Raw genomic sequence first — 60,948 nt, 5'->3', positions numbered from 1 at the left:
TACTGGACTTCTCCCAAACCCAAACAGCAGCTCTGAGTAAGCTCAAATGCTTGTCTCTTTCACCAATGAAGTTGTTCCAGAAAAATATATTGCCTCACCCACCGTGATTCTGCTAATAATTCTCATCTCATGAATTCAATAAGCAGTTTAGCATCATTGAAAAGACTTTATGCCCACTAGAATCTTGATAAATACATATTCTAGTTATTGTGAGTTCTCTCTCCTCTTGTTAAGGATTGCAAAGGAAGGAGTTACTGAGGCCGAATGCATGATGAAACAGATGTTATGTCATATTTTGGATACTGGGTGTAGTACACGGACTAGCTATCTGATTATTTTTGTTTTCTTTTAAAAGTGGAAGTTACAAAACAATATTATATACACCTCTGTATATTGGAAAGAGCTCAGAATTCATAGCAATATTTAGTAGTTTATCTCAGACCATGAATAAGATAGTAAAACTTTCCACCAGAAACACAAATAGAATCTCTCGGGGATTCCTCAGTAAATGCACACTGAGGAAGTGAAGCCCCATAACCAACTAGCAGTTCCCAGCTACCACACTATGGATTGTGTGGCACTATCTGCCCCTGCCTTAATCTAGCAGTGGTTGCTCTATGGCATTGGGAATTTCCCCTCTCCCTGTGGTCTAAGCATACAGAGAGGCTGCTGCATTCCACTACCTTCCAGTGACCTGGCTATGTCACTCCCCACTTAGTATCCTCCCTGAAGTTGAGGAAGAGGGGTGTAGTTGTCACTTACTGCCATTGAAAATACCAAGAAAGCAATCTACTGAATCAGGACCCAGGACAGATCTTGGAAACCACTAGTTGCGCAGAAATGTCAAGAGGCTCAGGAGGGGAAGTTTCTTGGTGGCCTGGATTCAGTATCCATCCTCCAAGTGAGCCATCATAAGATTGTTACAAGCCAACTTCTGTAAACTCATTCTGCAGGGTCTGTTACATATAGCCCACAGAAACCAAAACCCACAGAGCTTATTCTCCCTATTTTCAAACTATAAGCATTTGGAAGTCAGCCACCTCTCCCAAGGCAGATCAGTTTCTCAAATCAATACTCAGGATAACTTGTCAATATGAAAAGAAGTACTTGTGGCACCTTAGAGACTAACCAGTTTATTTGGTTAGTCTCTAAGGTGCCACAAGTACTTCTTTTCTTTTTTCTTTTTACGAATACAGACTAACACGGCTGTTACTCTGAAACTTGTCAATATGAGTTTCCCCAAGAGATCCACCACCAACAGAAACTAACAAGAGAATCTCTGATGCCACCTGTCTTGAGTCTTATAGTTCTGTCATGGTTTCTTACTATTTGGCCTACATTTTCCATTGGAAGCTGGTGGCTTCCGAAAGCATGCAGGCAAATTTGAGAATAATTAGGGTTATTCAAAAAATATGCAAGGCCAACTCATCTTGCCCCACCATTCAAAAACCCTTAATTTCTACTCCCATATCCAACATCTAAAAATTAAACATTAAAAAAATTTCTCCTCATGACTGGCCATCATCTTACATGGGCCGTTCATTGATATTGCTGTGCCATTGGCCAATCAAGCAGCTCGTCGCTCAAATTTTCAGTGCTGGTTCTCAAATAAAGAGCTCTCAAACTAGCTGTTAAGCACCTGTCCCCTGCAAAGACTGTATCGAAGAGATTGCATAAGATGGGGATGTGCAGCGCATCTTACGTATTTAGATAACCACTTTTTTGTAATTGCTATTACATGACTATGGATACAAATGTGTGTCATGCTTCACCTGCCCATGTGACTGCTAGATTAAGTAAATGATTAATGGCTTTAGTATGTCTTGTCATCACTGTTTACTAATCCAAAAAGTACATTCTGCTTCCTTTGACATACTGAAGAGGGGCTGCATGCCCCAAACAGGTGACACGTCAGCATAATGGTGTGAACTCAATCAATCCCAGAACAGAGGTAATTTAAATCCCACCATTTTAAAATGTTCTGCTGTCACCAATTTCAGAGCGGTAGCCGTGTTAGTCTGTATCAGCAAAAACAACGAGGAGTCCTTGTGGCACCTTAGACACTAACAAATGTATTTGGGCATGAGTTTTATTCGGGCATAAGTGGGCTAATTTTCCCCTAGTGTTACACTCAGCTTCTTGTCAACGGTCTGAAATGGGCCACTCTCATTACCACTTCAAAAAGGTTATTTTTCCTCCCTTGGTATCCTGCTGTTAATTGATTTGTCTCATTAGACTGACCTCACACTTGGTAAGGCAACTCACATCTTTTCATGTATTTATACCTGCTCCTGTATTTTCCACTCCATGCATCTGATGAAGTGGGTTCTAGCCCACAAAAGCTTATGCCCAAATAAATTTGTTAGTCTCTACGGTGCCACAAGGAGTCCTCGTTTTTCTCACCAATTTGTAATTTTATTCCTACATTTCCTTGTGTTTTGTTTGTGGTTTTGGTAGCAAACATCCACAAAGAATGCTACACCTTCAACTTTTAATAACTGGAAAACAAATGAAAGTAAATATTAAATTAAAATTAAGACTTTTGCCTTGTAATGCACAGGGTTTTGTACAGGTATAAACAGACATATCAGGTACAGCTATAGACTCGTTTGACAAACATATGGTTGCAACAGTTCTAGTCTGATTCCATGTAAGGATCAACTCTTAAAATACTGCAAGTTAGAACATGTTCTACATTGTGTCCTACTTTCAGTGAATTACGAGTTTCATCATTTCCCACTCTAGCCTCAGTCTATCAAAGTCTAGAATTTCCTGTGGCTCCATAAAGCTGGATTTCTTTTTAATAGCAACATCTGTATGCAAAAGTATGGACATTCAGCTAGCAAATCTGGTTGCCTGATAAGTAGTCTTCTTTTACATCCTTATTCCATGCTTCATTATCAAATTGCTCTATAGTTTGGTTTTGCATAAGTTATCAAGATAAGGGAGAAAAAACTGAAGCCCTATTCCATTTTAATGAAACTTATATACCCCTGTTAAGACATGGACAACTATAATTGTAATGAGTGGCAGTCTTGCTCTTTGCAATGCTCTGGCAGCACAAAAAGCCCAGGAAGTAGCCAAGTCTTCCTAGCTAGGTATTCCCCAGCTGAAATGCAGCTGACATCCAATTCCTATGGCCCCCCTCCACTACAGACCCCAACGCAGCATGGGGGCAGAGGGGGAGGAGCGCGATGGAAACAGGAAGGGAGCATGGCTAGCACACAATTCCCATCTGGTGGATGGCCCTTTATCAGCTGATATCGTTTTAGAACACATTAAATGCACTGAGGCCAGGACTGGAATAAAACAGGTCCCAGACTCAAGGAGCCACAGCCAGCTTTCTGGGGATCCCCCTCTCAGCATTCTGCTGAGTTCAACTGAAAATCTGGGGCATTAATATTATACTATTGCTGAAGGTATCTTTTCACCAAAGCAAAACTGCTCTATAGTAACACCTGTGGACACTGACAAGCTTCCAGAGTTTCACAAAAACTATCACGATATCACAATAGGTCTGAACAGGTTTGAACTATTCTTGTAATGATGATGAGGACTCTACATTTGAAACTAAAAGCTAAAATCAGAATCAATAGAACTGATGTTCCTCTGTGGGCCTTACATCCAAGGATCTTTATGACCTCTACAAAGCAATAATTCTCTGACAACTTAGTGACTGTGCAACATTTGCTTTGGGCTTGGATCAGAACTAGAGATAAAAAGGACAGATTGACACAAGGGGGATCCAATTTACACCCCAGAGGGACATCTGCATTGCATGAGGTAATTCATCCTGTTGGAAAGCAAGCTTGCAGTGCTGACCCCACCTTTCCTTGGTGATTCCACTACAGGAAGGCAACTTTAAATGTCATACTTCACAATTTTCAAACAAGCAATACAATTATTCCTCTGACAACAAACCTTCTATTAGGTCCCAAAGAGTTGGCTTTATCATCGGTTACATTTTGATTTGTTTTAGATGGTTCAGTCAGGATTGCGTGCGCCTTGCAGTCCTGAAGAGAGAGATTAAAAAGGTGCATATTAAGTAGATTGAGTCAAAACTGAAGAAAAAGTTAAAATTGTCATTGAAAATTTCCCTCCATCCCCCCTTTTTAGTCCAAATTTAAAACTTCTATGAATAGAAATCAACATTTTTGACTTTACAAAATTTCATCTAGGTCTAGGGAGACGCTGTTGATTGTTTCATGCAGACAGTACCTTTTATTAGTTACAGCTTTCCGTTCCTCCTCTCCCCCCATTAGATTAGGCCAATCACGACATCTTGCAAATCAGTTTACAGTTCATCACTTGACTCTTTGGAACAAAAGGAATTTTTTCACTCCTGCTGTCTCTCTCAGCCATGATAAATGAATGTGTCTTTTGAGGATTGTGATACACATCCATTCATTCAATCTATGCTTTGGAGTCCTCTAGGCTTATTTTGAGTTGTTCATTTTGTCTTATAAATAAATTACCATTAGGATTGCTTTTTTAAAATATAAATATGGACAGATATTATTGCTGTGCAGATTTGCATATTGTTACCAAGTGATTCTGTGAATGAACTGAGTGTTAACAAAAGGCCTGGGTGATGTTCTCATCTGGGTGGTGGGGAATTATATTAAGTTAAATCCTTTTCATGCTGAAATAGTTTCCATCCAAAGTACTTATTAGATTAAGCCATTTTCTGCAGTGATTCATTTTGATAAAACCACAAATACCATTGCCAAACATGAGTCCTCAGGCGGCTATCCTTAGATTTATCCTTTGATAAACATTTTGCTTATGAATTTTTTTTCCATTTTCTTATATTGCAAGATACAGATAATTCCTTAGTGAAACTGATATGCAGATGTTAATGTCTTTGTTATTTCCGTCACTGATTACTTTCTAGTCTTCTGGTGTGGGTTCTCCATAGATTGCATTTAGTACAGACAGGTGAGTTTGAACTAGATCCGGTTTACTTGAGTATATTAATCCCATTGTAAAAAACGTCTATTATACTCCAAAAAAATTTTGACTTTATTTTCTATGGTACTATATAATTGAATAAGAAGGTTCTTAATATCAGGCTTTACTATCTAACACATTCGTCAAGTGCCAAGATCTATAGACGAAAAGCATTATATAAAACAGCTAAGGTGTCCTGTTACCTGCTGTGGCGCCGGTGGCCCTCCTCACGCCCCCCTACCCCAGATCACCTCTGCTCTGCCTCCGCCTCCCTGGGCCTGAGCGTGAAGCCGCCGCCTGCTTCTCAGCCCTCCCAGGCTTCCCGCGCAAACAGCTGATTCGCGGGAAACCTGGGGGGGGGCAGAGAAGCAGAGCGGGGTGGCACGTTCAGGGGAGGAGGCGGAGGTGAGGTCAGCTGGGGCCGGGCGAGGAGCTGCCGGTGGGTGCTCTGCACCCATCAAATTTTCCCCGTTGGTGCTCCAGTCCCGGAGCACCCATGGCCTGGCACTTTTGGCCGGTTGTTAAATGTAGAAGCCCTTTTAAGGGACAATAGGTTCTAAAAGGGCTTCTACATTTAACAACCGGTTCCAGCGAACCGGTGCGAACTGGCTCCAGCTCACCACTGCATCTATGGCATCAAAAATCATTGGTGTTTATTAAGTCCTATGTGGTTTTGCACAACATGGACTTTATTATATAAAGATGCAATATTTTCATTTATTTTATAAAGTTCATCCAAGAACTAAATATCTAGGAAAAGTTGTTTTTCCATCAATACTTATGTTTTTTCTTGATGTTAGCTGTAATGGTCTGAGTATGCTGTTTTACACTACTCTTTGCAAACCAGTGTGCAAACTCACCAGCCAAGGAAGAAAACCTAAAACCTTGAGCTACAGGGTCACTGCACACTCTTTTCCTCAGATCTTGCTTTGTTTCCAAAATCAAAACCAGGACAAAAAATTCAGCTCCAACTAATGGGTGACAATCACCCACAGCCTTTCCAGCTTCAGCCAGTGAGGAGGAGAGATGTTCATATTCTTCCCTTAAGATACCTTTGCACCAGATTCCTTACTCTTTTTATAACCTCACTCAGATCAGACATGTGATAGGCAGGAATCCATAATCCCCTACATGCCAAATCACTTTTATACCTTGTTACACTCCTGCTTGCTGGAGAACAGTGTCTTCCTTCAGGCACCAAGTTTCAAATTGTATAAAGCTCAAAAGTAACAGGAAACTAGTCTCAGATTCTAACAGATCAATACCCTTTTTAGCTAATTTTTTAAAGCTCAATTAACTAATTTTTTACCTGAATTAACTAAAGCCTTAGCCTTGCAAATATCTGTACTTGGGCAGAACCCTACCCCAGTATGGAGCTCATTGCAAGGCTGGGACAAAGCAGTCCTCCTAGTGGTGGGCAAATAAGAACTGGACTCTGTGGTCAGTCCGGACATTGCATGTCACTAGCATCCATTTCCAAGAAAATAGTACATAGTTAATTTCAGTCAAGGACACAAAGTGCATATATGCATATGGACTGGGTAAATCTATGACCCTAACCCACTACACCCATCATGTGCATGTGCAATTCAGATAGCTGGGATGTACTGTAGGTCCAGGACACTCTCATAGGTCTTGAAGTGACAGAACATTGAATATTTCCTTTTACCCCCCAGTTCTATTATTCACGGACATAAGAGGAAAGGTCTCTCACTTTCTTTCTAATGTTCACCACAGTAATAACCATTGTGCCATTTTGGGACTCTAAAAAGAACCCATTGGGAATGGCAAGTAATGTAATTGTTCATGTTCTCATCTGAAAGTATGTTTTGGGAAGAATATTGAAGATTTCTTTTGGTGATAAATAGTATGGCTAACATGCAAGCAGCACAAAGGTGGACCATCATTCTGAAGCTATTGATTTCATTATACAGACTATAGTAATTGCACGTGTCCTGCTTCTTGTGTACCTGAAAATTAACGAATAGATGGGAAACTGTAACAAGTCCTAACAAATGGATATTCTTCCAACATTAATGTCCTTAAAGCCTTCCGAGGATTCATCGCTCTGAGAAAGTAATCTCCCACCTTCATATGTATACTTTCATCTTTTTCCCCAAAAGGCAGCTTGCGCTCCGTGGAGTGCCAACAGTAATCATTATGACTCAGTGTTATGCTGTAGTCTTTCAAGCCAAATAATCTATATAGAAACAGCTCCAAATGTAGGCAGTCAAATAATTCAGTAAAATCATCCATGAAACTTGGTTCATTTTGCAGAGGTATTTTTATGTTTAAAAAAAAAAAAAAAAAAAAAAAAGGTTAGAATGACATTTAACTAGAGTTACATTGCACTTTTGAGATGAGCCAATGAAGCATCTCATCTGTTCGTAGCTAGCTAGACTATCAGCAGCACAAGCTGTAATATAAGTCACCAAAACAGATTTTCATCCTCTATGAACATCTAGTATTTTGGTTGCACAAGCAATGTCCCTTTTGAGAGAAAGATTCCTTCCTCCCCCCACCACCCACACACACTTTGTCCAGCAAACAGGAAAACCAAAAATCAGAGTTGTTAGTGATTGAGGCATGTTATATACAATAGAACAAAATGGAATGTTATTGTATAAACATATGAAGATACGATATTAGATTGGAAAAAAGATTGTAAACTATACAATGACCAACAAATGACATCAAATACATTCATGTCCTATTTTATCTATAAATTGCATCACAGGTATCCCAATAAAGTGAGACATTATCTTAAAAACTAACTGTCCTCTAATCTAACCAGACCCTTCGCACAGTTCTTGTGACCCAACAGCAGGCTATCTAAAGTGTCATGCCAAAACACTTGATTTTAGTTTCTATTCCCCCCCACCATCCTCAGCTTGTGCCTGTCCCAAGCCACATGCACTCACTACTCTGAGAATGAGGGTAGAATAATTTATGACAATATAACTTATTACAATACCACAAGCATCCTGTTCATGGTCCATCTCAGCATTTCTCAATCTTCCCTGCAGGAAAAGAGAACTAGTTGCATCCAACTTCAGCGCACCATATGTTATTAAAGGCCTATCCATCTTATGCCCATCATGGCTAGTCCTTTGTGCCCCCTCAGTGGGGTACATGTGTCACATTGGGAAATGCTGGCCTAGATACAAAGAAGTGCTCAGCATATTTCTCATGTTAAGAATGTACATCTGACAACAGTATGGACATTTACTGTGCATAAATAATATGATCATATTATAGAACAAAAGCATGTTAATTTATAGCAGAGTGATTACAGCCTTTGTCATAGGGGTATTTGTATAATTAAAGCAACATTCAAAATACAGCATATGAGCAGGTGTTTTATAGAAGCAAAGTTAGTTTGCTATATGGTTTTCTATTTGTCTTCTCTTGCACAAGGTATTCACAGCTACATAGCAAAAGTAAAAATCACTGATGAACAAAAGATGCACACTTAAGTGTGGTAGCTAGAGCACGGCCCTCAGATCAAGCCAGTATTTTATTCCTATCACCTACATGCAATCATCTTGATCACAAATTGTGACTTGAACAGAAGGAGGGAAATCTGAAATATATGTTCACTTGATCTGCCTTTCCTCTATTTCACTTCTGAAGCCCTTCTGCCATTCTAAAAGCTATTCCTTGCTATAGAATAATGAAAGTTTTGGTTTGGGGATTCTGAACATATGTAACTACTATAAGCCTTTGATCACTTTTCTGCTTACAACACTGTTTTACAATGGAAAATCGAGGCACAGAGAAGCTAAAGTGGCTTGCCCCAGGTCACACACGAAGGCTGTGGGTAAGCTGAGAACTAAGCCCAGATCTCCTGAGTCCCATTTTAGGGTCCTAACCACAACACCATTCTTCCTGCATAGCTGTAATACACTACTGTTAAGGACGAAGTTGGAGAGACTCAGTAGAATGTTATAGTTAAAAAAAATAATTTGTCAGTGTGGCGGCTAATTTATTTATTTTTCAATGTATATGTTTATCTACAGTATCCAACATGGAGCAGTAGTAGGTGATAAGATTGTTAGCAAAGAAACTGATAACATTCATGGAAGAGGTTTCATTTTGCTTTCCCTAGGAATTTGAAATGTTGTTGGCTATTTGTTACAGGGTCCCAGGTTTGTGTGGAAGTGGCGAGGGAGGGGGGGGGAGAAGAGATTTTGGAGATAATTCATTTGATGAGATATCTGCCAGTAGATCAGTGTAGAGGGTGTATTCCTCCTAACCATCTTTTTTCTGGTAATGCTAGTGTAAGGACTCTGAATGGGGAGCTCCAGGTTATGAACAGCTATGAGTTTGAACCCTTTCCACCTCTTCCATAGGAGGTGGAGAAAAGGTTCCTTTTCTCCTTTGCTCCCCATATGAGAAAACACTATAGACTGATGCCTTCTATATGCCTTAATTATTTAACTCACTTAACTGTACTATGATGCTTGAAAGCAATCTGGGAATTATAGATTTCATTTGAATTCTTGAATTAATTCTCCTTGGCCATATTTTGCATCATTTTGTGCTCTAAATCCCTGAAATGATCAAATTTTATTGAAAATATAGCAAATTAGTAGTAAAAGAAAAAAAGTAAAAAAGTAGAAATCTAATTGCAAAGATCACTATGATTATTTGTTAAAAGGGAATTTTAAATTTGCACAGATTCTTGCACACTCATCCAATTTGGGAATTGGAAACATGTCATGTAATTTATCTGACCAGTCCTGACTTGAAAGATTTTGGGGTCTGACCAGGAGCTGCCAGTGTGACACTGTAGCCAAAAGAGGTAATGCGATCATGGGATGCATAGACAGGAAAATCTCAAGTAGGAGTAGAGAGGTTATTTTACCTCTATTTGGCAATCATGTAACCATTGCTGGAATACTGTGCCCAGTTTAGTGCCCCCAATTCAAGAAGGATACTGATAAACTGGAAATAGTTAACAGCAGAGCCACGAGAATATTTAAAGGATTAGAAAACGTGCCTTATAATGATTGAGCTCTTTGAGTCTATTTAGCTTAATATAAAGAAGGTCAAAGGGTTACTTGATCAGAGTCTGTAAGTATCTACAGGGGGAACAAATATTTAATAATGGGGTCTTCAGTCTAGAAGAGAAAGGTTAACAATCCAATGGCTGGAAATTGAAGTTAGACAGATTCAGACTGGAAATAAGGTGTACATTTTTGACAGGGGGAATAATGAACCACTGGAACAATTTACCAAGCAACATGGTAGATTCTCCATTACTGATATTTTTTAAAATCAAGATTGGATATGTTCCTAAAAGATTTCTTTAGGAATTATTATGGGGAAGTTCTATGGCCTATGTTACACAGGAGGTCAGGTTAAGTATTATAATGGTCCCTTCTGGCATTCAAATCTATGAATATATGAAGTGATGCCATTTTCTATTTCCAGTTTTCAATATTAGATGCTGCACTTTATAGCATATGTACATTCAAAAATACAGAAGCTGAATACATCTGGCTCTGATATTGATGAAACTGAACTTTTCTTCACCTACTTAAAAAGATAAATTATATGGATAATTAAAGTTTCCTAATGAGTAGTAAAACATTAACACCCTTTTACATCTCAGATGTATGGTGAAGGATCAAAAGAACAAGTTATTTATCAGAATACCTGTAATTACCTACAAAAAGAGTAGATAATGAAGAACTGTTTAGAATGTATTATATATAGGTCAGTAATTTACACAAATATTTTTAAACTCTTAAATATAAGGAAAATATGCAGGCTCAGGATTAGTGATGAAGAAGTGTTACTATGACAATAGGCCAATCAGTACCTAAGTTTATTAGCGGTAGTGTCAGGATTTTCATTATAAGACTCGTCAGTTATTTACCTAACCGGTACACAAAAATTGCTCAGATGTACTTGACAGAAAGGTCAAGATTGTCACACTTTATTACATTCAGGATTTCCATAATCCCAAATAGACACTCACTGATTATGAAGATATAAAATAGACATGCTATAATCTATCATTTAGATTTATATACATGTGTCTGATAGTGCAGATGTAATTTTTTGTACACGGCCTTTACATGCAAAAACAAACTAGCCTCATGTGTATGAGCACTTCAAAACACATGAAGCAGATTCATGCTTAAGCCTACGATTTTGGCACGAGTATTTTTTATTACAAGTCATGGACAAGACGTGGGCAATAAACAATAAATCATGGATTTGTTGAAGTCCAAGCCCCGCTGCCCGGGGCTGAATTATTGGAATATTCAAGAAGTCACAGCAGTCTCCTAAAAATCACAGAATCCGTGACCTCTGTGACAGATCTGTAACCTTAATCATGCTTGCTGGCATCATCTGTAGAGAGGAGGTAGCCAAATTGCTCCAGGCCATCTGTCTACTAGATGTGGTATTGTCCTCTCCCCCTCCACTGCAATTCACAAGTGTCCGTCTTCTTCCTCACTGGTAGAACTTCCTTTACCCTGTCCAAAATAAGACTGGTTTTTCTTCTTGGTTAACTGTCCATGATCAGATTACAAGTTTGTCAAAGGATATTCATCAACTGAATTTACTCACATTTTTGTGGTCTTAAAAATACTTCTGGATTGATCATGAACAGTTTGCTACAAGCATGCAATACTCAATGTTTAAAAACTGGGCTGTGTTGCTGAGCTCTCACTGATCAGAAGAGACACATGGTATTTTTGGTTCCTGAATTGGAGGAGACTGCAAATGTCAATTAATGTACAAAAGTTCACATGTATAAATTAAAAATTCAGTTGCCTCAGACATTAGTATGTATAACTTTGCAATTTGGTTTCTGCAAATATTCATCAACTTGGTCACTTCAGCGTTTGTGGAAAAACAAACGTGAAAAGGCACAGCACATGGCCAATTTAAATACTGGGGTCACGCTGTCTGGAGTGGCTCAATTCCATGACATCCTACATCAGGGCAGACTGTCAAAAGCAGGGCAGACAACCCACTGGTAGTATGTTCTATAATTAGAGTTCGCCAACCCAGTGCTAAATGTGAACTCCCAAAATACTACAGTGGAGTCACAGACAATCCCCTTGAAACACTCCAGTCTATTTTGCCACCCAAGCAAGCTGGACTAAGTAATAAGTGGTCACTTACACCAAAAATCAAATATTCCAGGTTACACCCAGTCCCAGGAGGCCAGTAGCTCACCCAAGTCAACTTGCATCCTAGATCTCACAAAGACAAATACGGAGAGCCAATTCTATAGTAAACTAAAGGTTTTTTAGCTCAGAAAAGGGAATGAGTTATTGAGAGGTTAAAGCAGGTAAAAAAATATATATGTACGGGTGAGTCACAGCCTATAATTTCAAAAGGTAGCAGAGATATAGCAATCTGCCAGTTTCCCAAAAGTCTTTTAGGGCTACCCAGAGTAACTCTGGGAATCTCAGGCTTCTCATTCAGTTATTCTGCCCTATTAGAATCCAAGCAGTCTAGTGATAAAGAATTTTTCCGTGTCCATATTTATAGCTTCTCACAGAAACCAAGCTGACCGCAACAGTTCCCACAGAGGTCCTTTCTTCATGGATGGCAGGAGCGGGAGGAAGGCATTTAAAGTCTTGATCCTTGATCTCACACATGACTCATTTGATTTAATGAACAGGACTTAACATCTTTTGTAAGAGATAATTTGCATTACCAGGCTTCATTCTCATCTGATGGATTACTGAGTTACAGGGTCATGCTCATAAGTGTTTGCGGATAACTACACCTCATGTTCTAATGTGAGTGAGAACAACACATGAAGCATCCTACAAGCATTTTATAACACGCTGAACACATTCTTATAAATTTGAGAGCTAATATTAGTTTTGATAATGCTAACACACAGGTACATGAGACTAGTTTCCAGCTATGGATTTCAGAGTATTTCTTGAGGCCTGGGGCCTTGACATGAGCTAGAACCTGGTCTGCCAGCATCACAATGTGAGTGAATATTAATGGGAAACATATTGCACTATTCACCCAGATCTACCTGTAATGCAGAAACAATTTCATCCTGGGACAATTGTTTTTCCTATGGAATCAGCCAAGTATGAACAATTTGTAGTGCTCCCTCATCTCAAAATAGTCTTTTTTAGGAAATGAGCATTCTAATGCAAGAAGTTCCCAACTGTTGGGACAAATTTTTTTACTGTTCTGCACTGACTCACTATCAAGTCTGAGGTCTGCAGAACACTGATATACTCTGGGGCTCACAAGGGAAAGGGGGAAACTGTCACCTATTTAGTCTCATTTATACAGGAAGTGAGCAGGGTGTGGTGGGTAAGTACCACCAACAACATCCCAGTTTATGCTTTAAATGCGAGACAATAGCTTTGGAAGTGTTTGCAGAATTGAGCACGTGGATGATATGCATAGAGTGCAACTCATCTTGGGGTGTTACTAAATCAGGGCCCAGAGGCTTGGTACAATTATGCCAAAAGAAGGAGGAGGAACCAGTATAGAGAGACCCCCACGGTCCTAAGAAGTGCGTGCACATACATACAAAATTAGTTGATAAGCTGAAGAGGTTTGATGGGCGCAACCATCCTGAAAATACTAGCAAGGAGGTGCTCGGACCGGCTAATGAGAGAGACCAGAGGGATCTGGCAGTCTGTGCTTATTGTTGTAAAAAGCAGAAAACCTGAGTGTCCTCTAGGAACCAGAACCAGAGAGCATTGATCAAGGCTAGGAGAAAAGGGATCAGCCTATGAATCAGCTGCATCTGGGGCACGAGCAGGCAAATTGTGCATGGCTGAATGAAGGAGATGGAAGAGTCACAGGTACTAAACAGAAGCCGGGAAAGGTAGCTGTCTTTGGCTATGAGAGAGAGCAATGAAAGACATATTGCATAAATTTAGCTTAACAGAAAAATGTATTCATTCATACAGACCCTCACTAAACCAGTCTAATCGCTGAAACAGTGACAAATGAAGGATTCTGGTGGAAGTACTTTATAATTTTAAATAAATATGTGCCCAAGGTGCCTGGATGGGGCACACTGAGAATGCTAAACTCAGGGCCGACTGCAAGAAATAGGGCAGGCAATCGCCAAAACTGATGGTTTATTCTATCATTAGATTCACCAAGCCAGTAACACAATAGCTTCTGTAATACCACACGGGTAAACAAGAAGCCAAATACAGTCCTCTTTATGCATTCCAGCTCTTGGCTCCCACCTAGACAGAGTCTAACGTAGTGAGGGGTTACTGAAAACCTGATTCACCATACATGAGGTTCACCAATCCCAAAGGACCAGACACTTATCCCCTAGTCCATATGAGTCTCAGATCTTACCTAATAATCATGCTGATGCCAATCCTTTAGTAACTAAAACAAACTTTAATAATAAAAAAAGAAAAAGAAAGAAGAGAGTTGCAAATAGTTAAAAGATCAATATACATACCAGGGACTTCCAGTGTTCATGGTTCAGGATAGCAGCAGTGATGGAATAAACTGCTAGCTTGTAAAAAAAAAGTCTGGAATCATCCCAACAGGTCAGAACCCAAAGGTAGCTTAGATGTAAAGTCTTTCCAAGTATTTTCCAGGTTATTCCTAAAAAATTATTTGGAAGATCTCCATCTTACAACTTATACTTTCCCTGTTCAAAGTTTAAGCAGACTAGAGATGGATCAGGCCCAGGGCTTTCCTTTATAGTTCTCTAGCAAGCTGACAAGTCTCTTGTCACAACAGGACCTTTCCCAGAGGAAGAATAGGCAGCGCAGATTAGCTTCAAAGCAATAGTACACAGACAATCTTCTATTTCTTATGCATACACAGGTAAACTAGTTGCATTCATTCACATAAGGAAAATAGTTGGTACTTCATTATAGCATAGGTAGTTACACTGAAAACAAAGTAGATAATATTAGTTTCCTGCAGTATCTTACACCTTTGATATTAAGGTCAACTGGACACAGTCGCATACATAACTAAGGCAATTAAGACATGAAATGGAACTAGCATCTACAAGCTAATCTAGTTAGATTGTTTAACTTCCAACGAGATATAGGTGTAAACAAACAAATACACTTAGAAATCAAGGGTAGATGCTATTACTACAAATAAATGAGTGGACAACTGCTAGTCTAATATTTCTCTTTGCATAGGCACAGAGTTTTTCTTTTCCCCAGGGGTGCTCCATCCCTGGTCTGCCCCGAGGCCTTGCCCCCACTCCACCTCTTCCTGCTCCCCCCTTCCCAAGTCCCCACCCTCACTCTGTCTCTTCCTGGCCCTGCGCCGCTCACTCCCCAAGGCCCTCACCCACTCGTTGCTCTCCACCTTCCCCCAAGCCCCTCCCCCAGCCTCCAATTAGCTAATCAGGGGTGGTACCTCCAACCAGCTGTGGCTGGTGGGTGCTGAGCACCCACTATTTTTTCCCCCATGGGTGCTGCAGCCCCAGCTCACCCATGGAGTCGGTGCCTATGTCTCTTTGTCTTGATTACATTTCAATGCCTCTTGTTGTTTTGGGTCATACCCAGATTGCCAGGTCTATCAGTGTCACAATATACAAGAGACTTTCATGCAGAAATTTACAAAGCTCTGGATAACATCAAACTTCCAGATTATGTTACAAACTAGGAAGAGGAACTGGGACAATCAGCTGCTATAGAGAAGGAACAAGTTTATAAACAATGAGGGAAATTAGCCATTGGAACAACTTGATTGAATATTTTTGCTAAAAAGATATAGTCTAATACAAACAGGACCTAATTCAGGGAAGTTCTATGGCCAGTGTTTTGCAAGAGTTCAGACTAGATGATCACAGTAGTCCCATATGGGTAGATATGACTAACTGTGGGATTCAGCTACTGTACCGGACACAAAAGACACATGTGAACCATGCCCTCCAGGACACACTGTTTTTAAGGGTGGAGAAGATCAGTTTTTATTCAAATTTGGGTGTTTCCTACAATTTAGTTTATTCTGAATAGAGGTAAAATGATATTAGTAAGTTAAATTTTAATTTACTTCATTTATGGTAATTTCACAGTACAAAGAACAAATGTTGATTGGAAAAAATGGCTTAAAACATTTGTTTGCATGTACAGAAAGTGACCACTTACCATTCATTAGTAGTTTAAATAGGCATGAAAATTGTTCAGACAAGAAATTCAAAACTTCTCTTTTCCAAAATATGAACCTAACATTTCTCAGTTCAATTTTTTAATAGTCTAGTATAATATTTTATAAGCCAGGTATATGTAGCAGAATTGTTAAAATCTACTGTAACAATTTATTTATAGAATCTGTGGTACACACAATCTATAATAATCATATTGTTTCACCTTTGTGCACCTAATCTAAAGTGAGCCAGTCCAGCAGTGCAACAGCAGCAATAGCTTCCATGATCAAATTAGTAAGTCCTAGATTCTGGTATCTCAAAGAGGGAAAATAGTGACACCAAACTATATATTTAGGAAAAGACAAAGATTCATCCCACAACTATATTATTAGTCACAGTGATAAGCTTTGCTATATTAGAGCTTATAATATTTAATTTAAAGTACAACAACAAACATTATATTTAAGGAGAACATTACTTCTTATAGTTCTCCTTTTTCTTGAATGCTGGCAGATGGATAGCACAGTGGATATTTGTAAAAGCAGGTAGACAATGTTGCCATTTTCCACATAACATACATTCACATCAAATATTGAAATAAATAACTTAAAATTACAGATCAAGCCTCAACACAAAGAAAGGTGTATGTTCCTCACACATCAATTCTCCCCTTTGTCAAGGTTCAATACAGTAAAAAACTAAGCATTTTAAAGTGCTTTTGAGATACAGAAAAGATTTTAAAATAGCTAAAAAGCAAAGCTAAATAATAACTGTTACTTTGAAAGCATTAACAGACTTGACATTCTGCACCCTATGTGTCAGAATTCTGTATAACATCTGAAAGTCCTCAAGGCATACATCCTGAGGTGGTAGGTAGGACTCAGTAGAACAAGGTCAGCAGAATCCTTGGCACAATAAGGCCCCCAAGCAATGGCAAGGTCATTCAATACATGAAGGTCCAGAACTATGAAACATTATTCTAATAAGAGGTCTTATCAATAGGCTGTTTTAACAGAAACTCAGTGTAACCTTTCAAGCAAAGCAGGAAAAATATGACTTGAGTGTTTATTTTGAGCAAGAAACCCTAGTACGAAAACTTACAAATGGGTTTGACGTGATCTAATTTGAGGATCCTGGAGAAATATTTTGAAGTAATTCTGCAAGAGCAGAAGTTGCAGCCAAGCACAATTCCTTTAGGATGGTAAAAGCTAGAATTTCATTTCATCTGATAATGGCTAGATAGGAAGTAAACCAGCATTATTGAAATGTTTACCTATGATTTGTGCACACTGCTGTAAAAAACATACTGTTGATACTTCAATACTTGACTTCCCTCTCCCTTCCTCACTTGCTCCAAGCCTTATTTATTTCAAGCACATGTGTCTTGTCTTTAATCCCCTGGACTGGCTATTTGTATCACAGATAGCAGCGCAGGGTAGGAAGGGGATGGAGATAAGGAGAGTAGCCTTCACAGGCCTCTACTTCCTTCCTGGACAGATGGGTGGGAAGTGGGTAGGCAGGAGTGAGGAGTGGGTGAAGCTTTGGCTCTGATCCCTCTACCACAATGTGCAAGCTGGAGCTGCTCAGTTAGTGTGGAGGGGGAAAGTAAGCTGCACCAGACATAGGGTTGATGCAGATTAATTCTTCCTCTGTGCACAGGTGGAAACCGGCACCAGACTGTGACTCAGACAGTTTGGTCCTGGAGCAGTGTAACTATGTGCCTTCTTTTACTCAGGGCTTGTGCCAGAGACTAACCTTTTGGGGGCAGGGACCAATTCTTACTATATGTCTGTACTGCACCTAGCACAATGGAGTCTCAATCTCAGTTGGGATCTTTAGATATTGCCATAATCCAAATAATCATGATCAATATTATGAAACAATAAGAAATGTAGGGCTGGAAAGGACCTCAAGAGGTCATCAAGTTAATTCCCCTGCATTGAGGGCCAAGTAAACCTAGAGAGCTGATCCTTGACAGGTGTTTGTCCAACCTGTTCTTAAGCCTCTGGCAGCGATTCCACAACCTCTCTTGGAAGCCTGTTCAGAATTTAGGCTTATATATCAAATAACATTACCCAAATATAATGAAATGTACCCCCAGATTCAAAAGGGTCCTCTCTCATCTGCAGTGGTTCAGAATTCCAATAGCTATTTTAGACCAGTGGTTCCCAAACTTGTTCCCCTGCTTGTGTGGGGAAAGCCCCTGGTGGGCCTGCACAGCCCACCAGGGGCTTTCCCTGCACAAGCGGTGGAACAAGTTTGGGAACCACTGTATTAGACCATAAATTGTTCAAAGCATTAAACATATTAGTTGTGAGACAAATGGGCTGGGGTCCAACAAGGCCATCTCATGGGCAGCTACAGAGGAAAGTGGTTGTGTTATACATGTAAACAAAGAAAGTGTCTATTGTCCAAAAATTCATTTGGCAGACATCTAGCCTGTAACGTCTTCATTCAGACAGGACTGATACCAGTGCTGCAAGATTTATCAGAGAGAATAAACCCAATCCTTGACACTATGGTGTGGTTTATAAAATGTGAAGGAAACCTATGGCTATTATAAAGCATAGGCACCAGGGCAGAGTCTTAGGTAATTTGTAGTTCATAACAACAAAGATCAGAAAAGCATTTAGCTAGTGCTACACAGACAAACTGGCACTATTGAGGCAAACAGAAATAAAACCATGACAGTAGGGCCCAAAGTGTCTGCATAAGGCTTCAAGCATTTCAACAGAATACATCAATCAAAGACCAGTAAAAGATCAAGGAGAATTACAATTGAGAGTGTACTAAACTCCAACCACTCCTGTATAGGAAAAGTCACCACAAACCTACTGCTCATTAAAATAATGTCATAATTTTGGCCTGATGCCCAGTTCTTATCTCATAATTTTATATAGTTTGTAAGTGAGACTGCATGTCTCATTGTTACGATAGAAAAAAGGGACATCTGAAATAAGGCAGTGATGCCCAAAGAGTAAATAATTCCCATTAAAGTGGCTGGAAATGTTAACCTTTTAAAAAAAAAAAAAAAAGAGTAACTTGCTCTAACAGCTGCCAGAGCGCTCTCTCATACTGATACATGATGATCTTTCACACAATTGAGCCACAAAGCTCTGTGAGCTGCACCGCTCTATCATCAAACACTTGGGATCTGAAGTTTTCAAGGAGAGCAGAGAAAAGGAGTTAGAGCATGGATTTGAGTTACAGAACTGTCACTAGTTCTAGAAATATATTTATTATTAAATGAAAAACCTGTTAGTGTCACATTAAATTTCAACATAGCCACACAATCCAGTGTTCAGAAGCAATTCAAATTCAAAACCCTCCGCAGACACCTTAATTGTACACTGACTAGGGTGACATACTTTTTGGCAACCATACGTTTTACAGATTGAGATTATCTGGCTTCTGATCCAGCAAAACTCCAAAACCTGTGAGTAGTCCCATTGACTTCAAGTTGTGTGTATGCTCACGTAATTTGATAGAATGAGGACTGTGTAAGGATATGGAAATATTTTGTGCATCAAGGAAATGGCTTGTAAACTCTTACTACTTGGGTTGGAATATGGAGAGGAAATGTTTAGTGCCACTCAATGGAAGGTACAATATAGATTCAGAATGGAGTGGTTTTGAGGGGACTGTCAGAACAGAAGTATGTGAATGAAAGGCTTAAAGCCTTTGCTAGTGTCAGCTCTATTGAATTATTGTTCTTAAAAAAAAAACCCTCATAACACAATCCAGACTAAAGTCAACATAAACTTCCAGATATGAACTTAAATTCCTTAGCTGGACAGGTGGGTGGGAAGTGGATTGGCAAGAGTGAGGAGTGGGTGAAGCTTTGGCTCTGATCCCTCTGCCACAATGTGCTAGCTGGAGCTGCTCAGTCAGTGTGGAGGGGGAAAGTAAGATGAACCAGACATAGGGTTGATGCAGATTATATAGTCCTTGCACAGAGGAAGAATTAAAGATTATTTATATCCGAAGGAATGGGTTCCCAAACTGTGGGCCACGACACACTGCTTGGTGGTCCGCCAGCACAACTGCATTCTCCAGTCAAGATCTTAGTAAATCTTTAACTTCCCATGACTTGTTTAATCTAAGTGAAAGCTATATAAATGTAATGCTTTGAGCTGTATATGTTGGACAGAGTATAGAAAAAATATTTATTTATTTTAAAAAACAAGCTGCAATATGTCAAGTTTAATTCTCGTGAATACAATGGTGCGTTTCACTGCAAGGTAACTTAGCAACATACACACAGTCCACCATTTACAACTGTAAAAAACATCAAGCAGTATTTCAATCTGACATGTTTTTAAAAAGTAAATTGAGCCAAGAAGAGTGCAGTGGTGGTGAAGATAATGAAAGTCCCAGACCATCTACAGCTACATAAAATGAGCCAGCCAAAAATATAAAGAAAGTGTTAAGAAAATATGATCACTCATACTTGAGGTTTGGATTCTCCTTTAGCAGATCAGATGAATACCTGTTGCCTCAGTGCATTATAACTGTTATTTAATATTTTTGCTTTACAATATTTGATTCTTTTCTAACTAGTAGAGAGTAGGGCTGGGTCTTTACTTACACAGCAGATTTTACATGAAAAAAATTGAACACAATTTAGTATTCTAAGTTGGACAATTGTTTTGTTTTAAAACCAAAAAAGAACAAAGTTGTTAAACACATTGTGTTAACATTGTTGTGTTGCTTATCATTCAGTTTTAAACATTGTACATTTCTATGTTGTGTTTTCCCTTTTTGACCACTACATTTTGCTCTGAACATTTTTTTAAGTGTAGTTTTACTAAAACTATTTGGTTTCAAAGATCTTGAAGCATTTCTTTGAGTGCACATTGCTAGGGATTTCTATCAATACAACTGTTTACATTAAAATGAAAAGGAAAAATGTACATTAATTATTACATACAAATAAACTATAAATTTCTAAATCAACAAAGTGAATAATTTTCTTCAGGAAGTGTTAATAGTGGGCCACAGTGCCTACTGCAGCTGCACAGGTGGGCCTCAGGGAAAAAAGTTTGGGAACCCCTGTCCTATAGCACTGATTATTATAGGATTTCTAGCAAATAAACATAGAACTTTTAATTAAAATGTAAGGAAAGTGCTCCAGAAGCCAGCCTTTTTGGATGGAGGTGTTTAAGGGTATGTCTACACTGTAATTAAAAACCCGCAGCTGGCTCATGTAATTGTGGTGTAGAACTTCAGGCAAGAACTAGAGCCAGGCCCTAGGATCCTGTGAAGTGGGAGGGTCCCAGCAATTGGGCTGCAGCCTGAGTCCAAACGTCTACACCACAGCTACACGGCCCCTGGGCCCTAGCCTGAGCCAGCTGGCATAGGCCAGCCATGGATGTCTAATGGAAGTCCAGACATACTCTCAGGGCCTGATCCAAAGTTTATTGAACTCTGTGGAAAGACTGTCTTTCGTTAAACTGACCAGATCATAGGATATAGGAAATGATGGATTTTGAGTTCAAAACTTGCTGATTTAAAAAGAAGATGACGACAACGACAACTTACCCTGTGTGAAAGTCCATCCATCGGCCAATACTAAAGATCAAAGTTTGAAAACGTCTCACACATAAAGCTGAATAAAAAAAAATTAATAGATATGAGCAGACAGAGAAGCCTTTCACAACTTTTGCTGATTGTTTCTAGGTATTATTGATAGCCTTCTCTAGTTATACTCCACTTTGTAAGATGAGTAATACTATAATGGTTTAACATAGAAATAGCATGTTGTACCCAGAGGTTAATAAATATTCCCTCTGAATTAAAAATTTTAGTTAATTTTGAACTATTTGCTTTTTATTGGGTTCCTTGGTATTTGTCAATTCCTGCCATCTCATTAGTTTTAATAGGGTTGCTGAGTCAAATTTAGTGAGAGATGTAAGTGTTTGAGCTTTTACTATTTTATGTTGATGCATTAGTCTATAGATGACAATAGAAGATGCCTGTACCAATGACAAAGGTTATCCTACATTATTGGTGGTTTATAGAAATGTGGTCCTAGTCTAATAATGCAAATTGTAGTTCTGGCAATGAAAGCCCTGAAGCAGCTTATCTTGGAACCCTGATGATCCTGAGTTAATGTAGTAGCATCTATTTTCTACAGGTATTAAGGACTATAATAAAGGAATGCAATTGCCTATATATGGCACACATTATTTCTGCCATTGATGTCTGTCTATACTTGACAATCAAATTAACTCAGACATATCCAAAGCTATCATGTGGAAAGGGCAGAGCAAATTCAGGTGGAGGAGATTCTCTATGCGCTTTTGTAAACAGAATTCTACAAAAGGAATGAAAGGAGAAAATAAGTTAGTGAATATAATTTTATTAAGAGGGTGAATTCTATGGCAAAGTTTGGCTCCGCCAAATTGCATGAATCTGGAGGCTTTAGATATCAATTTTTATATAGCCTAGGTTTTTAAAGCATTGTGTATTAGAAAGTTGTTTGTTAAATGAATTCTTCTCTACTGGTAGAAGTTTGAACTAGGATATTTCAGTGCGTACTGAAGTACAATACAATACAAGGTCAACTAATTTGCTTATACAGGCTGTTTTCAGTATTGAACGTCACATGCCCAGCCTACAGGATACTGCTATTTGATAAAAATAAGCCTATCTGTTGTTATTCAGAGTAACAATAGGAATAAACAGAGTGATAGTAGGATAATGGTTGCAGAATGGCCAAATTATTATTTATTTTTAATACTGATATTATAACTAAAGTCCAAAATTAAGTTTTTGGCACAATCATGTTGTTAATCTTAAATTACAGCGTTAGAGAGCAAAATATCAATAAGACAAGCGCTGCCATCTACAGCTTTGACAAATCTGGTTCTCCATGTTGACAATCATGTTTAACCACTAGAGTCTGAAGTAGCTTTTCATTTACACCGGTATTAAGGAAGCTCATATGATAACTGCCTGTTTTACATTTATGCCTGAAGCGAAAAAAAAGGTTACATAATAGAGGGGAAATGTTTTCCCTTGGTAAACAAGAGAATCAGTTTGAATACTGCAAAGGGAGCGCAAAAAAGAAGCAGCATTGCTACTGTTAAATATTTAGCATTTAAATGCTGGTTACCCTCAGCCATTAATAAAGATTAGTGCTCCAATGCTGAGAGGGTTCTAGCTGAATATGCCCTGTCTCCATTTCTTACTGCTGTTTGGTACTGGGAGCAAGAGTGTCCAGGGAGAGAAAAGGGAGATGGAATATAGAAACTTTGTATTTCACATTGTTTTAGATAATGACGAAAGCATGCTACTCACCAAAGTGTGCACCAGCAACACCAAAGTAAGCGTTATATGGTTGGAGCAGTCTGTAATAACTTATAAACACTATCTTGACCAGGGCACTGCATGGTTTACTGTATGCATATATTGAGTTTAATTCAATAGCAGGATTTTTGGGCCAGTGAGTTCACCACTTGTCACAAGCTCCCATAGGGATGAACCGTAGGTTGCATACCTAGTCAGACCTGCTGGCAAGCGTGCATGATACAGGGTACTATTGTCTAGGCCCAGTCTAATAGTTTGGGGAAGGAAATCACAGGATTCCACTCCAGAAGAAGAAAGGCCACAAGGCCTAAGATGTGGTGATGCAATCAGAGAATCCAGAGGTACAGTTAGCCCTGTAACCATGATAATATATTTTATTTAAAAGATTTTAAGATGTTTGCCTGAAGTGTTAATACCATGAGAATTTATGAATTGTGAAAACAAAAGCTTAAGTTGAAAATATAACTCCAAAATAAATTAATGTATCACAAAAAGTTAACAGCAGAATTTAAACATGAGTTGGATATATTTAGTTACTATTTACACATAACAGATAAGTATTCAACATGGTGATGTAACCATATGACTTCCATTATTAACAGTCTTGCAACAGATTTTTTAAAAGCAAACTAAAAAGTTTAGTCAACCTAAAAATAATTCAGATGAAAACGGTGTCTTCAGATATTTTTGTTTACTCAGGGTAGTAGTCTGGAATTACATTATAGCCTGTTTTACTAGTACATGGCATAAGAACAAAAGAGCTGCCATACAGGATCAGATTGTGGTCCCTCTTGCCCAATATCCTATCTCTGACAGTGGCTTGTACCTGAGCTTCACGGTGAGTATGCAGAACAGGACAATTAAGGACTGACCCATCCCTGGCAGTCAGAGGTTTAGAGTTGCCCTGAGCATAGGGTTGTGTCCCAGACCATCTTAGTTAATAGCCATTGATGGACCTATTCTCCATGAACGTATCTAGTTCATTTTTTTTTAACCCAGTTATACTGTTGGCCTTTACAACATCCCAGGGCAAAGATTTCCACAGGTTAATGGTGTGTTGTGTGATAAAGTATTTTCTCTTGTTTGTATTAAACCTACTGCCTATTAATTTCATTGGGACACACACACACACACACACACACACACACACGTTTTTGGATTGTGGGAAAGGGTAAATAACACTTCTCTATTCACTTGCTGTACAGTCTTCATGATTTTTATAGACCTATAGCATTCCTCCCTCCCCTTATATTTTATTTTTAAGTTGTCATCATATGGAAGCCATTCCATACCCCTGATCATCCTTGTTGCCCTTTTCTGAACCTTTCCCAGTTTCACTATATCTTTTTTGAGATGAGGCAACCAGAACTAGACTCCATATTCAAGGTGTGAGCACACCATGGATTTATAGACTAGTATGATATTTTGTCTTGTTTTCCATCCCTTTCCTAATAGTTCTTAACATACCTTCAGCCTTTTTGACTGCTATTGTGCACTGTGAAAGTTTTCAGAAAACTTTCCAGTGACTCCAAGATCTCTCTCTTGAGTGGTAACAGCCAGTGATGAGCTGCCAAAATCTTAACTGGTTCCCTCTTCACCCCACGAGGGGGTCGTGGCCCGCCTGCCCCTCCCCCGGGATTCCTGCCCCATCCAACCCCCTCCCCTGTCCCCTGACTGCCCCCAGAACCGGGCAGGAGGGTCTTGTGGGCCACCGTAGTGGGTGCCCACTGCGCCCCACCCCTAAGAACCAGAGGGACCTGCCAGGGGGTGAGGTGTGGAGTCCTGGTGGTGCTTACCTGGGGTGGCTCCCAGGAAACATCCGGCAGGTCCCTCTGGCTCCAAGGGCGGGATAGCGAAGCTAGGGGGAGAGCAGGGGGAGCGGCCGCTCCCCCCACCAATCACATCAAAAGTGGTGGCTTAGGCACTGACTCCATGGGTGCTCCGGGGCTGGCACACCCACGGGGAAAATTTGGTGGGTGCAGAGCACCCACCGGCAGCTCCCCTCCGCTCCACCTCCACCCCTGAACACACCGCCCCACTCTGCTTCTCCGTCCCCCTGGCTTCCCATGAATCAGCGCAGGAAGCCTGGGAGGGCTGAGAAGCAGGCAGCGGCTTCATGCTCAGGCCCAGGGAGGCGGAGGTGAGCTGGGGTGGGGAGCGGTTCCCCTGCGCCCCCCCCCATCCCGCCGGGTTACCTGCTGCGGCGCGGGCAGCCCTCCTCGCACTCCCCGCCGCCCCAGCTCACCTCCACTCTGCCTCCTCCTCCCTGGGCCTGAGCGCGAAGCCGCTGCCTGCTTCTCAGCCCTCCCCAGCTCCCCGCGTGAACAGCTCATTCGCGGGAAGCCAGGGCAGGGGGAGGGGCGGAGAAACAGAGCAGGGCGGCTTCAGGGGAGGAGGTGGAGGCGGAGCAGAGGTGAGCTGGGGCCAGGCGAGGAGCTGCCGGTGGGTGCTCTGCACCCACCAAATTTTCCCCGTGGGTGCTCCAGCCTTGGAGCATCCACGGAGGTGGCGCCTAAGGCGCCACTTTTGGCCGGTTGTTAAATGTAGAAGCCCTTTTAGAACCGGTTGTCCCCAGCCAGTTCTAAAAGGGCTTCTACATTTAACAGCCGGTTCCAGCGAACCGGTGCGAACCAGCTCCAGCTCACCACTGGTAACAGCTAATTTAGAACCCATCACTGTATATGTATAATTGGAATTATTTTTGGCAGGGTGCATTACTTTGAACTTAATATTTAATTTCATTGCCATTTTGTTGCCTTGTCTCCCTGTTTAATGAGTGCTCTTTGTAATTCTTTGAAGTCTGCTTTAGACTTTACTATGTTGAACTTGTATTGTATGCCAACTTTGCCACTTCACTGTTCATCCCCTTTTCCAGATCATTACTGGGACCAGTACTGTTCAACATTTAGAACAGATCCTTGGTGGACTCCACTATTTACCTCTCTCCACTATGAAAACCAACCATTTATTCCTACTCTTTTTACCAGTTACTGAACCAAAAGAGAACCTTCCCTCTTATTCCATGATTTAAGAACCTTTGGTAAGGTACCTTGTGAAAGGCTTTCTGAAAATCCAAGTTCATTTTATCGAGTGGATCACCTTATGCACATGCTTGTTGACTCCCTCAAAGAATTCTTATAGAAAATAATCCCTCCCCACTTACAAAAGCCATGTTGACTCTTCCCCAATAAATCATATTGATCTATGTGTCTGATAATTCTGTTCTTTGCTATAGTTTCTACAAATCTGCCCCGTACTAAAGTTAGGCTCACTGGCCTATAATTACTAGGATAACCTTGGAGCCCTTTTTAAAGCTCTGCATCAGCTAGCTACCCTCCAGTCACCTAGCACAGAGACTTATTTCAGTGATAGGTTATATACTACAGTATACAATATACTACTATGCTATATAGTACAGTAAGTCATTTGGTCCTGGTGACTTAATACTGTTTAGTAATTTTTTTCTAAAAACCTTTTCTAGTGAGATCCATTTGGGGAAAATACTTCAGATTAGTTGCCCAAAAGGAATGACTCTGATGTGGGTTTCTTCCCCCACATGCTCTGCAGTGAAGACTGACGCAAATAATTCATTTAGCTTCTCTGCAATGACCTTGTCTTCCCTGAATGCTCCTCTAAACACCTTTGTCATCTAGTGGCCTCATTGCCAGTTTGGCAGGCTTCTTGCTTCTGATGTACTTAAAAAAATGTAATTAGCTTGTGTGTCTTCTGCTTGTTACTCTTGAAGTTCTTTTTTTGCCTGCCCAATTATACTTTTACACTTGACATACCACAGTTTATGCTCATGTCTGTTTTCCTCGGAAGGATTTGACTTCAAATTTTAAAGGATGCCTTTTTGCCTCTAACAGCATCTATTACTCTGCTAATTAGCCATGGTGGCAGTCTTTTTTATTTGAAGTATACATTTAGTCTGAGCCTCTATTATGGTCTTTTTAAATAGTCCCCATGGTGTTTGCAGACATTTTACCCTTATGACTTCTCGTTATAAATTTCCATTTAATTAGCATCCTCATTGTTGTGTAGTTCCTCTTTTAAAAAGTTAAATATTCTCCCGCGCCACGTACGCTAACATTAACTATATTATGATCACTATTACCAGGCAGTTCAGCTATAGTTACTTCTTGGTCCACATCTTGTGCTCCACTTAGGACTAGATCAAGAATTGCCTCTTGTGGGTTCCAGGACTAGCTGCTCCAAGAAGCAGTTATTTATGGGGGTCTAAAAATTTTATCTCTGCATCACACCGTGATGTGACATGTACTTAGTCAATATGAGGATAGTTGAAACCCCCCCATTATCATTGTGTTTTCTGGTTTTGTAGCCTCTCTAATGTCCCTGAGCGTTTCACAGTCACCATCCTGGCCAGGGTGGTTAGTTGTATATTCCTACTGTTATACTCATTGCTCAAGTATGAAATTTCTATTTATAGAGAGTCTGTGGTACAGTTTGAGTCACTGAAGATTTTCACCTTATTTGACTATATTTTCTTCCACACAAAGTGCCATTCCCCCACCAGCATGACCTAGTCTATCATTCCTATATATATTTGTACTCTACTGTTACCATGCCCTATTAAGTATGCTTATTTCACCAAGTTTCCAGGATGCCTCATTTAATGCCAGGCATTCTAGTTCACCCATCTTAGTATTTAGACTTCTTGTATTTGTATATAAGCACTTGAACATTGTCAATATTCAGTTAATCTACACAATAAGACAGTACCTAGTTCTCATCTCTTTATTATGAGAGATTTCCCTCCCCGTTTAGAGACAGTTATAAAACTAGAGTGCTACAAGGCCAAATCTTGGTTTTATCTCATGATTCATCAGTTCTTTTGCCCTAATGCTAAGAGCTCTTGTTTTCTAGACATAAATTATAACATATTAAAGTGAAAAATGCATGCTAAAACCATGACTATTATAGAACATCAACAGCCTAAGCATGTGTGATGGGGAACACTCACCTCTGGAGTGCGTCCTGCTGCTGCATGCACTACTTCAGTCCTTTTCCCACTCCTAGACCCCCACAGGTTTTCAGCCTTGCTTGGCAGGTCATCAATGGGTCAGCCCTCCAGCTGGGTCATACAATCAAAGTGAAGCTGTCCCAAGGTAGCAAAGTCCAACAAAACTGTCTATCTCCCCTTACCAGTATCTTCAGCCCCAACTCCAGGCCCTTTAAATTCAGCTTTTTGCTCAGGCTTCTAAGAGCCTTGCTCCCTTCTCAGGTTTACACCACATTGCTGGTAGCCAGTGGGGGAACCTGGGCCCACCCATTACCCCAGGTTCCAACCCAGGGACCCTATAAACAGCAGCCATGTACCTCTCAATTCAATTCATTGCTGCTACTTCCCTGGACCTCTTCCCACCTGGCCCCTTAATCTTCACCCCTTACTTCAGGGTTAAAGTTCTCAGGTCCTCTCTCCCCCAGCATAAGCAAATGCAGCCAGAACTAAATGCTAGTTCTCTTTTAAGCTCCCTTGAGCAGAGATAAACCCCCTGTCTTGTCCCTCTGGTCCCAGTCAGAATCTGACCTGCTAAGGCTCTGCAGCTCCTTGTTTCTGAGCCTGCTGGACTCTGACTAGCTGCTTCCGTACAGCCTCTCTAGGCAGGCCTGGAGAACCCATCTTCACTACTTCTTTCCTGGGACAGGAGTGTAGTAAGACCCACAGGGCCTCCTGTAAGCAGCCATAAAGATCAGGTATATCCCATCACCGCATACTGTTTAGTTTTTCTCCCATTTCCCTTGGTAGTTTTATTTTTGTTAGTTTCCAAGCAGTCTTGCTTTCTAGCTTTTGCTAGCTTTTATAGCACTCACCTGGGCTCACTTATTCCTTCTTATTACCCAATCAAGTTTTCAAATTCATTACTCAGACATCAGGTTGAATATATTTTTTACTTATAACTGCTGACACTTTTGAGAACAAAGCAAGCTGCAAAATCTTTTAAAAAAACCCTACAATTGGCTTAAACAAACTGTCTAATAAATCTTTAAAAGTTACACTTTGCAAAACAAAACAACATAGCAAGGGCAGATCACTCCCTCATCCTGGCACAGATTATTTGTTATATAATTCAAATACAAAAGCCCAATGTATTAGTCATTTTGACTGCATTTTTCTCAGAGTCAAAGGTTCACATAACATTTTAGTACTCGGTTTAATTGTTTTCATTTATTATAGAAGGTATTTTCTGGACACTTCGGTTGACACTAAGAACCAGATCAGAATGCTCATTATAAACTGCTTTTAAAGTATTATAGATAAAACTGATAGACTGAACATGTCTGTTCTTTGAAAAGAATTGATCTCCTTGTTGTTAAGCGGAAAGAAAATGAATATTATTTTTAAATCTAATAGGTATGAGAAAAGTATTGGAGTTAGTACTATAAGTGCATTTCCCCAAGTTTGCTCAAGCATTCCCTTTATAAAAAGAAAAACAGAAAAAGCAGTAGCATGGAACATTATATTTCAGATTCACTGCTCTGTGATTTCAATAAGGGGTGGGCAAACTTGAACAAAAATATGGAATGCGATATTCCAACTTTCACTTTCATCCATTCAACATTAAAATGAAACTTTTCATTAAATTTTGAAAAAATTCTGATATGGATTCCAGAGGAAGGAGATAATTCTTAGCTTTTATATAGCACTTAACTTCCATAGATCTCTGTGATTTACAAAGAAGGAAAAATAATCATCATTTTCACTGGGGAAACAGAGGCACGGAAGGTGAAGTGACCTGTCCAAAGTCACGCAGGTCAGTTACAGATCAAGAATTGAACCCATGCCTTCTTATTCCTAGTCCAAGGCCCTTCCACTGCACAGCACTACTTTCCAGATGAAGGAAGCCCTACGTCTTCTCTTCCGCTACGCATCAGTCTTCTTCTCCCAATATTTTACAAGGCTTTTTGGGGAAAGTAGGAAAAAGTCAAACAGCTTGTGATTCCTTTCTGGGGACTTCAGGGTGCTGCTGGTAGTCATTTTCTATCACAGATCTGGCAGGGCGCTCCCTTCTGGCAACCCACCAGACTGCTCTGAGGGGAATTCAAGCCTCTGTGTCCCTGGATTCCCAGCTCTTTTAAGTTTCTCAAGCCTGAACAAAGTCCAGTTACTTCCCCAATCTTGGGCTCCCTAAGCACAGAGTGCAGGCCTGCAGTCTTACACTCCCTTCTGAGCTGGAACCCACTGTCCAGCTCCTATCCCCACTGGGCACAGGGCTGACCCTTCAGTCTCCCCCACAGTTAAAACATACTCTTCCCAGATCTCCACCCGAAAGGTGTGAAGCTTCTGGGGTACAATTTAACTTTCTTTGCATGCAGCAGTTGTGAAGTGTTTGAGACACTTTGCCCACAGTTTAACACCTTAATGCTCTTTAACTTAACCACGTAAAGCACAGGAGAGTACAGATCATATAAAACAACAAATATCTTAACTGCAATGCCACTTTCTAGATCACCCTTCCCTTGGGAGTCCTAAGGCATCATCAGTGTCCCCTGCCTCATGCAGACTATTGCATGCTGAGTTGTCTCTTTCTCATGGAGTCCCTTTCCCAGCTTGTGTGACCTTGCTTTCTCCTGCCTCACGCTTCCTGTTCCGGTCTGGCTCCCTCTGTTTCTGTGGGTATGTCTGCGCAGCCCACAGAAGCAAGCATCCCAACCTACGCCAAAAGACTCAGGTTAGCAGGGCTCATGCTAGCACTCTAAAAAGCAGCTGTATAGACAATGCTTTGAAGTTGTGGCTCACTAGTAGTTAAATCATCTATACTTCTGTGTAATTAATACAGGAATTCTCACGTACCGAGATACAATGGATGCAGTTAACTTTTGTGTTTTGTTGTACCTTGTCAGTACCAAGTAACATGTTACCAGTTTGAACAGGTATCATTATACTTAGAATACAGTATATTGTTAGAAAAGGTAATATCATACCTACTAGAAAAATCATAAAGGAAGTTTGATTAACTGTTCCCATGCTGCGTGTGTCTGTTATCTATAGCAATTAGCACTGGTTCTAATGGCAACCTTTATAAGAATGATTCTGGAAACAAAAGGCTCTGCACAACATCAAGTATTTTGTACAATTGTCTCAGGCTATTTCAGACCTCACGGTCACACTCTGACTCTCGACTTTTTAATAACCGAGAAGCACTTCTTGACAATCCAAAAATGCTTTTTTGTCTTAGCAGTGACCAGACCCTACCCCAATTCAAACTTTAAAAAATGCTCAAATGGGAGAAAGGGTCTCTTATGTTTCCCAGTAGTAGAATTAAGTTTACAGTAGTGAGGCTTTGAACAGTTGTGACAGTTACTGAGCAATGCACCTTCTTCCCAGGCTGGAAGGATGCTGCAGAACACTTTACTGTGTACTTGGAATGCCCTTCCCCTTCCTCCCTTCAAATCCCATCTCAAATCCCACTTCTGCTGCTACATGTATAAGAAATTGGCAAATTAACAGCTGATATCTTGGTGCTGCCGCAGTATTTCATTTGTTTATTTTTACAACGGTCAGATGTTTGGAACTATCAAGCTGTGCAACAGTGGATCAGTGTATCCATGTGACTTTACTGCTGTTACTCTCATCCTTCTTCCTCCCACAGACATCTTCTTTCATTGTTTGTTACACTCACATGATGTATCTTGTCTTAAATTAGGCCCTGATCATGCAAAGACTTACACATGTGATTAACTTTACGCACTCTGAGTAGTTCCTTTGACTTCAATGGGACTACTCAGTTCATAAATTTAATTATATGACACTGGGGCCTTAGACTTGTGATGGGGCAAGGCCAGATGGCTATAGAAAAGTAGTGGGAGATAGATATATTAGCTCCAGGCTAAACAAATCCCTGGTACCAGGTTAAGTGAAATGGCAGCTGCTCCAGGTCAATTAAGACACCTGGGACCAATTAAAAACTTTTCAGAAGGCAGGGAGAATGCTAGGTTGATTGGGACACCTGAAGCCAATCAGGGGCTGGCTGAAACTAGTTAAAAGTATCCCAGCCAGCCAGTCAGGTGGGTGCGCATGTCAGGAGCTGTAGAAGGAAGTTGTGCTGTTGGAGAGGCTGAGTAGTACACACCATATCAGGCACAAGGAAGGAGGCCCTGAGGTCAGGGTGAAGTGGAGCTTGAGGAAGTGAGGGCTGCTGTGGGGGAAGTAGCCCAGGGAATTGTACATGTCATGTTTCTAAAAGGTCAGCTACCATAGCTGATACTATTAGGGTCCCTGGGCTGGAGCAGAGGGTGGGCCCAGGCTCCCCCCTCACCTTTGCCCCCTGATTAATCACTGAGACTGGGAGACAACAGAGACGTGCAAGGAAGGATAATTTCTCCCCACCTCCCTTGCTGGCTTATGATGAAAATGGCTCAGTAGACTGTGGCCCTTGTCTCTAGAGAAAGAAGGGTTACGTGGAGGGTCACAGTGAGCCTCTGAGGCTAGCGAAATCCGCCAAGAAACGCGGGACCCACGGAGGCAAGGACAGAGCTTTGTCACAGATTGTACATTTATGAAGAAGGGGCTCTTTCCTACAAGATCATTTTTACAGCACCATAGGTCTCTAATTCTTGTTGTGGTCTTTGAGCACAACTGTTACATTAATAATAATTAGATCCTGCTAATTGGTGACCAATCACAATCTAGACAGGATGGGAGGATGCCATGAGATCATTCCCGAGAGGTTTTTCATTTAAAAAACTTCCTTCGGGACCAGATTTATGAGGCTTAGATTGGCCAGACCTTGGGCTTTTTTTTCCTCTGGACAAGTTGGCGATGTGGGATGGAAACATTAAACAAATTTCTGCCAAAATCTGTTTACATTTCCAAAAATATGCATAGAAAACTGTTTAATTTCCCCCTACTCTCCTTCTTCAGACTGTAAGCATAAACTTATACTGATAGCTGAAATGTACATTGAAGAAGTCCACTGAAGAAAGACTGGGCCACGATATGGCCCAAACTACAACATTATTTCACAATATCATATTATGTTGGCTCACTGCAAGTCCCAAGAGTGCCCCGTTGGACATGTTTCCATTGATGGAATATCCTCCCTGAAGAACCCACATTGAAAAGAGTATTTGCCAGAAGGTGTCACTGTACAGAAACTGTAACTATTGCACAATTAAAAGGTTACAGTGTGTGGGTAATCACTCTGGGGAGGTGGGTTGGGAGAGGCAAAATTACAGATGTTCAAAGGGAATAGAAAATGTTAACACAGAATAACAATTATAGAATAAGAACAAAGAATGAGAAAAAATAACCTCCCTACCAATTGAGTTTACAGGGAATATATATTTCTGCCTGTATGCATTCTGCCAGGAGAATTGGTGCTAGCTTTAGATTGCTGCAACTCACACACAGGCAGTCTACAGCCCAGTCAGAGGTGCTGGATGATTAATTTCTCCTGAAGGAAAGAAATTTTGGCTTAAATGGTGAGAAGAAGAAAACTTCTATTAAAGCCTCCAAAAGAAAAGGATGTTTCATATCTCAGATATGTTAGCACAAGTGTATTTTTTTCCTAGACAAGATCAGACCTAGCAAAAGATTGTGCTGAGTAAGAGTGAGATGGGGGAAGAAGAACATAGACCATGTGGAACTCAGGGCAACATTTGGCCCTTTGTTTCTAAAAACTGCCTAGTCTTGGCTTGCCTGCTGGTGAGAGTCTGTTTCTTAGTGGGCCAGTGCTCATATTTACAGCCCTCATTTTCACCTGCCAAACAGCACAGACAGCCTCATTTGTGAGCGTCTGCCCACTAGACAGCATAAGCAGAGACACAGGGAGAGCACTGGCACTGCACAGGTGCTGAAAATCACAATGAAAAGCAGAGTGGGAAGTAGCCATTAAGGACAGCTGCTCCCACTTATACCTGCTCAGCCATAGAGCCTCTCAGCCACTCAGGGGCTGCCAGCTCAGAGCACCTGGCTCTTTGAATAGCAAATTCATCTTCCTTTAGTTTGTTCAACACAGTATTTTGACACAAAACCCAGCTTCTGTCGCCATCATTATCATATGCAGTTTATGTTCTATATAATTTTGAGCATGTACAACTATGTATTTATTTTGGTTTTGGTGTGATACATGCACAAAACTTTGCAGTTTATTTATTCCTTCTGATGTATTTAATAACACCTATCACAAGCTCTAGGCACCCTCACAGGTTTAAAAAAAACACAGATCAATTAATACAAGAATATAGTGCTACATGACAAAAAAAAGAACTCCTGAAAGAAGCCAATACTTAAGAAAATACTCCAACCCCTCCTCCTAGACTCTGCTGTTGCAACCCAGCTGTTTGGACTCTGTCCCCAAGCCTGTATAAATAGATGGGCTTTGCAGCACATTCTGAACCTTCGACCAAAGCAGCAGTAAAATCCAAAGGGAGGGAGTCCTCACAGAAAACACCCTGCCAGCAGCTTCCTCAGCCCAGGATCAACAACATTGGCACCACATCCTGAGCTGGTATAAATTGTCATAGCTCCCTTGAAATCCAATGGGAGTTAGACACCTAAATACCTTTGAGGATCTGGGCCTATGCCCCTTAGAATGTTTTTTCTATATCTATTGTTCACTTTGTCTTAGGACTCAGGAGTCTATGGAAAAGATGTCTTGCTCTATGTCTTGCTACCCATTAGCTGAATTTATCAGACTAGAAACCACATACTGAGGTAATTCATAATTAAGACACGTATAATTATTTTGTTTAAATGAGCCCCTAAAATGGACGAGATTAGCTGATACACTTCAGTTGTCACTTCTAAATGTACAGGACAAGAGGATCATTTCTGCTCCCATTAAAGCAAAAATTGCATTGACTTCATTAGGAGCAGGATTGGACCCTTAACTTTTAAATCCACCTTTGTTGATAGATAATTTTATTGGTGGATTTTTTCAGATTTTATCATGAAGTGTCATTCCACTTTTATTCCTTATAAGATTTATGACACCTATATCCATGAAATAAATTCAGCCAACTGCCTATCATTTTTCATTTGTAGCAGAATAAAATAATACATCTAGTGCTAAAATACTCAGTTTCCCTACAAAATGTGTTTAAAACTGTTCTAAACTGGGATAAAATGCCAGTTTTGGATGTGATAAGAAAATGCAAAGAAAACTGTATTTCAAGTTGAAATTAACACTTGGCAAAATACTACACAGTGAAGTTCTTCTATAACATTGTATAAAGAGCTATAGAAGATAAACAGCTGCCTTTATATGACTTGCCTTAATTTATAACCATTGCGTTATGAAAACCTCTAAAAGAAAATCCATCAGTGGAACAATTGAACAGTATGCATAACCATAATAATAAACCTGCAGAGTATTAATTATACTGCTTTTCATATCCCGCTGTCTTCTGAATAGCCAGAAGTTATACTTCTCTATATTTGACTGTACAAAGATTAGTCAAGATTTATAGCAGAAGAATGTTAAGGCTGAGAATCAAACCAATTTTGTTTATATACTAAGATGTAGAAGTCACCGTACTATAAGAGTCTGAAAGTTTCCATTTGTGGATTAAAGAATCATAAGGATGCTGACTGGGGGGGATACAGAGAATACTGAATAATAGCTGTTCTCATGGCCAGTAGGCTATGCATCTATATCAACAGACTATGCAGAAATAACTTTTTAACGGCAAGACAGCTGAGGCAAAATCATGTCATTTTATCAATGCATATGGATCAATATAATGAAAACTTTCATTTGATTTTCTGCCATCTGAGATATCATAGGAAATCTACTGAAAAAAACAGTCATTGAGGCAAAAATTTTCAAAAGTGTCCACTAATTTGAAGTTACTCAAGTTTTGGGTGCCTAACTTGAATAATTTAAGACCCCATTTTCAGAGATGCTGAGCACCCACATCACTAACTGGCTTCAAGGGAAGTCAAAAATTGAGAAACTCAAAATGAGTAGACACACTGAAAAAATTAGATCCCGCTCACAAGACCTCACAATTCAAAGGGCACACTGTACTGCAGGAAATGACTCAAGAAAGTACTGCAACAGAGTACACCAAACTCCTGTCTGGTTCACTAAATAATCCAGCGTTATAAGGATAGTCATTTCTGAAGTGTCATAAAAAGAGAGAGAGGTCAAAAATTGTTCTACAGAAAAGGCTGCAATTGAATTATGACAGGTTTCAGAGTAGCAGCCGTGTTAGTCTGTATTTGCAAAAAGAAAAGGAGTACTAGTGGCACCTTAGAGACTAACCAATTTATTTGAGCATAAGCTTTCGTCATCGGATGCATCCGATGAAGTGAGTTGTAGCTCACGAAAGCTTATGCTCAAATAAATTGGTTAGTCTCTAAGGTGCCACTAGTACTCCTTTTCTTTTAATTGAATTATAACTTCACAAAAGAGGCAATCTGTCTGATTATAGAGATACTTGCACTCCACAACCTCGGTACAAAGGGCATTTCCCCCCCACACTTTAATTCTATCAGGTCTGTTATTTCAGCCAAGCTGGTGACTGAACTTCTCTTCTATTCAGATTTATTTTGCATCTCTGTAGCAGTAAAAATGAGAAGTAAAACCTGAAAGAGTGGACTTAGTGTGCACATCAACTGTTCACATCACTGTAAGCATAGTCCCAAATTATTCATGCTGCGTAGGTAAACCTACCCTCTGTGTAAGACTGTTACTGCTGCTTTGCCGCTTTATAAGATGACATTTGATAAACGTAGCATTGTTGCTGCTTGTATCCCATTTAGGCCTGTCAGTTCTGAAAGAGAATGAGTCATCCATGTGAAGAATAAGGCAGTGCCTGCAGAATGAGTAAAGGAGCACCAAATTGCTCACAAGAAGGTGTGTTGATCCATTTTCAAATATAGAATGTCACATTCTTCTCTTAGACTGCAAAAAAGAAAAAAGAAAGCAAACATTACTTTAAATGTACATAAAAGAAAAACACAAATTAATACAAAAGCACTTGAGAAAGCAGTGTAGGAAGCACACGTATAATGATACAGGGAAGGACAACATGACCTAATATTTTCCTTTCTAATTCAAATTTATATGATACTAGAAAATATGTAACAATAAGAGCAAGGGAGGTTATTTATTTGTCCTCCAAAAACCTATTAATGCAGTTATAGGGGAAGAAAAGTATTCATCATCGGATCCATGTGATTTCTGCCAAGATCCTGCATAAGTCTGTCTTTCATAATGAATAACATTGCTTCTGTAAGCATGAGCAGCCCTTATGTGATGTCAGCGGTGCACACTATCTGTCAATGAGTGTGCCATAAACGCATGTCACGGCATATTTCAATAATAATACTCACAGTTTTGTTGTTAAGATTTTTAAGTAATTCTCAGGAAAATGCAAAGAAATTTGTGATGCGTTTTTTTTCTTTTTAGATTGTAGGTATAAACCCCCATCTCATTCTCCCTGTTTCTCAGCAACATTAAAATTCAAAGGAGATAGGAGTCCCTTCCTGGCTGCCGGATGCATCCCTGTGGGGAAAAATTAAGAACAGCTACATGTATTTACCCCGGATAAACAGACAGGGCATTCACTCAGTTGACCAAAGTGTATTTTTGATTCACCATTAACAAGTGTAAATATAATCATACAAAAGGTATATCCTGTAACTAAAGAAATTCATGGAATTGGATACAGTGGCATATTAGCCACTGGGCCAATAGGGCTCATGCGCAGGGCCCCGGCCAATTGGGGGTGCCCCCAGAAAAATGGGTCCCCACACCCAGACCTGCTCCTCCCCCCGGCGCCCCTGCTGGGGGCGGGACATGGGGGCTTGCCCCGCTCTGCCTGCCTGGCACTCCTGGGAAGTGGGGTTGGGGCACAGGGGCTTGGTTTCAATCAATACAATTCCTAAATATTCAATACAACCATGTCTCCTTCACACTACTCCATGGGATTCTTCACCCACCTATCATGTCTTGTTCAGATTCTGAACTCTTGAGCTCTTATTTTACATATGTTCGGTATCAAATACAATGAGACCTTAGTCCTGACTGAGTGTTCTAGGTGCTACTATAATGAATACAGTAACAATTTGTATTTATATCAGTGACTCCTGTCCAACAAAAACTTTCTTTTCCCTTTATTGCTGACCTCCAAATTAACTTGCTGTGCTGGAATAATGCTCAGTGCATACATTCTTAATCTTTTTTAAAAGCTCCATTTCCCTTATATGATTTCCATTTTAATTTGAAAATATGAGTTCCCATTATGTTTTGTTTCAACAGAATAATCCTTTTATACAAAATCATTCCTTTAAATGTCTTCCATTAAGCATATTTTATAACTTCAACATGCATAGACATTGCCAAAAAATATTAAATATAAACAGCATGTACAATACTCATAACTTTCAATTTTTTGTGTGGTTTCCCTCACTAATTAACATTTAACTCCATAGCTTAAGCAAAACATAATATTCACTCAGTAGAAACTATCCAATTTAACAGTTTAGATTTCTTTGGGTTCAAAGCTCTTGGCTTCCTTTTCAACATAATGGGAAGTTAATTTCTTTTCTACTCACAGATCCTTGGTATGGCCCCAGTTCAGGCTATGTCTACACTGTGAGCTAAAGGGGTGTGATTCCACTACTCGTGTACACCCTACTCATTCTAACTCTCATCAAGCTAGCACAAATATAAACAGCAGTGTAGCCATGGTAGCATGGGTAGCAGCCACAGAGGCATGGCTGAGCCGTGTTGAGCACATACTCACAGGTTTCAGGGGTTTTCTACTCAACACAGCCCAGCCATGTCTCCACTGCTGCTATCTGTCCTACCACGGCTACATTGCTATTTATACTCTTGCTAGCTCAATGAAAGCTGGCACAAATATGTGTATGCAAGCAGGGGAATCACACCCCTATCATGTAGTGTAAATGTAGTTTCAGACAAGCACTTGATTAACATGTGACTTAGCACTTAGAAAGTAAGCACATGCTTAACATTCAGCAGGTGTTTAAGTGCTTTCCTGAATCAGGGCCACACTGAAAGGAAAGCTAAGAACTTTGAACTCAAAGAAAACTAAAGGGTGTTAAACTGGATTAAGCCTGGCTCTAATTACTTTGCTGTATCGGGGCCTATGGGGCTAATCCAAAGCCTATTCAAGTCAATAGGATGTTTCCATTGACTTCAATAGGCTTTGGACAAGGGCCAACAGAATTCAACTAAATAAAATGGCCACTCCATGTGAAGCCTTCTCCTGCCCCTTCCCAAACTTAATGACTTAGAAGTATCCATGAAATCCAAAAGTGCCACTTAAAACTTCCCATGAGTTACATGGAGTATATAACAAAACTGGGCTTTAGTAGCTCATGAAAAGGAGTCTGGGGTTATAGTGGATTACAAATTGTATATGAGTCAGCCTTGTGATGCAGTTGTGAAAAAGGTTAATATTCTGGGGTGTATTCACAGGAGTCATATGTAAAACACAGGAGATAAATGTCCTGCTCTACTTGGCAATGGTGAGGGGGAAACCTGATAACAGTCTTCCAATATGTTAAGGGCTGTTATAAAGAAGAATGTGATCAATTGTTTTCCATGTCCACTGAAAGCAGGACAAGTAGTAATGGGCTTAACCTGCAGCCAGGGAGATTTCGGGCATGGCTACACTGGGGAGTTTACAGCCTTAAATTAGAACATTTTTCCTAATATCTAACTGCAAGGGTAGTTAAGCTCTGGAGTAAGCTTCCAAGAAAGGTGGTAGAATCCCCATCATTAGAGGTTTTTAAGAACTGACTGGACAAACACCTGTCAGAGATGGTCTAGGTTTACTTGACCCTGCCTCAGTGCAGGGAGATGGACTCGATGACCTCGAGGTTCCTTCCAGCCCTTCATTTCTATGTTTCAGTGCTAAACAACTAATCAGAAAAGTTGTTTTAAAATGCTGTCTATTGTAATAACAAAGGGCTCTCTCCTCCATGAATGTGATCTCATTCAGTTAAAAGTCATCTGGATACCGGATACCTTCTTCCCTCCATTTTACTCTTTTATCAGTTTCATGCATGGAGAGAAGGAAGGTGATGAACACTCCATTCCATATATTGTTCTCTATTTAATGTAGAAAGTCCTTTTTTTTTTCAAAAATGAATCCAGTTCAAACTGAAACTAACAATGACCTATCTAATTAATCATACATTAAAAAAAATCATGACAGCTTATGTGGACTCTGCCAACTGGGGGAATACTGCACTTAAGAAATACACTTGGTACTCATACCATATGTATTTGCTTGGCTGTCTATATCCATTTTCATCATGCTCTAGTTGATGAGACCGGTATCTTGACCTAGGTGCTACAAAAACATAATACTGCAAGTACTATCCCTTTACTTCCTCAGTGTCAGCACCGCTATAGTGGTGGCAGTCACAATGCCTCTTTTCGCTCTATTACATCTCTTCATACTCTAGTGAATTAATAAATAAGCCTGTGGCTTTCTCCTGACCTTCTCTTTGTATCTCGAATCATTGCTGATCATCCTAGAGAGAGAGATTGAAGGGTATATTATTGTAATTTCCTTCGTTGATAGGGTTACTGGCCTAGTGAGGGGGGAAAGAGTAGACATGATATACCTTGATTTCAGAAAGGTTTTTGATACAGTCCCACATGAAATTCTCATAAGCAAACTAGGGAAATGTGGTGTAGAGGAAATTACTATAAGGTCACTGTACAACTGGCTGAAAGACTGTACTCAAAGAATAGTTATCAATGATTTGCTGTCAAATTGGGAGGATGTAGCTCGTAGGATCCTGCAGGGGTCAGTTCTGGTTCCAGTACTATTCAATATTTTCATTAATTACTTGGATAATGGAGTAATGAGTATGCTTATAAAATTTGCAGATGACACCAAGCTGGGAAGAGTTGAAAGCCCTCTGGAGGGCAGGTTTAAAATTCAAAATGACCTTGACAAATTGGAGAATTGGTCTGAATTCAACATGTTAAAATTCAATAAAAGACAAGTGCAAAGTACTTCACTTAGGAAGGAAAAATTAAATGAACATCTACAAAAGGGGAATAACTGCCTAGGTATTAGCATTGCTGGAAAGGATCTCAGGGTTATAGTGGACCAGAAATTGAATATGAGTCATCAATGTGATATAGCTGCAAAAAAGGGTAATATGATTCTGGGGTGCATTAACAGGAGGGTTGTACATAAGACACAGGAGGTAATTGTCCTGTTTCTACATGGCACTGATGAGGTCCCAACTGTGTCCAATTGTGGGCACCACAATTTAGGAAAGATGTGGAGAAACTGGAAAGAGTCCAGAGGAGAGCAACAAAAATGATGAAAGGGTTTAGAAAAACTGATCTACTGATCTGAAAGGTTTAAAAAAATGGCTATGTTTAGCCTTGAGAAAAGAAGACTGAGGGGGGACTTCATAACAGTCTTCCAATATGTTAAAGGCTGTTATAAAGAGATTGATGATCAATGGTTCTCCATGTCCACTGACGTTAGGATAAGAAATAATGGGCTTAATCTGCAGCAAGGGAGATTTAGGTTAGATGTTAGGAAAACTTTCTAACTGTAAGGGTTAGAACAAATTCTGGAATAGGCTTCCAAGGGAGGTTCTGGAGTCCCTTTCATTGGAAGCTTTTAAAAACAAGTTTGACAAACACCTGTCAGGGATGGTCTAGGTTTGCTTAGTCCTGCCACAGTGCAGGAGGCTGGACTTGATGACTTCTTGAGGTCCCTTCCAGCTCTACCTTTCTATGATTCTGTATTATAAAACAAGTGCAAAGGGCATCAGCAACTCAGAGACCTCATTATTGTTCTTCTGAGAAAATACTGCTTCAATTAATTGCTGTGTTCTTCCCTGAGCCATCTTTCAGGTAAACCTCTGTGGACCTGAGAGAGAATTTTGCCAGATAGGGGAGGAGGAGCTGTTTCATAGGACACAGTGAGTACCTCCTTCATAAAGGAGCTAATGGCAAAGGAATATTTCGTTCAATCCCTCAGAAAGGGAAGGAAAATTTCTAAAGTGTCTTGTGTGTATAGCTGACAGCATCAGTACAGTATGTTGCACCTTATCACTATATCTCAAGGATCTCTTCACCCTGACAGAATGGAGGGGTTTCTCCCATATACCCATTTATATAAATATCCAAACTCAAACTGGTTCTTCTTCTCTGCCATAAGATGCATTACTCATATATATTCCCCCTCAGAACAACTGTCCATAAGTAGATCTCTCTTCAGTCTTCCCAATATAGACTTGCTTAAAGATCCTCGTCCTTTAATCTTACTAGATACTGGCTTTCATCTCTCACTACCGCCTTCAGGCTACACAGTCTAGACAAGTGCCTCTCAACCTTTCCAGACTACTGTACCCCTTTTAGGAGTCTGATTGGTCTTTCATAACCCCAATTTTCACCTCTTAAAAACTACTTGCTTTCAAAATCAGACGTAAAAATACAAAAGTGTCACAGCACACTGTTACTGAAAAATTGCTGACTTTCTCTTTTTTACCATACAATTATAAAATAAATCAACTGGAATACAAATATTGTACTTAAATTTCAGTGGATAGTATATAGAGCAATATAAACAAATCATTATATGAAATTTTAGTTTGCACAGACTTCACTAGTGTTTTTTATGTAGCCTGTTTATAAAACTAGGCAAATATCTAGATGAGTTGATGTACCCCCCTGGAAGACCTCTGCATACCCCCAGGGGTATGCATACCCCTGGTTGAGAACCATTGGTCTAGACTGAATTGATGATGGTTTCTTCATGGACTGTATACAGAGCCTCATAGGAGGGAAGCACTGTGGAGCTAGAACTCCTGAGCTCTCAGGCTCAGTGTACTGTTTGACAGAAGTGTTGACTGGATTCAGCAACATCTGAAACAAAGGGGAAAGATTTGCAGATGGGAAAGGCAGAGAGTTGGGAAGAGGAGACCTGGAACTGGGCCACAGGTTTCTGTGTTTGGATAGGAATGCTCTTGTAATCTGGAGTTAGGTGGAAGAAATGAATTTAGCGGTTGGTTTTTTTTTTCTGAACCAGATGAGCTCTAATTAACATTTGAGTTCTAGTCGCATGTTTTGCTATTGTCAAGGCTAGGGCTAAGCTGGAATATTTTTCCATGCAGCTTCATGGTAGATGCAAGCATAAATGGAAAGAATGAAGAGACTGTCATACCTATTGGGCATTATGATGTCATCATTCAGGAAAGAAATACTGCATTTCCTGAGGCTTCAGAAGGCGAGCATGGCCTGTGCTTTTTAGTAGGATGCCATATTGTGCTCTATCCTAGCTTCACCATTGCCTACACTATCTGAAATACACACACAGAAGAGGTACAATTCAGTACACTATGTCACTTTATGTGGTTAAGTTTTAATATATGCTTGCTTTGATATAAGAGAGCAATCTGTTTGGCAAACAACAATCTCTGTAATGTGTTTGCAACTTACTGTTTACTCTGCAACATCACATTGAATCAAGTATTTCCCTGAATGAACAGGTACAGGACACAGAGCATGCATCTGTCAGATCTCATGACAGACAAGCTAGGCTTATCAGAGAAAGTGCCAGCTTATGGAGAAGTCCTCCTTCTACATTAGATAGGCTTCTATTACAGCAGAATGACAGCTGTGCTATAGTTAAGTTTAAAAACAACTTTCTGTTTAAAGCTCGACTCTTAATCTAAGGGATCTATAATCTACATAGTTACTCGAATTGTCTTGTAATTGGTGTTCCTCATGGGGTCACAGAGTACTGTTAGTAATCCACATTGGGCGCTTCTGACCAAGGGGTTCCAGAGACACAACTCCTGAGGGAAAAAACAACGTTTCTTAAAGTTGAGAGATTGCGGCAACCTTTTTTGTGCTCACAGAGAGAGGTCAACTCAGGGTTCAGATCATCACACCAGGGTCTCCAACCCGCGAGGGTTACCCTCAACAGAGTGCATAACACACACCAGCCATTTGGGGGAAGTCAACTAAAACATTATTTGAAAAAGTTTGCTTCTCCAGTTAGCTTCTCTCTAGGCAAGTGCTCAATGTAGCCATTGAGACTGTGATTAAGCATGTGAGGCTAGTCATGAGCCTAACTATCTGGAAAACTACCTCTCCATCACAGGACCATGGCTCTGAGGATATGTTATGGTCATTGAATCTAAGCACAAACCCCAGGTTGCATGGCAGAAATCTGAAGTAAAAAAAGCAGACATACTGCTCCAGTCTGCCCCTCACATAGGGGGATTTTTATTTTGGGGAAATGTAATCTAAGTACAGTGGAATATTCAGAAGGTGCTCAAACTATTCTTATACAAGCAAATGCTTACTGGGAGGGGAGGGGGATTGGGGTGGAAGAGTAGGTGGAAACAGGGGGATCAGCTGAGGAGGAGAGGAACTAGAATGGGTACGTATGAGTGTGAGGCGAGTGCTGGGGCACTGGGAAGGGGAACGCAGGTGTTCTGGGGGATAATAGGGTCTGGGGTGCTTATCAACACCATGTTGCCCTTCCTGTGTGTACCATGATATTGGGCATCCCCAACCCATCTACAAGGGTGTGATTCTCTCTTCCCTGTCCCCCCCACTCATATAAGCCAGATTCTGGAGGAGGCTTGCCTATCTGGGGTGCCTCAGCCCCTCTTCTTACCCCCTCATATGTATCAGGATCTGGGGAAGCCCTACCCCTCCCCTCCTCTGGGTGGGGAGATTAGGACAGCCATGCTGGGAACATGTGTCAAGAACACATTGATGCGGCGGGGATGAGGAGCTAAGAACAAGCAGGGCCAGGTTTAGGGGCAGGCGACCCACAAAACTGCCTGGGTTGCCAGGCTCGGGGTGGGTTGTAAGGTATTCAAAAGTTTAACAAATGGAGGGGGTTGGGCACCAAAGACACTCCTCACCTGGCACACCATTTGGGCCCTGATAACAAGTATCAGAATATCAGAAACTCTCCAGGACTGGAGAGAGGGAAAGGGAATACCCATTGAAATGAATGGAGCAGTTTACACTTCTCAGAGCTAATGTTTCAGGCTGCATTCATCTTCATCAGGTATTTTCTTTCAGCTAAGAATATCTCATTGAGATGAATGGGCCATTTAACACCTCTCTGAGCCTTTAGTTTTACAGTTGGAAACCCACCCTGGGCAGAAATCTGAAAAAGAACTGTAAACACTGCCTCTGTGAAAGTTTTTTGAGACAAGGGGGTAATTATGGGTGGAAGAGTGGTTGATAATAGGGAAAGGTGATTGGGTCTGCAGTGAGGGATGGGGGTATTATGGGGAGGAGGAGAAACAGAAATGGGAGGTAGGGGAAGGAAGAAGGGTTGGGAGCCTCAGGTAAGGAGGAGGGGTAGCGATTAAGGAAAGTGAGCGAGGAGAAAACATGAGGGGTTGGAGTCAGGCCTACTTAACTGCTCAGAATACTTTCAGAAGCCTGTGCACAGGACACTCATTGTCTCCTGGGTGTAGATTGTTCTCAGATAAACTACCGACAAATAGCCTAAAACAAAAAATTCTGTCCACATTTTTCACATCTGCAGGGAGAGAAGAAATGGGAAGTTCTGACCACCCACACATGGGAGCTTGGTTTACAGAAACCCTTAAACCAAGGCCCAGAGGCATTACAGTTCCAAATATATGTTCCAATATGGGTCTTCTGAGAATTTCTCTCAGCCTTCATACCAGATTGTTTCTTGAATTTAACATGGCAGGAGAACCTCCTGCCTGTACTCACAGTATCCATCCTGGCCATGTTGCAAGACAACTAGTTCATCAAGTCAGACAGCTATGTGCCTGATTATTAAGGACAACAAATCTCTGGGTAATTTGGATAATCAGCTAGAACAATTGCAGGGAGAAGACATAGTCTTGAGGTTAAGGTACACAACTGCGGACCAGATCCTTCACTAAAGTCCTCTACTTTGACAACAAGAGGATGCCTCTCAGGGTATGTCTATACAGCATTTTGTAGCCCATGGGAGCAAGCCTCCCAGTCTGGGTCAACAGACTTGGGCTAGGGGGCATAGGCAATATAACCCCACATGCCCCCCTACAAGTGGCTCCCCCCAGATTTCTGCTTGGCCTGCCTGGGGGCACAGAGAGGGGCTCCCTTCTCCCACTGTGTCTGCCCCCCAGCACGCTCAGCCCCTGTCCCTGGCAGCCGCTCCCTGCCTGGACCCAGAAGGGGCAAGGCCAGCTACTTCTCACACCGTCCACTCTGGGTCGCTGTTCTCTTCAGTACGGCACCTGCCTGAGAGAGTGCCTGGCAGGGGTGGAAGCCCACCCCGCTCCCTCTGTTCCCCACCTGGGCCCAGCTGCCAGGGACGGTGGCCAAGTGAGCCGGAAAAGTGCTGGTGGGGAGGGGGAGCTCCTCCTTGCTCAGGCCCCGTGACTGGTAGCCAGGCCCAGGCAGGGAGCAGAGAGGATGGGGTGGGTCACTGCCCTAGCCAGGCTCTCTCAGGCAGCTGCTGCGCTGCACAGAGTCAGTGACCCTGAGCAGCCAGCTTCAGCCGGCATGAGAAGTGGTTCCCTTCTGCTCCCTGCCGGGGCCCAGCTGCCAAACGTACAGAGGGGGAGGTGCGGAGGGAAAAGGACAGAGCCCCACCCCCTCCGCAGGTAACTTTGGTGGGGTGGGGAGAGCATGGGGGCCCCAGGCTGGGAGGTTGCTGGGCAGAGGAGACACGTGGGGAGGTCACGTGTCCTCCCATTTAGATTGTGCCCCTCAACCCACTATCAGAAGGCATGAGTTGTCTTATGCTAGGGGGGCTTGTGTTGGTTTCTCGAAAGAACTGTGTAGACAGTACTTTGAAGTTGCAGCTTGGGCTAGAGGTCAAGCTCTGAAGCCTACAGAAGGGGGTGGACTTTAGAATTCGAGCTCAAGCCCGGATCATAACTTCAAAATGTTGTCTACACAGTTCTTTAGAAAGCCAGTGAAAATCATGCTATCCCAAGCCTATCAACCCAGGCTGGGTGCTTGCTCCCACGAGCTCCAAAATGCAGTGTAGATATTCCCTTACTGGCAATTGCCCTAGTGAATTGCATTCTACTATAAGCTGGGGAATTACTAGAGTTGGTTTTCCATTACTATCCATTTAAACAAATTTACTTTTAATGTGTTCTTGCCTCTTTTGTTTCTACTTTCTGTGAATCTTTTAGCAAAGGAATTTACAGGCCCTTGTACTTTCTGTGCTGGAGAAATCTAGCTCCCTCTCCATGGGCCAGATTGAGAACTGCTTACTCATATTGATGAACAGTTACTCATATGACTAGTCCCAAAAATTACCATGTTTACATGTACAAATTAGGTATATGCATATACAAACACCTAAGTTGAAATAAATGGACCTAAAAACTAGGCGACCACTTGTACATACTTGCATGCAGTCCAAGATAGACATTTTTTTATATTCATTTTCTCTGTAACCTGTTTGGAGGCAGAGTGATTATACCATACTGACATTTTCTGGCTTTCCTTCAATCATTGCAACTTTCACAGCCAGATGCTATAAATGCAATTTGTTATTTTTTCCAGATGAATTTTCATCCTTCACCATTTCACTGTAGCATTGTATTCTAAATGATGTTCTATTGAATTGTCTGCTGTTTTTATACATCCCATTCTTTTTAATAACATTCTTAAAGTAGTTTAATTCCATATTAAATATGCTTACTTTTGTTCAGAATTCTTGGATTGTTAGGTATTCTTGTCTTCTTAATGAATGAATTCATTATTTGAAGCAGAAGGGCTGATCATACTGTAGCATTTTTGTTGTGTTAAAATAAAACAAGATGTGCAGCCGGTCTACATGTTCTACCTACTATTGCTGTGTTTACATTTCTAGCTTTATCTTTCATTTTACATCTCAAAAATTCAATTAAATGAAGGTCTGCTGTGTAGTTTCTCTATTACTAAGAACTTTGGCAAGCATTTGAATGAAAGAAGTCTGTCAAGATCTTCATTTAAGATCAAGCACAGCAACCTAACCTCTCTGAGCTGGGACACCTCATACAACTAGTTTGGGCCACCATTTAGAATGGCATTGACAGACTATCCACCTCAGTCTTTGGTTGTACGGATTGAATAGAAAAATAAATTCTGATTACAGATCCAAAAACTGGGTCAAATAAAGTAAGAATCCACTGAGATAAAACCCAAACTTCTTTTTCAACCCTTTCAAAGCTTAGAAAAAAATTAGTAATTTAAGTTGTGACTGGATGCTTAAAGATAAATACTGTCTTTATTTTTTTAAATACTGTCTTTTAAGAATGGTCTCGTCCTGTCCAAAAAGAGAAAGCTTCTTCTCATAAAATTTCTGTCCATTAGGGTCGCAAACTTCAAATCCATATGACCCCTCATTATTTCTGGTAAGATATTAATTTTAAAAATCCCTGTTTCTTATTTATTCAAACCTTGCACAAACTCAGAACCTTTAAAATGGTATCATCCCCATTTCTAAATTCTAATCATTATGCAGACTAAGTGACAGATTCCATTGTGTAATGACATGATCTCAAAGATATCCAATTGTTCCACAAGCTTATAGCCAGAGATTAAATCTATTATGGTCTAGCTAAGTTTCACCATTGTTTTTATCTTGCCATAAATAAAGGTACAGGAAGCACATGAAAACAGGGACAAAAATTTTAAGGCAGATCACTTGTAATGATTAAACAAGGGATTCTGAGTACTTTTTAAATTGTTGGGGTTAAGCACAATCTTAGTCTTAGGAAGCCTGTTTCAGTTATTTTTTTGCATATACTACCAAGCAATCAGGAGATAAATAAAGGAGAATTAGTAAATACTTACAGCTTCTGAAGAAGAAATGAACGCATTGACAAAAAATAGTACAAGGAAGCCTGTGTTATTTTTAGCAGAATCTCTGCTGCCTTAAGCTAGTACAGCTGCTTCTTCACTTCCATGGGCAAAACACTTGCATAAAAAGCTGGAAATCTTGATTTTACATATCTCCATAGATGCTTTCCTCTACAATTCAATTACTGACTGTGCATGCAGCAGAAATTGTGCTCTATGGAATCATAATACTGTAGTAATTGAAGGAAAAATAGAGGGGAAACAACAGACTATTTTTACTAAAGGAAAATGCCACCAACAAAACTGAAAACATTTGTGTGCGTGCCCACACATGTGTGTACATCTTGGTGAGAGTGAAGAAGACACCCTTATATGCACCAGGAGTACAACCTCCAATATATTATATTTCTGGTAATAATTTTACATCATCAACCATCAAAACTGCCTGAGGTGGCGCTGTCATGGTCAGGGGGTATCATAGGCTGGGGGAAGCTGTTCCTCCCCAAACAGGCATTGCCTCGCCCATGCTCTGTCCCCAGACTCCCTCCTGCCAGTTCCCCTGTCCCTGTGCCATGGTCCCAGCTAGGGCTCAGGCTGGTGCTGGGGATGCACCACCCACCCTCCTGGCACTCTGGGACTGGGACTGCACTGCCCACCCTCCCAGCATGCCAAGGCTGGGGGCACTAGCCTGAGGTGAGGGCTGGGGCCATGGTGGGGGGGCTATGGGCTCCGGCGGAGGATGGAAGGGGCAGGGCTTCAGGCAGAAGGGGCAGGATTGGGGGCTAGCCTTCCCCAGCCGGCGATTCACGCACCACCCATGGGTGCTGTCTTTCTGAAAATTACCATTTTCAAGGGCAGTACTTCTTTGCACGGTTCAAGATGCTGGCATTGACTAGTTGGCGGCAGGCTCAATAGATAAAATGTGCTCTAAAGTTCATTTTATAAGTGTCTCTCATCCACTAAAACAGTTCAGCAAAATACCAGTTTCCAGGTACAATTATCTGGTGGTGGCACTCTAAACATACAGCAAAATTTTAAATATAAGAAAAAATTGCTTTCTCTTATCTCCATAATTTCTACTTCCTTTATAGCCTAGTTAGATCTAACTTTGCCCCCTGCCTATTTCAATATTTAAGGGTAATTACACCCACATTCCCCTTCCATGGTCTTTCAAGGGCACCCACTTAAGTTTCCGATTCCCAGAGGTCACCAATCAGTGTTATGAGACCTTAATAAGCCAATATATTTCCAACCCACCTGTAAGGGTTGCAGCCCGCCTTTGACACCAGGCTCTGCATTTGCTAGATCAGAAAGAAGGCCTCAAGTCAGTTGAAATCCAGCCTTTTTAAATTAAAAGGCTTTACTTTGTTGGTTTCTGGAAAAACCAGTCTGAACCAGTATATGAAAGCCTTCTAGGGGCTGGTCCCCCTCCAGATGTGTTTATAACATAAATGATCCACCTGTCACCCTCGACTGTTTTGAATTCCCGGTGGAGCTGTGACAACCCTCCCACTCTGGAGTTACATACAACTCCTAGCCCACAATGTAACATAAACCATTCATACACTTAACACACCATGGTCCCCAAAGATACTGCAACTGCATGCACTATCTGTCACAGCCAAAATAATCCAGCAGTATTTACCCCAAACTTAACAGCGTTTTAGCACCCAAAGTCAGGGCAACTTAAACAGAAGAGTTCTGCATACCTATGTAGGGACTAAAAGTCTGCCACCCTCTTCATATAATCTTCATTTGAGTTCTCTCTTGGAGAAGAGCATTTGTGCAAACTGAAAAATTTAAAAGATTACTTTTCATTGTCACTTACCATGGCTGTTTACTGGTCCAAAGCCACTAAAACACAGAGGCACAGTGAAAGGGCTTCCCTGAAGAGAATGCACAAATGTTCTCACAAAACATTTGGTATTCCTTCACTCAGAAATCACTTCCTCAGATTTGATGAGAAGCTTTTCCATATAAAAGACCCGAATTCAAATTTTATCAACAACTCTTCTGCCTCAGAAACTGAAAAGGTCTATTTACAATAAATATACAACCATAACACCACTGACACAGATGCTGCTAGTAGAAATAGACATACGTTTACAAAAAAAATGTTTTCTTGTGGTCACTCAATATACTTCTTCCATTCTACGTTTTAAAATGGTGCCTTTTGTCCCAAAGGCCAGGATAATAGCAACTAGACCCCCCAAGCAGAAGGAAAAATTATAAAACCTCTCAGACTATAGTGCCCTTAAATCTGATTCCAGTTTCACCCCACTGATATCATTGCTTAGATACACTAAGGTGTTTGGATGCACTAGGCCTTTTGGAAGTAAAAGAACCGCTCCTACTCCCATCCAATCCCCTTCTAGAGATCAGGAAATTGGGGAGGGGGGAATCATTACTTGGGGTGTGGACACCATCTGCTTCATAACATGTGGACATAGCAACATCTCTTTTATCATTCACTTTTACCGGGCAAGCACTGCCATTTGGATTATCTTTCATAATTGCTGGCCTTCTCAAATAATGCAATGCATTTTCGGTGCCTTTGTAATATCACAAAGAGAATTATAATGGAGTAATTACATGCATTTCTTTTTTAATTAAAAACAAAGTGGAGATAAAGTGGAAGCCCATGGAAGAACCTACAAAACCAATGCAAGTGATTGGAAAAGTGCAGTCTTCTGTAAATTATCAAATTTATTAGAAGATATTAAGAAGAATAGATGTCCCTATCACTAGAGAAATATTTTATATGTATATATAAACATTTACTCTTACCCGGTCTTTTTACTATTTATTACCAGTTTTCACTTCTGGGAAACTTTAGGTCATGATTCTGCTGACTCATAGTAGAAATTTAATTGTAATCGTAAAAGAAATCTGAATTTTCCAAAGCATCTATAAGATTTCAGATATTTCATATTTAGTATGCTTCTACCTCCTCTTTTATCCTCTTGCATAAATTGATCTGGGAAGAAAATCTGGCTTTCTGACTGCAGCCTCAGAGAGAAACTGTGTGCTTAGCTAATTTTATATCTACACAAATTAAAATCACTGACAGAAGTAGAGTATTTCTTGCCTCTCTTTTTAACAGACTGTTCAGTTAGATGTGAAGGTGACCGTTATGCAAGTTATGAATAAAATTGTCACTTTTAAATGTACTTTAAACCAATGAAATAAATCCTTGCATAGTTAACATGTGAAAGTATTGTTTGGAAATTTAAACTTACAGCATAAAATGTACATTAGCTATACGAACATTACACCAAAAGCAGTGAGTACTAGCATATGATGAGTTGGTTGGTGAAATGATGGGGCAATAAAGTACATTTCACCAATGTAGGCTCCAAAGGACATTATGTGACATAAGTATGAGTCAAAGGATGTCAGCAAAAGCAGATTTTCATATTGCCAAAAGCAAATATTCATGACAGTGACATTTAATAGAGATAAAGAAGAGTAAATCAGATAATGAAATCAAAAGGGTTTCACCTAACTATAAATTATGCAGATTAAAGTACTGTCTATGGGCCAGATTCTCCTTTCACTCAGGAGTCACTCCACTTGAGTTAAAGGTATTATAGTGATGAAAAACCAGAGTGAGTGAGAGGAAAATCAGGCCGGCATATCTGTTGAGGTATTTAGATAGATACTACTGGATAGACACTATCAGACACCCAGCTCTTCCCCAGTATGAAAAGCACCACCCCACAGGTCTGATTTATGTTATCTGGCAAACCTCAGTAAAAAAATGGAAAAATGTGCAATGGAAAAATTATTTGCACACTAACCCTTCAAAAGGGATCTTCTTGACTGAGTTCACAGGGCTGCTAGCTCAGGGACCCTGATGTTAAGCTCAGTGACTAGCAAACTTGAGGTTAAGTCAGGAAATAAACTCTGATTCCCCCATATGGCAACACAAAGTGATACGACCAGACTGCTGGGCCAGCTTGTTTGGAAGTTTTAAACAGCTTTTTTTAAGTCCAGACTGTGCACCGGAACTTCATTCAGAGATCTTTCCAGATTTAAACCATGCTAACTCTTGCCTAGTTTGTCACCCACCCACTAGGAAAGAATTGAGACAAGCATTAAAGGAAAATATAGTTACTTTGGCCTAGTTTACACACAAAGTTATACCAAAGGTGTGATGTTGCACTGATTTAGCTAAACTGGTGCAATTTTATGTGTGGATAGTCTACATTGGTTTAAACCTGGTTTACTTTGGTTTCAGATGTTCCTACTATTATGGGGCAAGCTAAGAGGAAATAAGACAGCTTTAAACTGACGTACAGCACCCACATACAAAGTTGCATCTGTTTAACGATATTGGTGCATCATCATACATTTAGTTAAACCAGTGCAATTTCTGTGCATAAAGAAGCCTTAAGTATACAGCCATTTAGTGAAGGCTTGATTGAACCGATAAGCTTTGGGTAATCACTGAAAGTACACAAACTCACCTCAGCGGGACAGATGAAGAAATAAGTTTCACAGTGATTCATACACAAAAACCATCCTTCATTCAGTCCTCAAGGATGCAATTCTTGAGCAAAAGCATACAAGTGCTTCAGCTAAACTCAGCCATTGCAATGGTGCATAACTTTCTATATTTGGCTGACTTTCTTTATTAGCACAAAAAATTGCTCATTTGATCCATTGATTTAGAATGGATCCCAAGACAGTCCCTTTGTTAAGCAATTTAGGAAGGGTTGGTGCTGCCTCTAAGGAATTATTGTATTGATCAAGATAGAGTTTATATTTTTTGTTAGGGAGGACTATGTTTGAGAAAATATTGTGAGAGTTTCAGAACTGAGATGCACAAAGACAGCAACTTTTACTACAGAAATATGACTCAACTTTAAAATAGTAAACTTTTCAAAAAAAATGAAGAAGAAGGTTGATTTTTATACAGGGCTTATTCTGTGACAATGAAATAGATTGATTGCTTGGACTGCATTTGGAAACTGGATGAAAGCACAAGATTTCAAAAAATGGGGCCAAAAAATGCCTGCAGACTTATAAGCACTGACCCACAATGATGATAATTACTGTACTGGAATTGTAAAGTGATGTGCTATTGTGTGAAAATAACAGACAGCTTGTTGCAAATATAATATTTTCTGCAGGAACAGAACACGGTTACAGAAAATTGGCCTTTTCAAAACTACAGTAGCAAAAATAAATGAAAAGAGAAAACTTCTCTGGAAATTGAGGATTAAAACATCCCATCTTCAGACTGAGGTACAATAAGAATATTCAAAATTAAGAGCTTCCAAGCAAAGACCAAATTCTGTTAAACTCAATAGTCCCAATGACTTCTCATCTACCCTGCTTACTCCAGTAAAAGCAGCAAGATTTATGCCCTTGCATAGCAACTCCGAAGCCTCACCTATAAACAGGTATACATGTGCTTAACTTTACATATGTCCAACTGAAAGCAATGGGAATACTCATATGCATAACTGTCCACAGGACTGAGATCACACACTTGATTTTCCCATTACATCTCATTTCAAAGGTGTAATGATTTAATCCTCCACTTCTAGAAAGTTCTCTCTCTCTCGTTTTGCTGCTGGAATTTGAAAAGGGCAATTCTCTGTATCTATTTTCTGTTCTTCCACATCAACACCCTGGAACATCCCTTATGATGTGGAACAGTACAGTTCTTTCTTTTCCAGTTATAGTTAGAAGCCAATTTTACATAACTGCTTTCAATCACAATTAAAATTTCTGGGGTTTTTTTACATTTATTTATGTAACTATGAGACCAACACAATTAAAGCTGCAAAACAGAAACATATAGTAAAGTGTTTTTACAGGGTTTATTTCAAAATAGCTGGAAGAATTATTATTGCATGGATGTGCCAAATGATCCAGTCCCAAGAGGGAGTGGGAGCAATCACTATTTGACAGATTTAATTTCATCCTGCAATATGGACTTTTTTTGGTATTAAGTGCTATGAAGCTATGATTCTGATTTAATGCCAGATTATCCTTTCATAGAGCTTGTTATGTTCAGAGGTGTGTGTGTGTGTGTGTCTGTCTGTCTGTCTATCTTCCTTCCCCCTGCACTGAGGAAAGTTAGTACCCTAACTCTGCATTGTGACATTCCATTTTGTTTTCATTTTCAATTTCAGTTTCATTTTCATTTTTGGAGATATTTGTACAGAGTTTAATTTATTTCACTACTATTGTATCACAGGTGGCTGCAGTGACTCAGAGCACACTGTATACAAATGGCCTATTGGTGGTGCAAGGAATCCAAGCAAGTGGAAATGTATCTGTTTACGCCAAAATGTGAAGGGAAAAAAAAACAACCCAGAAATCTTACTATCTGCACTTGGACTTTGAACTTATTTTCCATATTCTAGTTTATACTGTTCTGTATTTCCACCAGCTGATTGTTTGGAAACTTCTTACTTTACCCAAGCTTTGTAATACCTTATGCAAGGAAAAGTAAAAATAGGACAAGAAAAATAACTCAAATGCAGCAATTTCTATTTAATTTTGTTGCTGAACTTCCCATTAACAATGAAATGTAATCACACCAGTGCTGCTGAACTTTAAGAACTCCAAGGTCAATATGCAGACTTCTCTTCAATACAGCATCTAAATTAAATTAATAGTATTCTTTTCTCACTACCTTAGTTTGATTTAAGGTGGAAATTAAATTTTGTTTTTGTTTCTGGTTTGTCTGTTTTTTTGTAGCAGATAATTTGAGCTCATCTTGTGCATGAATATTCCTCAGTCATAAGCTGTTCTTTCTTCAACTCCAAGAAGTGGAGTATTTACATATGCCAATACATGACCCCATCTTTGCCTTCTTTGAAAAAATATTAAATAGATTTATGTTAATAAACACAAATTAAATGTTGACTTTCTTTTGCACAGATTTGCGTAGATGAGTCTTTAGAGTAGGTAAATCTATCCGTTGATATGCTAGGAATCTAGTGCCATGGAAGTAACAAAGTTACTGTAGCAAGAGAGAATTGCTTACTACTACAGCTACATTACTCAGAGTTGCCCCTTGTTGATCTTGTATGCCTACTCAGCTTAACACACTTGCTGACATATCATTCAGATGTTAAAAGCCTTCCTGAACAAATTAAGCAGGACAGGTTACTCACCTTGTGCAGTAACTGGAGTTCTTCTGGATGTGCATCCTGATGGGTGCTCCTTTGGAGGTGCATGTGTGCCTTCAATAGAATATTTTCAGCAGCAGTGCTTATCTGGTCCTTTCATCCACCCTAGCTTTGCTTATGCCACATATCAAGGGTACATAGGGCTGTGAGGGATGAACCACTCTCAATACCTCCCCTACTGCACAATCCCAGGGAGACCAGATTCTGAAGCAGAGGCAAAGAACAGTGAGTAGCAGAGCACAAATAGCACACACATCTTGAAGAACTCTAGTTACAGCACAAGGTGAGTAACCTCTTCTTCTTTGGAGTAGTGTCCCTATGGGTGCTCTACTTGAGATAACCCCTGAGCAGTATCCACTGAAGGAAGTATGAGCTTCAGAACCAGATTTATAACTATCTTCAGAACTACAGAATCAAAGATAACATGTGCTGTAGAGGAGTGTCTTGAGGAGGTGTGACTCAAGGCCCATGTAGCAGCTTTGCAGATTTCCGCAACAGGAACATCTTTTAGGAGGGCAACAGATGTGGATTGAGAACTAGTAGAATGGGCTATGACCTAATCAGGGCATGGCACATTAGCTGCTGCATAGCAGGAGAGGATGCAGCCAGAAACCCACTTAGAAAATCTCTGAGTGAACACTGGCATTCCTTTAACTCCATCTCTGATGGATATAAATAGCCTTGGAGGAATTCAAAAAGGTTTCCTCCCATCCAAATAATATCTTAGCCCTTTCCTAACATCTAAGATGTGAAAGGCAGAATCCTCCTTAGCCTGATGAGCAGTAGGGTGGAAGACCAGCAGATGAACTGTCTGATTGATATGAAAATCGGAGGTGACTTTAGGTACGAACTGCAGGTTTGGTCTGAGATGTACCTTATCCTTGAAGACAACAGTTTAAGGGGGTTCAGCTATCACAGCTCCTAATTTATTTACCAACTCTTCAAGCAGAGGTAATTGCTACTAAAAAGGAGGTTTTCATGGAAAAGTTTAAAAGAATACAAGTAGCTAAGGGCTCAGAGGGAGGTTTCATCAGATAATTAAGAACTAAGTTCAAGTACAAAGTTGGGGTGGGCTTTCTGATTTTGAGAAGAGGTTGGATAACCCTCTGATGAATCTGGAAGTTGTATGGTTTGCAAATACTGAGAAACTTCCACAGGAAAATGTGACTTTGTGACAGTAGCTAGATGACCTTTACTGAGGCTCAAAGAGAGACCTCTCTGCTTCAGAGTGCCAAGGTCTTCTAGATAGGTGATGGTGAGTGTACCCAGTGGTAAAATCTTTTCCATTTCTGATGGTAAGTTTTCCTTGTGGATTCCTTTCTGCTGTTCAACAGGACTTCTTGAACCTCTCTGGAACAGCAGAGTTCTAACCCTGAAACCCAACCGGGTACCAAGCCCTGAGTCGCAGAGAGGTCAGGTTGGAGTGACAAACATTCCCTAACCCCTGAGTGAGAAGACCAGGCATCAAAAGGAGACTGATCACTGGCCAGGAGGAGAGGTGAAGTAGGTAACTAAACCACATTTTTCTCAGCCAGTGGGTGTGAACATGATTTTTATGGCTTTTTCCTGTTTAATTTTGTTTAGAACCCTGAGGGTTAGTGGCATTAGCGGGAAGGCATGTAGGAGACTTCTTGACCAAAACAGTGGAAAGGTGCCACCCATGGAATGGCAACCAAGACCTCCCCTCAATCAGAATTTTGCACATTTCCAGTTGTCAGTGATGGCAAAAAAGGTCTATGTACAGAAAACTCCAGGTAAGGAATATCTGCCTGAGTATGGATCTGCCAAGTTCCCACGTGTGATCTTCAATGAAGTGTCTACTGAGGTCATCACTATGATGTTGTGGAGCAAAAACTGGGCAAAAACTGTCAAGATAAGGATTTGTTGCACTGTGAACTGGTTCCATAACCTGATGGCCTCTGAGCAAAGGGAAGGGGACCTCAATCTCCTTGTCAATCTATGTAGTACATACTGACCCTGTTGCCTGTCATTATGCAGATGGGTGATCTTCTGTTATGGGGAAGAAGAGGTGACAAGCATATCTCATGGTCTGGAACGCCAGAATGTTGATATTTAACCATCTATCCTGGATAATGTGGTTCTGTAGATGAGCTCCCCATCCTAGGAAAGATTAATTCAAAACTACTGAAACTGTGGAAGGGGGATGTTTGACGGGAACTACTGAGGACACCTTTTCTGGATTCTTCCATCAGTCGAGGAAGACTACTAGAGAGCAATATGTTCAGACTGTCTCCATTGGGTGTATAAACTGTCCTGAGTCAGGTCTGGAAGTAGTGCAGATGTAAACAAGCATGTGGCATGATGAAAGAGCATACTTCCATGTGCCTGAGGAGCTGAAGGCATGATCTGGGAGTGACCTGTGTACTCATTTGAACTTGTGCAATTAAGTGTATCAGAGTGAGAAATCGGTCTTCTGGTAGATGGGTTCTGGATGTCATGACATGAAGAGTGGCCTCTGTGAACTCTACCCCTTCTAGAGGTAAGAGGAAGGACTTTGGAGTATTGAGCTGAGGACAGAGAGTGTCTTCAAAGAAAAGACCTGGACTTCTTTACGGCTCTTTGAAATTTGATGTAGGAACACCCTTTTAGAAGGAAGGCAGTTGTTGAGATAGGGGAAGACAATTTCTCCCCACTAGCAAAGCTATGCAGTGACTATTGCCATTACTGTTGTAAACACCCTGGGAGCAGTAGATCATCTGAAAGGGAGAACTCAATATTAATAGTGGTCCTGACCTATGGCAAAGTGTAGGAATCTCCTGTGAGACACATGTATTGTGACATTAAAGTACATGCCTTGAAGGTCAAAGGTTGCAAAATAGTCTTCCAAATCCAGGGGTGGAATAATAACTATGAGTGTTACCATCTTGAATTTTTGTATCTTGACAAATGTATTCAGCATTCTGAGACCTAGAATTGGCTGCCACCCGCCCTTCTTTGGAAGGTACTTGGAGTAAAATCTTTTTCCTTTGTAGTGAGTGGGAACTAGTTGCATGGTTTCTAAGAGGAGGAGGGAGTAAACATCTTATCTCAGGCAAGGCTCATGAAAGTGGACCCAGAAAAGGGATGGGGAAGGAGGAAGAGAAGGAAGTATGGAATGAAAAATGGATGGAGTAGCCTAATGTTATAACCTTCAGGACTCCTCTGTTGGTGGTAATCTGCTCCCATGAGCTGGGGAAATGGCAGAGATTTAAAAGTTGGCAGGGTGTAACGGCATCAGATCTGGAGCACAGAGGTGTTCGTGGCCCTTGACTGAGGTGTCAAAACCAATACTTTGTAGATTATAGCCCCTGTGTCAATCCAGGTGCAGTGGCTGATAACCTTCCCCTCAGCATTCTAGGTAGGTGGGAAACTGGGCAGAGTGGGACCTCTGACCTGCCTGAGACTGACTAACCCTCTTCTTGTTTGCAGGAGTATATGCCCAAAAACCAAAAGTTTTTGTGAAAGTCCTTCAGAGAATGCAAGGAGTCATTGGTGGATGTGCTGAATAATTTAAGACCATCAAAGAGGAGGGCCTCTACAGTGTTCTGAATTTAGTGAAACAATCCTGAGGACTGCAGCAATTGGGCTCAATGTTAGGCTCTGCAGGTCCGGGGGGCTCTTAAGCTGCTGCCGCATCTATGCCACCACCAGACACCTCTATTAGTGACTGGAGAATTGGGAATCCTAAGGCAGGCCTGCCAATGGGGGTGGGGTCGGGGGGGAGGCAAAGGCGTCAATTGCCTAGAGGCCTGGCAATTTAAATGTGCCTGGGTGAATGGGACAGATACATATTTTTAATAAAATTTAAGATTTAAAAAAAGAAAGATATCCGGTTTCCTGCTGCTTCTGCTCTGTAAAGACTGCCGTCCCTCACTGTGACAGTAACAGTTTGCCAGAGCACTGCTGCACCCTGCTGGTCTGGCAGAGTCTCAGGAATAGCAGCCTGGGAACTGCAGAGCTTGCTGCCTCCTCTGGCTGCTCACTGTGCCTGCTGTGCTGGCTGTCTGGCTGCGGGGCTGAGGGAGACTTGAAAGAGGAACAAGCTCCCTCTGTGCTACCATTTTCCTCCCCCAGGGCTGCAGCTCCTCACTGAACAAGCCAGCAAGTTCAGCCACCCAATCGAGCCTATCTAAGTTTGCAGAGAGGCAGCTGGGGCTAGCCCCGCCCCCCCCCCCCGCCTTTGCTGCCACTAGCACTGGCTGACGAGCCACTATCACTAGTGCAGCATGAGGGGCCACCTCCACCGCTCAGCCAGGGAACAAGGCGCGGGTTTTCCCTCTGCCTTCGCCCCTGTCCGCCTCCTCAGAGATCTCCCGGTAGATGTGGTGCACCATGCCTGCCATCTCCTCATTGTTCTGGGTGTTGATGTCCCACAGCACCAGCAGAACAAGTATTGTATTGTATTGTATATTTTAACTTTGTTGCTCATATTCAGTTTTTCTCCTTGTCTTTAGCTTACACAGGAATCACGATTAGGGTGTTTAATTATCCTGCTTGATACTTTAGGTATTTTCTTACCTTTTGCTTCTTTAAATGTTTTGTATTTATTTAATTTAAATATATAATTCAAAATAACAAATTTTACATTGTATATTTAGGCTCACAATTTGTATAATACTGGTGTTGTAACTGGAAAAAAAAAGTTAAGTAGATCAAGCAATGCCACAACTTACGC

At 40.6% G+C, this 60,948-nt stretch overlaps 1 long non-coding RNA gene across 1 annotated transcript; it reads right to left on the bottom strand.

Moving 5' to 3' along the window:
• Window positions 1-3,836: 3,836 nt before the first annotated feature.
• LOC141988196 (uncharacterized) lies at window positions 3,837-37,813 on the bottom strand. The gene is made up of 3 exons (XR_012639692.1): window positions 37,656-37,813; window positions 36,994-37,224; window positions 3,837-4,013 (listed from the first exon to the last, which is right to left on the bottom strand). It is a non-coding gene; the product is annotated as an uncharacterized LOC141988196 (long non-coding RNA).
• Window positions 37,814-60,948: the final 23,135 nt, after the last annotated feature.

This window comes from Natator depressus, chromosome 5 (genome assembly GCF_965152275.1).
Source record: "Natator depressus isolate rNatDep1 chromosome 5, rNatDep2.hap1, whole genome shotgun sequence".
NCBI lineage: Eukaryota > Metazoa > Chordata > Testudines > Cheloniidae > Natator > Natator depressus.
This window is presented reverse-complemented; position numbering and strand designations above follow the sequence as displayed.